At 36.0% G+C, this 72,089-nt stretch overlaps 3 protein-coding genes and 5 pseudogenes across 3 annotated transcripts; 2 read left to right on the plus strand and 6 right to left on the minus strand.

Annotated features, from left to right (window-relative positions):
- The first annotated feature begins 215 nt into the window (after positions 1-215).
- On the plus strand, positions 216-1,211 carry LOC140694346 (olfactory receptor 5AL1-like). The gene has a single exon (XM_072957624.1). It carries the CDS (start codon positions 216-218, stop codon positions 1,209-1,211), a length of 996 nt encoding a protein of 331 aa, XP_072813725.1.
- Positions 1,212-4,516: 3,305 nt separating this feature from the next.
- Positions 4,517-5,464, minus strand: LOC140694467 (olfactory receptor 8U3-like; annotated as a pseudogene).
- Positions 5,465-21,235: 15,771 nt separating this feature from the next.
- LOC140694554 (olfactory receptor 8U3-like) lies at positions 21,236-22,191 on the plus strand (annotated as a pseudogene).
- A 6,066-nt stretch (positions 22,192-28,257) lies between these two features.
- On the minus strand, positions 28,258-29,130 carry LOC140694302 (olfactory receptor 5M9-like). Its single transcript, XM_072957603.1, has one exon. The coding sequence runs from the start codon at positions 29,128-29,130 to the stop codon at positions 28,258-28,260; it is 873 nt and encodes a 290-aa protein (XP_072813704.1).
- Positions 29,131-36,467: 7,337 nt separating this feature from the next.
- LOC140694375 (olfactory receptor 5M3-like) lies at positions 36,468-37,397 on the minus strand (annotated as a pseudogene).
- Positions 37,398-44,475: 7,078 nt separating this feature from the next.
- On the minus strand, positions 44,476-50,643 carry LOC140694347 (olfactory receptor 5M3-like; annotated as a pseudogene).
- Positions 50,644-55,819: 5,176 nt separating this feature from the next.
- On the minus strand, positions 55,820-56,758 carry LOC140694268 (olfactory receptor 5M8-like). The gene is given in 1 exon segment (XM_072957595.1): positions 55,820-56,758. A coding segment is annotated over 1 exon segment (939 nt).
- Positions 56,759-65,654: 8,896 nt separating this feature from the next.
- On the minus strand, positions 65,655-66,604 carry LOC140694409 (olfactory receptor 5M5-like; annotated as a pseudogene).
- Positions 66,605-72,089: the final 5,485 nt, after the last annotated feature.

Genomic DNA, 72,089 nt, shown 5'->3' on the forward strand with positions numbered 1-72,089 from the left:
CTTATAAGTTTAATTAGGTCCCACTTGTTGATTTTTGCTTTTATTTCCATTGCCAGAGCTAATGTGAAGATTCTCCTCGGAACACATCCATCATAAGATCATGTTGGGTCAGAACCAGCTTCTAATATCTGCTTGATTATTGCCAAGGGAGACAGGAATAAACAGAATATGTACTCTGGGGGGTTTTATTGTAAAAATATTTAAAAATCTGTACCATGCCAAAAAGCAATTATTCAACAGTGTCTGACTTTATCCCCTTGGGACTTACAGATAATCCAGAGCTTCAAGCCATTTTCTTTGGTGTATTCCTAGTAATCTATTTAGCTAGTGTTGTGGGTAATCTTGGTTTGATTGTGCTAATACAAGTCAGTCCTCAGCTTCACATACCCATGTATTTTTTTCTCAGCCATCTGGATTTTGTTGATTTTTCTTTTACATCCTCTGTCAACCCCAACACCTTGGTGAATTTCCTATGTGATTTTAAAAGCATAACATTTTCTTCATGCACCCTTCAGGTGTGCTGTTTCATCACATTTGTAGTTTGTGAGCAGTATTTGCTCTCAATCGTGGCATATGATAGGTATGTGGCCATTTGCAGCCCTTTACTCTATGTCATTCTCATGCCTAAAAAACTCTGTAACGGAATCATCACTAGCACGTATGTTTATGGGTTCAGTGTGGGTCTTGTACAGACAGTGGCAACATTCCAGTTGTCTTTTTGTGGCTCCAATATGGTCAATCACTTCTACTGTGATGATGTGCTCCTGGTTGCTCTGGCCTGTTCTGACACTCAGGTCAAAGAGCTGATGTTGTTAGTCATCGCTGGGTTCAATACGCTCTGCTCTCTACTGGTCATGATCATTTCCTATGTCTTCATCCTCCTTGCCATCCTGAGGATCCATTCTGCTGAAGGAAGACAGAAAGCCTTTTCCACCTGTGCTTCCCACCTGACCTCCATCACCATATTTTATGGGACAATCATTTTAATGTACCTACTGCCCAAGTCAAGCCATTCTCTGAACACAGATAAGTTTGCTTCGGTGTTTTATGTGGTGGTGGTTCCCACGTTGAACCCATTGATCTATAGCTTGAGGAATCAGGAAGTAAAAAGTGCACTGAAAAGAATTACAGAGAAGTTGTTTGGCTGTCAAGTAACAGAAAAATCATTGGACAGGGAGGCATCAGAAGACAAGGAATTGTGGCTTATTTAGAGTCACCATGCTGATAAATGAACCAACTTTGTCACTTCCAGTGCTCAGATCCACTCAGAATATGTCTCACCCACTGTTTCATTCTTAGTGATTTCCACGTGAAACACATTTTGTAAATTTTGAGTTACTGAATTATAAAAGGGAAGAGAAAAAAAAGAGAGAGACAGAGAGAGATCTTAATCCTGTTTGACCACAAAATCCTCTTCCTCATTAAAGAAGCAGTATTGGAAAAGAGAGGCTTTATCTGAATTGTGTCATCTATTGAGAAATCTGCATTGTACTGAAATGGTAAATCAACATCTGGTATCTTATGTTTCAAGTGTGCTGTGCAGGTAATCTTGAAAGCATGTTGATGCTTAAGAGCAGGGATATTTGGTTTTAACATTCTAGACACCCTTCCTAGCATTCCACTTCCTGCAACTCAGCTACAAGGGTAGCCTGACATTGAACACTTGGTGCCACTTATGCTGTGTCAGTTTAGTTCATTGGAGCCATTTCACACCATTTTAAATCATAACCTGTTCTATATAAGTGTGTGATTAGGAACGTGGATCTTCATTCACACAGTTTGGCTAACAATTTTAGCTTTTCCAAGTAATAGCTGTTATCTTGGGTAAATTATTTCACAGTTCTGTTTCTTAGTTTCTTCATCAGCAAAAGGAGGTAATAATTCCCTTTGTCTTGGACTAATTGTGAAGGTTAAATAAGCCTACAAATATAAAAGGCATCACACAGCTCCTAGCAAAGAGCAAGCACTTCACATATGTTGACTCACACCAAAAGAGCAATATTAATTATTTAAAGCATTGTTATTGTGTCAATGATCTCTTTTATTTGGTTTCAGGTAGTAGTCTTTTTTTTTTTGAGAAACAGTTGACAACATTACATGCTTTATTTTAGAATCAACAAAATGAAAATATAAAAGCTAACAAGTTATTTTATTGTAATCTTTAAAGCAATTTAATTATTTTTAATTTCTTTTTGTGTGTGTTTATAAACATATTTTTAATGTATTTTTATTGAAGTACAGTCAGCTTACAATGTGTCAATTTCTGGTGTACAACACTACACTTCAGTCATATATGAACATACACATATTTGTTTTCATATTCTTTTTCACCATAAATTACTACAAGATATTGTATGTAGTTCCCTGTGTTATACAGTATAAACTTGTTGTTTATCTATTTATGAACATATTTTAAACTGAATTTTTGAGTCCTTCATTTCTGCTATTAAAATAAGCGTATTTTTTTCTTGAAAAAATATTAAGCTGCTTTTGTTACATTTAGTAAAATTGCCTTAATAAATTATGCATTTATTTAGTTTCAAACTTTTCAAAGTAAAAATAAAGCTACCATCTACTGAATGTCTTTCTGTGTGTCTGGTGCTGAATGAAATGCTTTAAATGGACAGTCTCAGTTAATTATTTATAACAACCTACTGAGATAGATATTTTAAAAATAAAGAGATCCAAAACAATTTATGTAATTTATTAGTGAACATGTAGCTAAAAACTAGGGAAAAACACAAGATTTGTGTTTAATTTTGTTAAATCTCAGTTTTCACAAAATAAGTGAAGAGATGATGCAGGTGGAGAGCCTCTGCCACATACATGGTCACCTTTTCCCTTTACTTTCTTCTCCAGAGTCCAGTACAACATGAAGGGCCCATTTGTAGTGCCAGATTCAGGCTCACATACCTTTCAACTTATTTTCTAATTGAAAGATTAACTTAAACCTAGTTTTTGGATGACATCTTGTGAATCACCCATTTTTTCTTAGTTTTTAAAATTGTGTAAAGATGTGGAAACATCGATTCAATTAGTGTTTAAACATTGCTGTTATAAATATTATGAAGGAAAAAGATAAAATGAAATTCCAGAAAACTGGTGTTCCTCAGTGAGGCATTAAGATTCTGTAGGTCTGAACTTCTTTACCTCTAAGAGAGTCTGGCTTTGCTGCGCCTGTGGGCCTTGTATGTGATATGTGATAGGATGTGTGTGGATAGCTGTCTATATACATATACACTCACAAGACACAGTATGGTAAATAGAAGTACCATGTTTCTCTGTCAAAACTGTTTTAAAACGTTGAGAATTCATTCAAGTGACAAGATTTGAAAAGCACCTCATGGCAGCATAAATGAGTTATTTACAAATTAGTCTCAGAAGAAGTAATCTCCTTGTACTGCAGACTTCAAACAGCATTTTATATAGTGACTGTAACTGTAAGCATCTCCTTCTAAAATGGTAAAATAATAAGATAATACTAAGTGACTAATTTAACTATTTGTATGAAGTGTCAAAATAATTAAAGCATGTCAAATCACTAATATTTTCATATCATGATCCTATAAGGGTGATTGAATAAATGATATTATAAACAAAGGTTATTTCTATTTGAACAATATGCAAATGCATCAATTATTTATTTTAAAACACAGTTTCTTATAAACCATGTTCTTCCACTTATATTTTAAAAAATCCAATAATGACATTTTTAAGTCCAGATAATCTATAATACTCATAGTGGTTAAGAAAACAAAATTCAGAAAGGCTTGCATTTGCATTTAGAATTTTCATATTACTAATTATGTAACCTTACAGAATTTATGAAAAATCGAAACCCAGAGGTGAAATCTTACCCAACTCTGAGATTTGTTTTATTGTAATAAGTAACACTACTTGATTCAGTGCCCAGCAGGTAATAGAAACCTAATCAGGCTTTTCCTTCTTACTTAAAGAAGTAAATTTTTGAGAGCTCAATGAATTATTTTTCAGTTATACATAACAAACACTTATATAGCAAACAATTACATAGCATTTATTATCACAGGATATTGCTATAAGTGTTTTATAAATATTAATCTGTTTAGTCTTTAAAACCAAACAATGAGTTGGGTCTTATTTATTTTCCAAAAATGGAAAGAGAGTCACAGAGTTCAGATTCATTGCCCAAAGCTGCACAGTCAAAAAAGGAAGAAGACACAATTCAAATTTAGGCAGTCTTCGTTCCAGAGTCCTCAGTTCTAACAAAGACACAGTGATGCCCTTGCTTGGGATACATGTATGTATATTTGAGACCATGTTTGTGTTTCTATTCAAACATAATTTCACTGCTCTCTAAAGGCTATGGTGTCCTGAACAGGACTTGGAATCAAACTGACTTTCCAGAATTGGCCAGGGACCTGGTAGATAATATCAAAGCCACATTTCCAGTTGATTGGGAAAGAATTACAAGAAATGTCAGAAAGAGAAAACTTGATTCATTTACCTTCTTGTATTTAATAAGCTATTATTACTATTATTTTCTTAATTTTAACATCTTTACAGTTTCACAGCCTTTCTCCAAGGCTTTCTTGAAAGGTGTCTCTCACTTCTTTGTTTCTTAGGCTGTAGATTAAGGGGTTCAACATGGGGATCACCACCATGTAGAATATCATGTTGTCTGTGTCCAGGGAGTGGCTGGATCTGGGCTGTAGGTACATGAATATCAGCGTGCCATAAAAGTCAATGACAGCCACCACGTGGGAGCCACAGGTAGAAATGGCCTTGTGTCACCCCTGGGTAGAGTGAATCTTCAGGATGGCAGCAGTGATAAAGATGTAGGAGGTGAGGACAATGGAAGAGGAGCAGATCATATCAAAGCCAGCAAAGGCAAAGATCAGAACTTCCCTCATGTGTCTGAGCAGAACAGAGCCAAGAGAGGGAGGTCATCACAGTAGAAATGATTAATAGCATTGGGGCCATAGTAAGTCAGGTGGAAGGTGATAATGGTATGGAAGAGGGTGACCAGAAAGCTGTATATGTATGGAACCACCACTAGTTGAATGCAGACCCTCTGACATCAGTGTGGAGTAATGCAGAGGTCTACAGATGGCCACATAGCGATCATAGGCCACGGAGGCTAAAAGGAAACACTCCTTGATCATGAAGGTGAGAAAAAAGCACAGTTGTATTGCACAAGCATGGAAAGAAATCATATTGTGTTCCACAATAAAATTCACCATCATCTTGGGAGTGATAGCAGAGGAGTAACAAAGGTCAACAAAGGCCAAGTGACTGAGGAAGTAGTACATCGTTGTCTGGAGCCAAGCATCCATCCTGATCAAGGATATCAAGCCAAGGTTGCCCAGCACTGTGACCAGGTAGATGACTGAAAACCCACAAAGCATGGGGCCTGAAGCTCCAGCCAGTCTGTAATTCCACTGAGAATGAATTCAGTGACATGGGTGGCATTATCTTCAGCCATTGAGTTTGATGAAGGCTTCAGATTTTGCTATAAGGTGAAGAGCAAGAATGGTATTTTTTATGGCCTGTGCCAGTGTTGGGGGAGGTGATCACTAGCATCTTCTAGCCTTGAATTTTGTTACCTTGTGGGCAAAAAGTACACCTTAGCTCTCCAACGACATGCCATTCTTGCCCCAGGGAAAGAGATCTTCACTCTCAGAATACAACTCTTAAGCATTATTTTGTTTTGTGATTTTAGAAACTACAGAAGAATGTTGGTTAAACTTAAATATTATCTGAAAGAAAGCACTTGAGACAGCTACCAGTAATATTTCAGTGGTTTTGGTGCCCCTAAGTTTTCTATGCACATATAAATACGGCAGCACAGCATAAAAATACATAATTTATAAATAAAAGCAAATTTATATTGCCCAGTTTTTCACTTTTGTGCACGTTCCAACAGTTTTAAAAATTTTCAGAGTGATCTGTGACTGACTCACTTTCTTGCATCCCTTCCCTTACAGAGTAAGGACTGGATGATGTAGAAGCTAAAAGGAAATTAACAAGAAGTCTGGGAAAACATGCAAATTTATCTGCATAAAAATTAAGGAGACATGTTTTGCTTTCCAATTCAAAATTAACCACACTTTGAAGTTTGTTGCCCAAAGAGTTAACGTTAAGTTGTTTATTAGATAACTTATTCTAAACTTCATGTAGATAAACCCCTTTCCCCATAAATATGTGTCAATATATTTCAAGGGCTTGTGATACCCAAAGACTTGTTCTAGTAGATTTCACTTTTTAGCAACATATCCTAAAGAACAGCCAGTTGTAATCAAACTTCTATGGAAACATATACAGGTGGGTAGAGTTCTTGATGAACACTTCTGAAAAATTGCAATTATTTTTATTTATGCCAACTCAGAAAAAAAAAGGACTAATCTCATTAAGCCCAATGTTAGTCTATTTGAAATTTATTTTTGCCCCAGCTTTATTTTCCCATCAAGTGGAACCATAATATATTAACAAAGAAAGGAGCCTTGAAACATCATCACGTCGAACTCCTTCATATTTTAATTTTATTTATTGCTACTATAAGTATTTATCTGTTGCTGCTGAGGACTGCCCTTATCAGATACTCTAATTTGTGCAATACATGAATTAACTTACGATTGTCTTTTACTGAGAGTATGATGAAATTCTATCCCATCATCCCTGATTAACAATTGAAAAAACCAGGCTTAAAGCTATGGTCCCAGAGATCACATGGTATAGTATGGGGGTGATCAGATTTGTCTGACTGCAAAGCCCATATTCCTAAACAGCAAACTATGCTGCCCAGTGTGCAACCATCCTGGCAGATATATCCATTTGTCTATAGTATGAACCTAACGTTTCAAGCTTAGAGAAGACAAACATAACACCTGTAATTTCTTAAAGATTGCTAAGCTTTCCATGTACTTTGCCAAGGTAAAACTGCAGAAGCCTGAGCGTCTAAAAAGTTATTATGTCATTCTGTCCCTCCTGCTAAATAACTGTTTCTCTCACGAGTACTCTGAATTAAGGGTTCTCTTACAGGGCTTGCACATACTCAATGTGTTCTCACAAAGTCTTTTATATCAATTCCAGCTGTGAAGACATGGTTTGACTGCTAGTTGAGAATAATGAAAAGGCTACCACACAATGGAAAATTTAAGCAGACCACCCTTGCTGAAAAATGGGGTCAGAGGAAGAGGTTGATTTATATTTATCATAATATTTTACTTAAAATAACAAAGGCCACCTGTGCATTAGTTTCTTTTGTTTTCTGATTTATGTAATTTCAGGATTTTTCGTGGTTGCAACATACATGTCAAATCAGCTGAGTGAGAAAATAAATGCACCAACGAGAACATTAGCTATGGTAGGCACTTACTATTAAGGGGGATATTTAAGCAGCAAATGAAGCAAACAAAAATGAAGTTTATATATAATGGAGTTGCATGTTAAGCTGGAGTTTGTATTCTAAATTTAAAATACTTAAAAGTTACATAGAAACAGTTACCTATGAAAACCTTTAAAAGGCTTATAGACTGCAGCATTTATGATTTTGCACCTACTCGATGACTTTTTAGATTATTTTATTAATTCCTCTATTTTTAAAAGTAATGTTTCTTCATAGCCTCCAGTTAGTTTCTGCAGATTGCTCTGGAGCAGTTACCACCCCAAAGCCTCACCATTTATTCAGTCATTTCCACACTCTGTCGATTTTGAGGGACATCCTTAAAGTATTGACACCTTTGATGTCAAAGTATTTTTAATGAGCATGATGTTTCTTGCTCATTGTATCTTTCCATAAATGAGTTTTGCCTCAAATTTTATGGCACATTGAAACCACCTATAAAGTTGTCAAGATCCTAATATCCAGGCACCCCTCTGCCAATTTAATCAAAACATCTGGGTAACATTCAGGTTTCAGTGTATTTAAAGCTACCTGGTCAGTTCTAATGATAGCCATGTTTGAGAATCAGTAGTCAAAAGAACAAACTCAGCAGCTGTGTGAACAAAAAATACTGCAAACCATGTCAGTAAACAGAGAATGCTGAAGCCATCGAGTCATCAGTGACTGCCACCACCCCCCAGTGGGGACAGGCCTGCAGCCCAGCCTCTGCAGCCACTCACAATGGTGCCCTCTGAGCAGACTCAGAATAAGAAAGGAGAGGATACTGGCCCTAGATAGCTAGGTGCTTGTCAAAGGAATGAATTCAGTGAGCCCAAATGTTTGCTTCCTCCCATACATAGAAAAGCGCTAAATTCTTTAACCTGAGATGCCTGGTTTTCTTTAGTTAACAGCCAATCTTTTAAGGTTCCAACTCCCTGGTCTTTGTTGTAAAGCTCCTATATAGCCTAGCCCCTCCCCTACCTCTTCAGAGCGGTCCCTCAGGGCTGCATCCTCAGAATTGTCCGCCAAATAAAACATAACGCTCAACTTTTAGGTTGTGCATTTATTTCAGTCCACAGTTTGAATGGCAGGCATAACTCACACATACTTCCAAAGTTACTTGTTTCTCTTAGTTTTGTTTGCCCAACCTATGATTGAATGAGTTCATCATGACAGTCAAATTCAACTTAGAATATACCTATTTTTTTCATATGAAAAGACTCACCAAGGATTAGGAGGACAAGAGCAGTTTTAAGAAGATTAAATTTCAAATCCCAGTCTATCCCTTCTAGATAAACAAGGTTATACTGTATAGCACAGGGAAATATACACCAAAATATTACGATAGCTCACAGAGAAAAAAAATGTGACAATGAGTGTGTATATGTCCATGTATGACTGAAAAATTGTGCTGTACTGGAATTTGACACAACATTGTAAAATGATTATAAATCAATAAAAAAGTTAAAAAAAAGAAGATTAATTTTCAGTGCCTCCGCTTCCCATGCCTGTCTCTTTGTGAAAATGATTTGCCTGAGAGCACCTATGGTTTTGGTCCTTTTGTATCTTGCCTTTTCAAAGCCCAGACTTCTCCCAGTTTACAAATGAAAATATTTCTCACTCATCTGAAATCTTATATGATTCCTTGCTCCAAGGTATAAAACTATTCAGAGTTCTAAACAATTTAGGAAAACACTCCCATCTAATTAATAAGACGAATTTCAAACAAAAGTTAAATTTATGTTTAATGATTAATCATCAAAATTGGAAGTTTATAGGCAATTTTAATCAGTTTATTCTAAAATAACTTTAATTTTAATGCAAACAGAACTATTTTACTATTATAATACATAGAATCTATAGTAACTTATGGTTACAAGAATAAAATTCCAATCAGTGTGTGTATGTGTGTGAGTTTATCTGAATTTTAAAGAAGTAAAATAAGAAATAAGGTAAAATAACCAAAGAAATACTTTCAGTAGTAAAAATAAATTACTTTTGCACAGAAATGGTTTGCACAAATAGTGTTTAACTATAAGACAGAAAAAGAAGGTCATTGAGAAACTTCCTCTTTCTTATTCTTTGCTCTATTAATCAAGAAATTTCCTAATTTGCTTACTACCTAGTGATACCATGTCCTGCCTGGTGTTCTATCAGGGTCTACAGCAGCTATTCCAAGCCAAGCATCCTTCATTCTACAGCTACATGGAGCTTGATCTCTGTACCAGAGCTTACCACCCAGCCCACAGAGGCATTGTTTACCACCAGTGCACTGCAGATGTGCAGCCCTGGTGACTTCTTCAACCATCAGATGCTCCCTCCATGTATCCCAAAACACATGCAAATAACATGACATGGCATGGGAACAGGCTGGGATGCACTGGTTTGAGTCTTATTTTTTAGAGTGCAATTTGAGGCCAAAAACCTATTCTGAGAAGCAATATTAGAGAAATGAAATACCAAGTTCTATTTTACATTAAAAATAAGAGTAAGCATACAGTCTTGACAAAGATTTTACTTAAGAAGGAACTTTTTACCTTATGTTTGGTGTTCCCAAAGACCAAAAATGGACTTAGAAAGCACTGTTATCTACACTTAAGTATACAGCCATTCTTGGCCACTCATTCCCATGAGAAAACTTTACACAGGAAATCTCACTTACACTCATTTCTAATCCATCCACCTAGAAGAGGAAGTGTTCTCTTCTGTGGGTGCCACTGCAGAAGGGAGGGTACTTCTAATTGGTTAACTCAGTAAAAAGTCATTTAATGTGTCTGTGTCTGTGTCTGTGTCTGTGTGTGTAAACGAGAGAGAGAGAGAAAGACAGAGTGAAGGGAGGGAGAAATTTGAAGATTGATGTACTATTTTAAGTACAACCAGATATCCTTTGCAAAGAACTGAAAAGGAGAGGGTATGAAAGTAAGAAACGCAACTGGGATGTTAGAGGCATTATCTCTGAAAGCAGAATGGTTCAATTAAATACCACAGCTCACCAAGGAGAGATGTGTCTAATGGGAAGCCCACTTGTTGGTGGAGGGTTGGCAATTCACTCCATGTACAAACTCCATATGACTCACTGCTTAGCCAGATCCTGGCTCCCAGAGAGCTCATTCTGAAGTTGTTTGGGTGATTTATTAGTTCCTAGATCCCTCTGAATCTAAACTTGAACCTCTAGAGATGCCTGAAAGTGGTAATATTCCCTTCCTTGTTTTTCTCGAAGTAAGATGAGTTGGACAAATTATATTGGGGATTAAAAAGTTACCTGTATCCTTGAAGGAACTATACTTCAAGTATACCAATCAATCTCCAGGAAAGTTAAAGAAGGCTATACTACAGGCTTAAAAAAAAAGAACAGTAAATTTTGGTTCGTTTGAAAAAGAAATTCAAATTATGTGAAAGGATAAGACTAGCATTAAGTTTTGGATAACTGAACTTATGAGAATATGGGCAACACCCATATTTGGTTTTTTAAGTCTCAATTTCCTCAACTGTAAAATCAAGTAAAAATGATGCATCTTTTATATTTTTGTGAATGTTAGATGAATTAATGTATGCAAATATCCCAGCAAACTCTATGATAAGTAGTTAGTATTCAAAAGGTATTTGCTTAAAAAGTAAGACAAATCAGAATAATAAATAAAATGAAGATACACCAAGAACTTACTTGAAAACCAGAGCTACTTCTACCAGTGTCAGAGTCTCTCTTGGTGAATCTACACAATAATCAAAATGCATTATTATTAATGGTGAAATCCAGCTTTTTCCACAATTTTCAAACTAGAAAACCATTTTCTAACCAATTTCAGAATATGTGTGTGTGTGTGTGTAAAACAACTACTCAGAGCAGTAGCCAAAATTCTTTTTTTTTTTTCATTATTTTTTTAAGTGGGGCAGGGGAGGTAATTAGGGTTATTCATTTATTTATTTTTTTTAATGGAAGTAATGGGGATCAAATCTGGGACTTCATGCATACTAAGCATGCGTTCTACCACTGAGCTGTACCCACCCCCTCTAGTAGTCCAAATTCTTGAAGAAATCATGCAGTTGTTTCAGTTTCTTGTACATGTTTGTTCTTTCCATCCAGCTTTTCCCTACACTCCTGAAACCATTCCTTTCTAGCCTGAGTCTCACATTATTAATAAATATAGTAAACATTTTTCCAGTCTTAGTTGGATCTCTTCTGAAAGTTGAAAATGTGTACATTATCTCACTTCCTGTCATTGATACCACAATTTCCTTGTTTTGTTTTTTTAATTGTATGAAGAACACTTAGCATGAGATCTCTGCTGCTAAGTTTTGAAGCACATAGCACAGTACTGTTAACTAGATACAGAGTGTTGCACACCAGGTTCTAGAGCTACTTGTCTTACAAACTGACACTTTCTTTTGACACTTTCTTTCCATTAAACAACTCTTATTCAACCCTCCTCCCAGTCCCTGGCAACCACCATCTGGCTCTGTTTCTATGACCGACTATTTCAGATACATCACAGGAGTAGAATAACACACCAGTTGTCCCTCTAGGGCTGGCCTATATCACCCATCATAATATCCCCCAGGTTCACCCGTGGTTTCACGCATGGCAAGATTTCCTTCTGTTTTAAGCCCAAGTGATATTTAACTCTATGTACCCATCACGTTTTCTTTATCCATCGATCCAATGATGGACATTTAGGTTGTTTTTATGTGTTGGCTATGGTGACTAGTACTGCAGTGAACATGGGAGTGAGATATCTAGATATCTATTCTAGATCCTGATTTCAATGATTTTATATATATAATGATATATTGATTATATATATATATAATCTGAAATTGGGACTGTTGAATCATACGGAAGTTCTATTTTCAATTTGTTGAGGAGCTTCTACATTGCTTTCTTAGTGACTGTACCATCGCTTCTTCTCCTAATTTTCCTCCTGCCACAGAACTTGGTATACTCTTTCTTCTCTCTTAGATAATGTCCCTACCTCCCATCCCTTTTGTCAACTCTTACTTGAGAATTCAAACTGAGCATCATTTTCTAAGGGGCGTTTTGCTGAAACCTGAACTACCTGGGGTTCTGTTATGTTTTCTCATCACTGTGCACCTCTACTTGAAAGGAATGACCACAGATTATGATTAAATGCCCTTTTGTCTAACTGTTTATTTAAGTCTCTCTCACAATAGACTGTCAGCTGTATGAGACAGGGTCTGTGTATGTTTTGCTGACTACTGATTCCCTGACTACTAACACGGTTCCTTACTGAAAAATAAATAAACAAAAAATTTGTCAAATAAGTAAACTCATATATAATTGAATACATAAACACTCTGAAAAGTAAGTTATAAGCATACAGAAAGACAACTTAGCACCAGATGTCAAGATTGTGTTCTAACCCTTGCTTTCAATTTTTTAAGTTCCCACAACTAATTACTTACATCACCCTCAATTGAAATATTTGAGATCAGCTAGTTTAATGTGATCATTTAAACAGATGAAAAAGTAAGGCTCCTCAATCTCATGTAATTACCTCTCTCCGTTTCCAGCTAGGAGTGAATAAAAGAACATCACAATCTTTAATAACCTTAGGGGGAGGGCATGGCTCAGTGGTAGAATGCTTGTTTAGCATGCACAAAGTTGTAGGTTCAAACCCCAGTACCTTCATTAAAAATATATAAATAAACCTAATTACCACCCCCCAGAAAAGAGCATAGTAATATTAGTAACATTAATATCCACAAACACTTACATAGAGTCATTCACATTGGGCCAGGCACTCTTGTAAGCAGTCTGTGTGTTAGTACACATAATGCTCACAAGAATTCTGTTATAAATACTATTACTATTTCTTTTTACAAGGGAAACACTGAAGTAAAGAGAGGACAGAGAGGTTGGGCACCTTGGTCAAAATCACACACCAAGTCACTGGAAGAACCTTGCTTGTGACAGACTCCAGGGACATAACCCTTCATTTACCCTTCTCCACACTGCTCTGCTCCAAAGCACAGTCATACCCACTGTATCTCCCACACATGCCCGGTAGCCAGATCTGGTTGGATGCAGCCAATAGAAAGGGATCTATCTGGTCTGGCACTAAAAGCTTAGCTGTAGCATTCTGCTGCAGAATATCAATGATTTCCCAAAACATGAATATGAGAAAAGTTTACGTGGTAAAGGTGGTGAAGTGAGGCAAGGCAGGATCTCTCTATAATAATGGCAGAGCACAGGCAAAACCAGTAACACTGCCTAAACCACAAAACCGTCAGACACCCTGTCCATCTGGCCAACACAAGGGACTGCTGCTCTTTACCACCTAAAGCTTTCACCTTCCTCCAATTTATCCACTATCTAAATAGGAACAATTAACATATGAACTCATTTGACATCATCCAGTTGAAAGTGTAACCATGCCTTCTTGAACCCGTTGTAAATGACCTCATAGGTTGAAATCTCTTAGAAAGCCCGGTCCCTAAGACTTCTTACTGAGATGTCCCTGTTTCCCGTGGTATGTGGGCTCCCTAGTTGAAGCAAGCAACAGCAACACAACTGTGATTAGAGGTTCCTGGTGGTCTGTGCCTGGAGAACATCAATTGATGAAATGGTGTAAAGTCTGAGATTTACTTCAAAATATCTTTGGGGGTTAATAGATTGGGCAAGAGGGCTGAATGAAACCTATCTGACCATCAGTGGACACGCTGAAGCTGGCAGCTTTTCCGGTGGGGGGGGAGTGGGGATTATTCTATCAAATCTTCTAATGTTGTACATGTTTGAAAATTTCCATAATAAAGAGTTGATTATATAATAATTAATTTCTTTAATAAAAAGATTAAAATTTGTTGAAATTTATAAGTAGCATCATTTTGGGGTTTGAAATATTAGTACATCCCTGTTGAAAGTATTATCATAGAGGCCAACAAATGTTTATTCAGGAAAAATAAGAAATGCATATTTATGGACATATATATATATATGCCTTCAAAATATTTTCTAAATGAGCAAGAAATCGTCCTTTAAAATTAATACCTCTGAATCTGACTAAGGAAGAGCTTAGAACTAAGATTTAATACAGGATATAATATATGTCAACAAACGAGGAGATTTGGTTTGTAAAGCAGAGGGTACTGGTCTTAATTCCAAAAGATAATGAATTTGGTTCTCAGTTAAAAGGGAACTATCAATCCTTTACTACGCATTCCAGATTAAAAAGACCTTTGAAGTCTGAAGCCGTATCTAACCAAACTGATTTCCAGAAACTAGTTCTTATCCACCTATAAGGCCTATCACTGATGAACCATAGATTTTTAAAAGGAAGAAGTACAAATATGTTTTACAAATAATGTGATCAGCAAACCCCAAGGAAATCAATCAATCAGAATAATTAAAACTTCCCCCCATATGACACCCAATTATAATAGAAACATAGAAAAAAACAATAGAGGAAAACTTATTTACAACAGTGTGATACCCACTATTCGTATGTGTATTGAAATAAGACATACATTAAAAATAATCAGATAAAAAGATGTTACAGAAACGACAGGCCAGCCAAGAAAAAAGCACCACTCGGAGGGTTGGAGTACTCAGATGTATTATGCTGGTGGGCTCAGAGCTTCCTCTGTACTCCAACCCTCGGAGTGGTGTTGTTTCTTGGCTGGCCTGTCATTTCCATAACAAAGACACTAAAGAATAGAATTGTTGGCTTAGAAATGATACTATAATATATTGCCGCTTTTCTTTTAGATTTTATTCAAATTAGCTCAGTGTTTGCTAAAATAACAAAATAATAACCTTCATTGTCACCCTACATAAATAACTGAAGTTAAAATTATGACTCTGTTGGAGTCTGTGCCCTCAGGTAGCTCACAGCTGAGTGAGAGGCAAGACATAGGGAACATGCAGATTACAACATAGTGTGAAAAATGTAACTGACACAAGGAAGTCACAGAGGATACTGAGAAATGGTCGAACATCCCCCTGTGGCTTGGGGGTCAGGTAAAGGGAAGATTGAGTTAATTTGGAAAAAAAAACTCTACCACAAGGTTATCTATTGTTCTTGTCGTGAGAAGATGAGAAGGAATGAGACATTTCTGCAGAACCGAAAAGCTGTGGAAAAGCATTTCAGTGACACAGAAAGTGCAAGCACAGTTAGGGAAGGAAAGACACTGTGTGGCAGGTGGGAGAGGGAAAAGCAGGGGAGTCAGGAAGACAGTCAGGGCCCTGGACACATAGCACTGTCCTTCATGTTAATGAGTTTGGACTGAATCCTATAGGAGGCAGAAACAATGGGAATGTCTTATCTACAAGATTGATACAGTCAGATATGTTTCAAAGAAATCCCTTAAACAAGATAGTGGCTTAACACTGTGGAATGACATGCAGTGAATTGGAAAGAGACTGATACACAGATAAATTAATTCAAAAATGAAATTCAGAATGAAAAAATTACATGTTACAGATGATATGCATGTATCTTAAAAATAAGAGAATTTAGAGATGCACTTATGTAGTTTACTATTCCCTGGGTTAGGTTGCTGGCCTGATAAGAGATTCATAGTTAAAGTGAAATTTTCCTTGAGAAGTGAAAAATAATTTATTTGGTTGAGATATATAAAATAATGTAATGATAAATGCATATTTATATATGTATGTGTTAGAGCAGGCAGATAGCTAGATATGAGCAGAGAAAGGGGGACACAGACCAAATGGCAGGAATTGGGCAGAAAGGAGGGACACAGGCCAAATGCAGGAAACCACACATCATGTGAGCAGCAGGGATCCCTGGGCAGAGAAGGAAAAGCAGGAACCTTGGGGCTGATAAGGGATCATACTTTTTGGGGTGACAAGTGGCCTGGAGAAGAACAAAGAATGGTGAGAAAAGGCAGGAATTTCTAGTGTCTGAATGTAACCTTTTGCTCCTTATGCCATCATTTCAATAAAATTAGCCTTGCAGATCAGAAGTATGCATCATGCACCAACACCATGACACTTCTGATCCAGACTAAATAAGGACAAAAATCCCTCCTCCCTTTGGGAAGGTGGAGTTGGGATGATAATCAGGGAATATGACCCCAAACCCTTTCCTCCCCAGTGAATATTCCATCCATTTATTTTTGCACCTCATGTAACTAACTTGCCAAAGAAACCCCGGGCAGCCACTCCCCTGAGCCTGCCTGCTCTCCCCTGAGAGTGTACTATCTATCCTTTAATAAATCTTCACTTTACCTTTTTTAACCTGTAAGTCTTGTCTTTGAATTCTTTCTAGGATGGGACAAGAACCTGGAACACCGGTTGCATCTATCAGCAACATGTATGTATTTATCTATCTACCTACCTAAAGCAATATTCATACTATTACTACGAATAAGAGAAGTATCCAAGATTTTTATTATACATACTAAAAGGGACACTATAATAACACATTCTTGAGAATTTTAGGGTTACATTAATTTTGAACTATATATCCATTATGCAGCTCCAACTTGAATCTTGATTCTATCTAACACATTCATCAGTTGTGACTTGAGACACATTATTTAAATTCTGTTAGCTTCCCTTATCTGAAATGGGGGAACATTTTTCAACATTATAGTGTTTGCGAGGAATCATGATGTGCTGTATGAAGAACTTTTTGATGCCTGGCCTGGAACTTGATAAACACCTAATGAACTTCAGGCACTGTTGTCACGATTGTCATCATGATCATACTACACCTAATCATCAAGCACCGTCAGGTTGCAGTTTGCAAAGTAATGTAATAACTATTAAAGGTTTTCTCCTCAAACTTGCCTTGTGCTGTAAGTAGTATTTTTATTTCTTAATTGAGGCTCAGAATTTATGACTTTCCCAAGTGCACATGGGGACAGAGTAGACAAGCCTGAGTGAAAACTCAGATCCTGCTCCAAATCTTCTCTTCCCACTGCTTTCTTGTCTCCCAGAGGAAAGAGATTCAAGGCTGAGGAAACTGCTGCCCCTGAGGAATCAGATGATGATTTCAACAACACATTCAAACTACACGGCACAGTCATTAATCTGGGGTTGAAACGTCCCATTTGTCGAGATTGGTTTCTGTTAATATGTCCCCAAGAAAAAGCCGAGAAATTCATTGTAATAAGGCCCCTTGAAACTGATTAGCAAGTAAATTCACTTTTAGCAATTCACAGTAGGGAATTCTGTTGGCAATGAAGAACTTTCTAATAAGACCCAGAGACTTTCATCATTAACACGAAAGCAATGACTGACTTCAATTTCTCTTTACATAATAATCAGCAATTATTTAATTAAAATCAGCAGGAGGAGAATTACAATTGCTACAAAACAATGGCATTGTTCTTAATTTTCCCACATATTCTGAACTTTTGCAGCCTGACTAGAAATGGAAATGCTAACCTAAGTTTTTCCACATTATACAGCACGAGCGAGCAATAGACATTTGGGAATTTCCAAATTCTGTGGAGAGACACTGCGTATTGACCAATTCTCCAAAATTTGGAAATTTAATCACATATTAAAATTTTTCAAATTTGGTGTCAAACTACTATTTTTTTCACAGTTAAGGTTTTTGATGTATGTTATGGGTGGAAAGCCCTACTAGAATGCATGTAAGGATACTGATGGATTTAATCCTTCCCTGAATATAGAAATCCAAAAATGTCTGAAAGGCAAAGGTCTACTCAAATGGAAATAAGATTGCAATAGCAAATGTGAAATACATCTTCAGGCAATATAAGACAGCATATACCACATGTGCACAGTTTGGATGGAGGTGATGGTCTGTGAGCTGTAATAAGTGGGCAAAGGGTTGGCTTCTGCATACCTTCGGAATATAAATTATAAACTGAACTATGATAAAGTGCTTATTACTCTGGTTTGATCATTTTCTAAAGAAATGAACAGGACACAAAAAATCTTATCACAATCAAATCCACTGATGTGGAACCCCCAGATTGAAGGTCCGACTGCCCTATGCAATTGTGAATGAGGGACTTGAGCATCCACCCGTTTGGGCAATGATGCACTGGGGGAAGGAAGAGGTGTCCTGGACCAATTCCCCATAGAAATGAATTGCTGGAAAAAATTCATTATAAGAAGTAAATTGTCGTATACTCTGATTACAATTTAATAATATACAAAAAAAAAAGAAAAATGAAAAATGAATTGTCCCCAAACCTAAAGAGCAGTTACCTCTAGAGAATTTTTTCATATATTTCTGTATATCAAATTTTGTAAACAGCTAACATAAACCTTGAGGAATGTAGGGTTAGGGGCACCAACCCCTCCAGATGGAAAATCTGTCTATAAGCTTACAGTAGAGTTGCACCTGCAGCTCCACACCTGCAGAGCCACCCGACCTCGGGAGGTGTAGTACTGGAGTAGGATTTATTGGAAAAAATCTCCTAAGAGTGGATCCACACTGTTCACACCTGTGTTGTTCAGGTTTCAAATATACTTTCTTTTTATCCTAGAAAAAGTATGTATATGTATATGTATTTTTAACAAAATAAAGGATATATAAAAATGTCCCATACCTATCAATACTAATACTCCAGGGTTTTTTAAAATATATACAGGAACTGGTTGATTTTATTGAATCAGAATCCCTTTGGCTGAGAAGATCACAGGGAATGGAAGGGACAAATGAAAACAAATGATGACAATACATTAAAAGTGGTTGTAATAATTGAATTGCTTGCCTTTTGTTTTTGCTTTTCTTTGTTTTGCTTACAGCAATTGAACTGGACATACATAACCAAGGACTAGTGATTTCATGCTGACATTATTCTAGTTTCAAACATAACTTAAAGTTACCTTTGTTTTTACCAGCTAATCTTCATCTAATTGGAACTTTCTAATCATGACTGCACACTGGAGGCTGCACAGTTGCACTCTGGTGCACTCACATTGGGGGAACACTCGGAATTAACTCTCAAAAGAATCGAGACTGCATTATATAAAGACCTGGAGTACTCATTCACATATCCCGAGTATCTGAGTGAGTCCTTGGAAAGGAGACCCCTGGGGAAACATTCAGGGGAAGATTTCTTCCACATGCTGGTAGGTTAAAAAGTGCTGCTGTCGGTCATTACCATAGCACCTTATTTCCAGGCCATCCACAATCTTCCCCTATTTAAAACAAAGGAGATGGCCCTGGCTAGTTCAGCTCCAACTAGATGAAGCTGACGTCTCTTCTCAAGAATGAAACACCTTTCTTAAACCTCCCCAAATGAAATATCTTCTTCAACTACTGCCTGAGACTTGGGTGTCCTTTAGAAGAAGGACACACATTTTACCTGTTGATAAAAAGTCAGAAGTCAAATCCTCTGATAAAGAGCCTTTGTGTGTGGGGGAGTTGTCTTTCTCTCACGGGGAAGTGTTGATGGTTTAATATCTATCACAGACATTCATGGGTCAATTTGAAATTGATGAGCATGTCTGGGTTTTGCAAGTTTTTTCTTTAATTACAAAGGAGAAAAATAAAAAAATAAGCCTAATTCCAATGTATGCACAAAGAAAAGTGACTCAATACCAACACTCCCACTAATTACCCCTAAGACATCTGAAACGATATTTATAGTGGAAGACCGAGAGTGGGACCAGAGTCAATATGTTGCCATGGATGGCAGTGAGCACATGGCGGCCAAATCAATGTTTTCTCATTTCTTCTTCCATTCTATTCCCAGAATAGTGAGCTATAGCACTGTAGCTGTGTTAGGATCCAGTTCAGGAAAACAAGCCAGTTCAAACACACCTCTCACAAGGTAGGTTTTGACTTCACTAAGTGGAAAGTAAATGGATGGAGGGAAATTTTGTTTTCATGTCAGGTTTTAAATATGCACTAATATGTAACTATGCATATGTGTGTATATATGCATGTATCTGTATGTATATGTGTGTGTTTGTGTATATATGTATGTGCATGTTTGTGTATGTATGCATATATATTTTTTGTTTCTTGTTTTTAGAGAGTACATTAGGTACAAGTAATAGTATTAAGATGATTCAATAGAGAGAGAAGAAAGAAATTTAAAGGAATAATTTTCTGACCACTCTCAGTGAATTGTTAGAAAAAAAAAGTTTCCCTTTGGACAAAATGTTTGAGGAGAAAACAGGAATTATTTTTTCTACTTTGTACACTTTTTTAACTTGATAAGGATGATAATTTTTTACTTTATTACATTCCTCTTGAAATTAGAGTTAGCTATTTATCTTCCTTTAGAAGTTGAAAGAGGCATCTAATTCACAATGACACATCGTACAAGTAGAACAGCATAAGGCAGGAGTCTCACTTCCTCACATTTTCTTTTTCTCTCATCAAAGAGATTACCACCTTTTAAAAGGAGGAATGTAGTTATAATCACTGAAAACTTAACAGAGATTGTAGAAAACATTCTTGGTTATAAATGTCATAAGTAGTTAAAATGCAACATGGCACAACACTTTAATTTTGATAACTATACTTTAAAAAACAAATTAAAATATCTACTCAAAAAGGCAATAAATTACTACATTAAGGTTCTGCTCTACCAAGAAGAAGATATAGGAGCAGGAATTAAAAAAATGGTTTCTTCTCTTTATTCAATATAATTGAAAATGGTCTGAATCTAAAATATTAAATATCTTTTCAAACATATGGTTCATCTTTTCATCTTCACTCTGCAGACTTTAATTGGTTTATTTTTATCAGCACTCAACTTTGACCTCATAAAATTATGAACAGCCAGAGAGGAGAGTTTCAAATGGGATGTGCTTGTTTGTTCTGATATTCTACCACAATGAACAATAATTTCTGAAGCTAAAACACACAAGAGTTGATGTCTGGTGACAATTTCTTATGCCCAGCAATTTTTTGGTCTTTAACTTATCTTTCTTCAGCAATTGAGTGATTGGAACAAATGACTGAAAGGAACAGCACCAGGGTGACAGAATTCATTCTTTTGGGCTCTTCAGTCCATAGAGAGATTGAACTTCTTCTCTTCCTGCTCATTTTAGTGGTATATTCTCTAACTCTGGTAGGAAACCTTGGGGTGATTTCACTAATCCAATTGGATTCTCGACTTCACACACCCATGTATTTTTTTCTCAGTAATCTGGCCTTTGTAGACCTTTGCTACTCTTCATCAATAGCCCCCAAGTTCCTGCAGACCCTCCTGACCAGACACAGGTCCATATCTTTCTATGCATGTGCCACACAGCTGGGCTTTTTCCTGAACTTATTGATCTTGAAAATGTTCTTTCTTGCAGTAATGTCTTATGACTGCTATGTCGTCATCTGCAGTCCTCTTCTCTACATGGTGATCATGTCCCCAAAGGTGTGTATACAGCTGGTAATGGGCCCCGTCTTATATAGCTTTTCTGTTGCTTTGCTCCACACAGTTGTTACTTTCCAACTGATCTACTATGGCCCCCATGTCATCAATCATTTCTACTGTGATGATGTCCTTTGATGGCCCTTGCCTGCTCAGACACCAGCCTCAAGGAGATGTTGATTTTTATCTTTGCTGGATTCAATATGATCAGTTCTTTGACCACCATCCTTATTTCTTACTTACACATTGTGGCTGCAATCCTGAGAATCAAGTCTACAGAATGAAGGTGCAAAGTGTTCTCAACTTGTGGCTCTCATCTGACCGCTGTGACTATATTCTATGGAACTCTGATCTTCATGTATCTGCAGCCCAAATCAAACCATTCCCTTGACATGGACAAAATGGCCTCTGTGTTCTACACAATAGTCATTCCTATGCTCAGCCTCATGATCTACAGCTTGAGGAACCAAGAAGTAAAGAATGCCTTGAGGAAAGCCATTGACAAATGCTATGTCCTGCCTCTAATAAACTTTAAAAAGTGACTTGCAACAAAACCTGACTTGGAACAATGCCACTTGCAGACAGACATGTTGTTTTTCTAATCTTTTGATGAAGTACATTTTTTTTTACCATTCTTTATATGAGTAAAATGATTTTGTACATGAGTTCTAGTTTTCATGTAATCGATAGTAAGATGAAATTTTTAAAAGAGTAGAATTTACATTTTTAAGAAATTACTACTCTTAGGATATGTGACACTGATAGTTTTGACCTGACTAGCTTCTATTCAACTGATAATAAGGTTTAATCAGTCTTTTCAAAATTGTTCCTGTTTTGTATATCGCGGAAGACAGAGAAAGGGGCAAGGATGGTGATGAAGTAAGTTTCTTATCCATCCCCATGTCATTCCATGCGATAGCCTCCTCCTCCAATGTTCCCTGTCTGTGACCCATCATTCCTCTCTCTGCTGCTGACCTCCACATTCACTCTAGCCACTCCCTAAAATTGCATGATTAGCACATCCTTTGAAAGAAAGTCATTTTTCACCATGTAGACATGGGAACAAGGATTAGCTTTTGGAAAGCCACATTCCCTTTTATTACTCTATCAAACCAAAAATGCAGATCTATCTTTAAGTTCCCTAAGCAAAGCTGTGCTTTCTAAAGGTCTTTTAGAGTTTTAGGGGTATGAGGAAATTACAGTGTGTTGGGGGACAGGAAGGGGTAGCTTAAAACCAAGAGATAAATATGGTGGCTATTAGATGTCAAGAATATAGTTCCATGTTCAGGTAATATAAAGAGACATAATTCAAAACCCACTTAAACCTTCAACTGGAATATAATAGTTTATATTTTCACTCATAAATTCAAATGTTCATGTCTACCATGTGCATGATATTGGGAGTCATTCTTGGTGAGCAAAAAACAAACAAACAGAATATTTCCTGCCTCACAGTGTTGGACACTCTGCAAGAAGATGCAGCTAGCAACAGACCAGTTTAGAGTGGTAGGTGGTAGGTTTGATAAGGAAAAGGACTTACAGATGAGGCTTGTCTTGGATGCACATCTCTGCACTTGTCTGCCAGAATCTTCAACATGTATAAAGAAGCTTTAACTGGATTCATTTTCACATACCATCCAGATGGTTTCAACAACACCTGCATCTTCTTACTTTGGGAACAGTGGGCAGAACATACGTTCAAAGGAGAAGGGAGTGGGTAAGGAGCCACCAAATTGCCAGGGTTTATCTTGTGAGTCACTTAGCAGAAAAATTCTTTCAATGGCCTCCTCAAAGAGTAAGACAACTAGAAAGTGAATGGATTTGAAATAAGTCAGCCTGCTGAAATATAACATTGTGCCACCATGACATACATACCATGATAGATATTAGAATGAATCTGACAAACCAGGAAATACATTTTGTTCATTTGATAATGCAGTTGTGAACAATAAACAATGAACAAAATGAACAAGCAATGAACAAATGAAGTTCCTTATCAAATGAATGAAGTGAAGCTATGCCAATGATGTATGTGCTAGGATTATGTGTGAGCCCTCTGCTACCATGAGCTGATTCCTTTTTTCATTCTCTCTGTCAGTTCTGCTTTCATCTCATGAAAGTTTCATTATTCTAACCCAGGCATGACCAGGAATCAAATTCTGCCTGGATTCAATCTATGGCATCTCAGTAAACTAGAAAAAAAAGCTCATTCTTGGAATTGTGCTTTTGAGTTCAAACCTGAGTATTACCACTTCTAGCTGGATGATGCTGAATAGCATCTCTGACTTTCATTAACCAGGCTCCTCAAAGCCACCTGTCAGTGATGGGAAACAGTTGCCTAAACACTATTAATTTCTGAGTGAGTGGTGCTTATAAAGGTCAGGCGTTCAAAGCTGATTCTGTCCTAGAGTCACAGTTAATTGAACAATGTGGGAAACCCATTGGTGTCTCTCTGATAGATTTCCCTAGAATTCTCTCTCTGTCTCTCTTTCTATGTCTCTCTCTCTATATATATATATGACTAAAATTAACATAAAAAAAGAGTATGGCAACAGAGAATTTCACAGATGACTTACCAGATTTTGTCCCACTTGAATGACTTAATAGTCTTGGAAATTGCAGAAACAATAGAGCTCTGAAAAAATTAAAGAAAGGGTGGTTTAAAAACCCTGTGGGAAGTAGTGCCTGATTCAAAGCTAGTATCCTGAGAAGTTGCTTAATTAAGCATATACATATATACCACAGTATACATAATATACACATATTGTACTATATACTATGTATAGAGTAACTAGGTAGGTCAGTTTATCTCTCTGTCTATCTGTCTGTCTATCTATCAGCTTATCTATCTGTCTATTTATCTATCTACCTATCTATCTATCTTTATATGATAGTGTGTGTGATTTTGTGTGTGTGTGTGTGTGTGTGTGTGATGGTAGTGACTTGCCATAGGGTTGTGTTTTCTGACTTTTAGTTAATGTTATGCTTTATTATTTTTCATGTATTGGAACATTTATTATTTGCTTAATATATTTTAATTGACTCACAAACTTATTTAAACAAATCTGAAAACTAAACTTTCTGTAACCAACGCAAAGGAGAAAAATCCATGCCAAAATCTTCATAAAGTAACAAGAATTCTGAACACTCAAAAAGTTAAAATAACACAATCTCTGGGTGCTATGTGAAATTATCTCTTGTGCTGTATTTTGGGAAATACTGGCAAGAGAAATTGTAGAAGTTAATCAAAAGCCTGTGATAACCACTTTAACTCACTATTCCAAGTTAGGTTAGGACAGCATTCATGGTTTAATTTAGAATTTAGATTTCTGTGAAGACATCAATATTGTCATATTAAATTATGTATCTTAAAAATTAGTTTTACATCCTCCTTAAACAACACCAACTCTATCAGTAAATCAACAATGAGGTGTTCTAAGTGGATACAAACAGTACAAATTCTGAAGAAAGGCAGAATTAAAATTATGCCTTTCAGGTTCTAAATTAATTTCTTTGGGGGGGCAGAGGCATCATACCAAAAAATGAATCTTGAAAGTCATGACTGTGAATTGCCAAGGGCAAGAACTCAAATAAGGAAAACACCTTTGTTGTTGCTGTGTTTGTTTTGCCTGTTCTGTAATCCCAAAAGCATAGTATTGAACAGTGAAGTTTATACAGAGAACTGGAAAGTAGAAGAGATCTCCTAACAGCAGAGGAGCCATTTTTCTGGAAGCAAGCAGTAAGGTCCCAACCTGAGCCTGGTGATGCGAGCAAGATATAAAGGTTAGTGACTCTTTGGAAAGGAATCTGCTGCCCCTTCCTCTGGGTAGCACAGTAGACTCAGGTGAGGTTGCTGCAAAATTACACCGTTGCCCAAAGAAAGCCCAGAGGGGTTTGAAGAGCTCCTGCAGCAGCAAGGATAGCTTACCTCCCTGAGGTAGAGCCTGTTTTATTGAAACAAAAAGCTTAATAGAAAAACCAGAGTCCCAGCATTGCAGCAAATTGGTGAAGGAATACATTTGTTTTATCAGCACACAATTCAACTCATACCAAGTAAGAAGAGCTAAAGATGTGTTGTCTAAAACATCTGGTGGACGCTCATCCGGTCCACACCTACAAACACAGTGCAGAGGAGGTGGCTGAGATTCCCTGAGCCTGTGAAAGAGCCTTGTAAGTGCCTGCAAAGACTAGTGAGGAGAAGTCACCTAGAAGCTGGGGCCAAAGGGATTCAAAACCAACTAAATGGACAGCTGGAGGTCATGACAAGTCCAAGGACTCACCAAGTAGTTAGGAAAAGGGGATACAACCAATCACCTAAGACCAGAGGTTGAGTTTCCCTCCTTCTGGCTAAGACAGAGAACCAGGTTCCCTTCTTTGCTCAGTATACTCAGTGTCAGAACAGACACTTTCTGAGGAGACATTCATCCTCAAGGCAACATTTGCCCTGGGAAGTGGTCAGATGCAGAGGCCAGGTGCTAAGGGCCATGTTTCTGGAAAGAATTATAAGAACAACTTCAGCACTATAGCCATGCTGTCTAAGGAGCAAACTCCTAAAACACAGTGACTTAGTAACATAGGATTTGATTCCTTTCTCAGGGGACAGTGTGAGTTATGGGGTGTGGGTTAGGCAATTAGACCCTCCATATGTGGCTTTCTTGTCTCAATCTACAGCAACCATTTCAGTGGCAACATTTTCAAGAAGGAAGAGAAAGGAAAAAGTCCACATCAAGTGGCTCTGACTTGAGGAAATGACCTTGGGTTTTAGGCATATCTTTCTACTGACAGCTCATTGCCAAAACATTTGTAACAAAGTTAGCTACCTGGCTAATAGAAATGAGGGCAACTGTGGTTAACAGCTGGAGGGCTAGTGTTTTATTTCTAAAAGTAAACATAAAATAGTGGACCTTGAGGAATATTTCTGCCATAAGCATCAGAGAAAATATGATCTTAGAATGCCAGGCTATAATGCCAATCTCTGTGAAAGCAAAAGTTTCTTGAGCGGTCTTACTTTGACACCACATTGACATGAACTCTTTAGAACCAAATTTGGGTAGTTTAACAACATAAAAAAGAAATCCGCTTTGTTAATGTAATTTCCTATAGCAATTAATGGTAATTTTTCTTCCTACTCAGAACCTAAATTTGTGAAAAAGAACATCCCTCCTCCCATCAGCTACCTTTTCTCAGATCCAATCGGAAGGAAAGTGGCTTATAGTTAACTAGTAAATTAGCCTGAGCAACCATACTTTATGTGCTTGAATTAGTCCATCCTCCCAGTGGTGTTTCCAAAACCATAAGTTACTTCTCAGAGTCCTCCTGCACATCTTTCATTGTGCACGCCTTTCAATTCAATTAGCCCTGGGTAGAATCAGGGTAAGTAAACAGGGCTTCTTTAGTCCCAAGAATAAACTCAATCATCAGAAATTACTTCTACTTCCCATTCACCTTTATGCTGATAAGAGTCATTAAGGGAAGAAAAGTCTGTATTCTTCCTATAGCAAGAATGAATGTAGATTAAGTGGGTACCAATCTATATAAATGGAACAGTGAGATTTTAAGAACTTTAACTGGGTCCTGGTGGATATCATTTTGAGCTGTATTGACCATAGTTTAACGCATACCCAGTGCAATGGCTTTTAGTTGAACAGGGCTTCTTATCTGGTTGATCCACTCTAAGCCCTGAAAGCTTGATTTAAGCTGCTAAAACAGAACCAAAGAATGTAACATTCATGAGAAGAAATTGGAAACAAACAATAGTTTCAAATCATATCAACCAAAGGTTTAATAGGATGAAGGCTATGAACAAAGGTTAGATTTTTAAATATCAGAAAGCTCATATTGGTTCGTTTTTTTTTATTATGATGAAGACAGGAAAGTCTTTATGTCATAAATATTTCACCCTTTAAAACCAAGAAAACTAACCAGAATCCATGCTAAGGAGTAGAATCAGGGTAAGTAAATAGATTGACACACAAAAAGTGTTGATAACTATCAAGCTATATATACTGAGAACAAAACTTAGGACTGTGTTACAATACTAGTTGAAGATTCTGAATACAACTTTGTTATCAAAAGTCCATGTGTGTATGAACATTATCAAAAAGTTATTTGGTAAATCAGGGTCCATCAGCATTCTGTAATCAGGGAATAGAGATGAATTCCTATTCTTTTCCTCATGAAATTATATATTTCTTACAAAATTTCAGTAAAGAAAACATCATAGAAATCATGTTCAACTCTAAAAAAGATATCTCCAAAACACAATGTATTTATCTCAAATTATTTATGAGTCCTCCAGTGACTGCACAATTTTAAACACACCATGAATGTGTAATATGTCAGTTTGAATCATATAGTTGCATATGTGGAGTAACAATCTTGGTACTTAGAGGCCATTCATGGGGTAAAAGCATCACTGGGTTAGACTGGAGCTCAGTATATGTAAGAGTTGCCTTTAGACAGTCTCTATTGAGCTAGGAACTTTCATGCCTACACACTTATCACAAGTAGCAATGTACTCAGAAATATCTATTGCAGTTTCACTGCCCCAAGTTTGCCTTGATGATTGCCTTGTTGACTGCCTCTTTCACATCTTTGTTTCTCAAACTTTAGATCATAGGATTCAGCATGGGAATCACTGTGGTATAAAACACAGCTACCATTTCCCCCTGCTCCACAGACTCTTCAGGGGGCCTCCTGAAATGCATAAATATGAGAGTCCCATAAAACATGATAACAGCCGTCAAGTGGGACCCACAGGTGGAGAACGCCTTCTTCCTCCCATCAGCAGAGTGCATGCGTAGCATGGCTATTTCTATGAGGATATAGGAGATGAGGACCACTGAAAGGTAATACGTGAAGTTCATCCCAGCAATAACTATCATGGTGTATTCTTTGATGTGGACCCCACCACAGGCAATCTTGATGAGAGGAGGGTCAGCACAATAGAAGTGGTTATTTTCAAAATTTCCACAGAAGTACAAGCCATATGTCCACAGGGTGCATATCAGGCTAACAGAGAATCTGTAGACATAAGGCACAGAGATGAGCCAAATACAGACAGTCCTGGACATTTTACTGCCATAAAGCAGAGGGTTGCAGATGGCCATGTAGCGATCAAAGGCCATCACAGCCAAGATATATACCTCCACATGGACAAGGGCGATGAAAAAGTAACATTGCACCAGACACCCCACGTAGGAGATGGTTTTTGTCTCTGATAATAAATTTTCCAGCATTTTGGGAGTAACATTGGAAGAGAACCACACATCCACAAAAGACAGATGACTTAAGAAAAAGTATATAGGGGTCTGAAGCTGGGGACTGATGCTGATCAAAATAATCATACCAATGTTCCCTAACAGCATGATCATGTAAACTACTAGGAACACCCCAAAAAGGAGAACTTGAAGCTCCTGATGACTGATCAACCCCAGAAGAATAAACTCTGTCACATCTGTGAAATTTGGCATTGCCTTCATGGAGACCCAGGCTGTACTGTCTGTGGGAGAAAGAAAAAAAATGGATTTGTTTTATTCTTGGAAGTCTTGAATCATGTGTATCTGTATTCTAATTCAAATAATTGAACAATTAATGTATATTTCACACAGTGTCCAATAAAAGAATATCTAGGTACAATTATTTCCTTTAGTAGGTCTTATAGGTAATGACCATCAATATTTATATCAGTTTCTTAGTCCTAAAATAGACAATTGCATTCATGTGTTACTAGAACTATATATTTATATTTTGTAAATAATTTCCATAATGTTAACATCCCAGGGCTCAGATAAGACTAAAGCCAGACTGAGAGTTGTCAGAGAATGACTGAATCCATTCCAATATATTATTTTTTAGAAAAAAGCTGGAGACTCATCAGTGTTAAGTGTTCACTCAAGGTCAGCTAGCCACTGAGTACTCACAGGCAAGTAAGTGGAGTGAATCCTCTGAAACTCCACTGAATGCTATTTTCCAGTATGATAGCTGGCTCTCAATATCAATAAAAATACAAACACACATGTGATATTAACTGATCTATTTTCACATGTTTTGGACAGTAGTCTCTTATTTATATGATCTTATGGGACAGTGGTCTTATATGTTGGTCTTATAACCTAGTTATTGACATATTAGCCCTACGTTATGCCAGTATATGATACCACATGCTTTCGACATATGAAATTCCTAATCACATTTTAGTTTGTTCAGCCTTACATTATACTTGCTTGATGAGTGCTACTAGCAGGGTAAGGTGAGAGGTATTTAAAAGCACAGGCTCTACTAGCTTTTGTTATCTTAAAAAAAATGTAAACCACAGGTGGTTAAATCACATAGCACTCAACATCAGAATTATGTCAATAGATAAGTATCTAGACAAATGCCATGAGGTAAAATTGAGGTGACACTTTTTAATAATTATTGTCTCTCATTTCAGATTCCACTGGTTTTCAGGAACAATCAATTCTATGTCTATTTATATTCAAATTTAATGTCACCACAAGGAACATGTTCCCAAGAAATCTTTCTCCTTTTAATACATTTCCCGTGTTGACTTCTCCAAGAAATAAAAATTTGCTGTGAGTTCTTAAGGCTGCATCTGTATAATTACCATCATCTCGGGAATTTAAGCTCTCCATATTAATTGTGCTTGAAGGGGATGTTACTGACATATAAATGGGTCTTTGTAATTGCTTAGGTTAATTCATTTTACAAACATCAAAGCCAGTTATATGTCAGATATATTTGTTATATCTAGAAGTATTCTAAATTCTGGAAATAGGAGGTTAAACAATATATACAGGATTCTGGCTTGCATCAGAATTTATTCTCATTGAAAAGAAGTGAAGGATAAAATATACAAGTGAGATACTTCAGGGATTGGAGCCACAGTGACAAATGCACAGTTTGCCAATGGGATCAGAAATAAGGAGAGGCAGGATGCAGACAGGGTGATAGAAGATCTCTTTGAAAATATGGCTCTTTTACTTAGTGAGAAGAAACCAGCAATGTAGAAATACAGGGAAGAAGAGAATGAAAATTCAAAAGGAACTCTTAGCTTGCCATGTTGAAAATGAGTGTTTCCAGAGCCATTCCTTTAACATTAAACAGTGTGTAAATTCTGTGATTACATCACGATCCCCTCCAATCCATAGCAGAGGACATTTAGGAAGTTAATTAGTCTTTATGAACTATTTTCCCATCTCTTGATTATTCACATGGGGATGAAATACACCACGAATAAAGTAAATTGGGCACATAAGATAGGAGGCACTGAAGTTTCATTTCTGATCTGCCTTCCTCCTTTCTGTAGATTTCCATGATTGTAGATCATCTGGCTTCTCTTAAGTGTGGAAATACTCAGCCAGATGAGAGATGCAGACTCTGGTTAGGAAGCAGAGCTAAGATCAGGGATTTTTCCTATGTAAAAACTCATGACCCTGCTCAATGAGCCCATACTTTCCAACCAACAGACTTTGACTGGGTTAATGGTACTACTAAGCATAAAATATATTTAACAAAAGCATCAAAGCATCTAAGAAACATAGACTAAAACTACTTCTCCAATTTTGCTTCCTGCATGACGTGTGTATTTTTCTTCCTCTACACATAATTGTTAGCTCTGTGATAGTAGCATTAGTCTCATTCATCTTGGAACTCTTTAAACTGCCTGGCTTAGCTGTTAAATATAACTGATACTCAGCAATATTCACACAAGATTTTTTAAAGTGTCCTGATCTCTAGATCAGCTTTATGTAATGCATTACAGTACTCCAATGTTCTTAAAGCCTCTAGGAAAGATTGCTTTAGTGACAACTGTCTCAGCTTTAAAATATGAGTAAAAATAGCTAATTTTTGTTGAGTGCTTACTAAAACTTTTGCATGTAAAGTTCCGATGGACCAGGTTCTATTCACATAGTCAATCTAAAACTGTGGAAACTGAGGCACTGAAAGGCTAAGAAGGTCTCCCTGGATCAGACATCTGCTAATTGGTCAGACTGAGATGCAAACCAATTAATTCGACTTCCATGTTATAGCCTTAATAATCTTATATTGCTGCCTCTTTGATAATCTATTCCAATATTCTATTTCTTTACATTTAAATTTTCAGTTTGAGTATCCTCCAAAAAAGAAGAATATTATCCTTTGAATAGTTCATTCTTGATGAACCAGAAGAGCTTTGCATGACCCTAGAGCAGGCTGAACTACAGAGTAAATGGACCACTGCTTCACGCTACCACTCAAGGTTAGGCGAACCCATAGTCCTAGGATCAGATGGTCAAGTGACTTCTGGGATAGAGCCAATTTATTATATAAGTGTGCATCATCTATTAAACAATTAAAAATATAGAATGTGTAACATATGAGTTTTAAAAATGAATCTTAATAATGTTTTTGGAATTTCTCATGAAGAGAAACAGTGAAGGTATAATTACTGCTCTAATCATTTCCACTGACACAAAATCTTCAACTCCATCCACATTTATTTTAAAACACAATGTGAAAATCAATGGTCATTGTAGAGAAGAGGTAAAAGGATAAATAATGCAGGATAATTTTTTTGTTAATCCCTATTGTAGCTAGATCAGGCATATGAAGTTTTAAATAAACTGTGGATACAAATAAGACTATTTCCCTGTAATATATTTCCACACAATAAAACACTGTGATAACCAATAAGTCTACAAATGAGGTCTTAGTCTACTCTTCAAAACGAGAATAAAAATTAAAAGATGCGACTGCATTAATCTGTATTGTAAAGAGTGTAAAATTTGCAGACATACCTTCAGCAGTGAGAAAAGCAAGTGATAATGACTCACTATTTATTATGAAACCTTGAACACTGAGAGGATTGAGAGCATCTCCCCAAGGAACTACCCAGGTAATTATGAAAGAAAAGATAAAAACATCTCAGGGGTAAGAGAAGTTAAGGAGTGTTAATGAGGAGACTACTTTTTATGGTTCTAAAATTAAGAAATCAAAATTCTTAATATAATGGTTTAATCTCTCCCACCTTCACATGGGTTCTGCTTCCTTCTATTCACACCTGACAATTATGCACCTCGGAAAAACAGTCATGGTTTGCATTATAAACTTTTGGTCAGTCATTTTCATGTCTGTTGTGCTACATTTCTAGTAAGCATCATCTCTCAAGAGACACCATCACAGCAATGCTTGCCCTACGCATCTCATGGATGTTAGACACATGACAGATTCCTCAGAGACCATTTGGAAACATCTACAGAGAATGAGTAAAAGTAGAGGTCATTGGTGAAGAAGTTGATTATAGTAGAACAACCTGTTTCACTTAACTGAGGCTCTTCTGGGGGTCAGTAGAGTACTGATTTTGATGTCAGAAGGATCAGGAATCAAACCTCCTTAACTCTGCACTTTAATTATGTGTCATTGGGTGAGTAATGATTCTCAGCTTCAGTTCTCATCTGCAGAATGTGAGACTACTATCTCCTAGGCTGGGGTGGGGTCTCAGATAACATAGGGCTAACTCTCAGGATAATGTCTGTCTCATACGAAGCTCTCAAAGACTTGAAATTCTTTTTGCATTTTCTCTTATAAACAGTTCACAAGTATGAAGTCGCCACCTCTGTAGGACTGTGGTCAATATCATTGCTATGTTGAAGGATAAAAATATGCATACATAAAATAACTCTGAGGTTAAGTTTTTCTACCAAGTTTAGGTAGCTAACAGGTTAAAGAAACAGAATGCCAATGTGGATCATTCATAAACTCTAAACTATTTACTACCCCAAGTTCATCTGCAAAATAATGCTCAGGCAAAGTTTTCTTTTGCATTCTTTATCCCTGAGTACCCACAAATCCTAAGTTCCTTCTCACTCATTATGAAGACAGTGCATCTGGTGAACTCTTTGGTACCATGCTATTATAATGTAGCATGCACTCTCTCAATTAAATGTACATTTAAAAAGAAGAAAGTGTGTGCTTGTGTGTTGGAGAGAACAAAATACAGAGAGAGAGTGACAGAGAAAGATAAACACACTTTATTTTGGAAATGCTGAAATGTAACGACGTTGATGTAGAAATGAATGTAACATTAAGGTGTAGTATTATAAGTATTTTACAAAACTATCCTGAATTTTCAGCAAATGGCAAAATTGCTTTACCTTCTGCTCAAGAATCTAAACTCATGGAAATTATGAGCCAGAAGAGATCTCGGAGTCAGACACTAGAACCTAAAACTTAACTGGATGAATAACAAGAAATGATTAGATCAAGGTCACCCACAAATTTATTTGAAATCTGGAAACTCAAACCATGAACATGAGTGAACCATTTACCTTGCTGTCATCATTCTTCATGTAACACTAAACCAACACTCCAGAAAGTAAGTAGAGAAAGCAGTTCACTTTTGAAGAAAAAGATGTAACAAAGATCATCCAAATCCACTTACTCACAAGTATTAAAATGCTTTAAAACCATATTTTAAAATTTGTTAGTAACCAGCAACTAATTTGGTATGTCGAGTTTTCCAATAAATGGTGAATTAGTGGTTTTACTGCCAAAAGAAATTACTTTTAACTCACTTAAAAGTAACAATAAGTAAATAAAATCTTAAATTCTTTTAGGGGTTTAAGTTTTGAAACTCTAAGCAAAGTAATATTATAATTTAATTTGAATAAGCAATTTATTTATATGCAAATAGCCTTAAAGTTTTGACCATGATGTATGTGCTTGTATGTGGAAATGAGTTCATATGCATCACTGGTTTCCCTTAAGGAAAATAAAATCTCAAAAATGGCCAAAGAAGAATGTTTGTTCTCACACTGCCCCGATCTCATTTATATTTACATCTTTGCAGATCAATTTGTGATTACTTAAATGCATCATTTAAATGTGTGATTGAACTTTCAGTAGCTATGTGTTATCTAAATCAAGAGAGCAGATTATTTATTATTCATTTATTTATTTATTTTTATTAGAGGACATAGAAACTTTATGGAAGTTCAAGTTGCAAGGTTATTGCCTCATGCTTATACTTACCTAAATGAGGTGCAAGAGTGAACCAGATTATATTAATATATTATATCAGTACATGTCATTGTTAATGACAGACGCCCTCAATATTTTATTTCTTTCAAATACAAAAGTTATTTTAAAGTATTTAATACCATATCTAAGTCACAAATGTGCCAAGTATTCTGCATGAATATCAATTTAATTTTTTAAGTGAAAACTGTGCTTTCAAAATGAAACATTTAAATCCATTTGCTCACAGATATTAAAATGCTTTAAAACCATATTTTAAACAAGGGCTTTCCAAAATATACAAGCAGCCAGTACAACTCAAAAACAAAAAATCAAACAACCCAATCTAAAAATGAGCAGAAGACCTAAATGAGCATTTCTCCAATGAAAACATATAAATGGCTAAATGGCACATGAAAAAAATGCTCAATATCGCTAACTATCAAAGAAATGCAAATCAAAACTATAATGAGGTATCACCTCACACCTGTCAGGATGTCTATCATTAAAGAGTCCACAAATGATAAATGCTGGAGTGGTTGTGGAGAGAAGGAAACCTTCCTACACTATTGGTGGAAATGTAGCCTGGTGCACCCATTATGGAAAACAGTATGCTAATTCCTTGAAAAACTAAAATTAGACTTACCATATGATCCAGCAATCCCACTTCTCGGTACATATCCAAATGAAACTCTAATTAAAATAGGTGTCTGGTCACCAGTGTGCATAGCAGCACTATATACAATAAATAGCCAAGTGTTGGAAACAATCTGAATGTCCATCAACAGATGACTGAATATAGAAGATAGTCACTCTCTGTCTCTCTCTGTCTCCCTCTATACACACACACACACACACACACACACATATATATATATATCACACATGTACAATAGAATACTACTCAGCTATATAAAAGGATAAAATAATGTCATTTACGCCAACATAGATGGACCTGGAGAACATCATAATACATGAAGTAACCTAGAAAGAGAAAGAATACCATATGATATCACTTATATGTGAAATTTTTAAAAATGACACAAATAGATTTATTTAAAAACCAGAAACAGACTCACAGACATAAAAAAACAAACTATGGTTTCCAGGGGGTGGGAAGGTGAAGAGATGTCTGGAGACCAAAATTTACAGACACTAATTACTATATATAAAATAGATAAACAATAATGTCCTACTGAATAGCACAGGGAACTATATTCAATATTATGTAATAGTCCATAATAAAAAAAATGAAAAAGAATACATATATATATATAAATAGCTGAATCACTATGTCATGCATCAGAAATTAACACATTGTAAACCAGCTCTTCTTCAATAAAAATTTTAAAAAGACATAAAATAGAAAAGAAAAAAATAATACCAGTGACTTATTATGAAATAATAGTCAATTTAAGCATTTAAAAGTAATAACATATATCCTGCATCAATGCCTATTTTAGGTGCAAGAAGGGACCATAATAGTTCTTCTAAAATCAGAATTGAGAGAGTGGGCTTTTAAAATACTGAAAGACCATAAAAAAATATTTATAGTTACAAAATAATCTACTATTGTGTGGAAGGAAAAATAATAAATGACATTGTCAGCATGGTTTCATGCGTTATAGAACCAGGGTGTCTTGTTTACAAAGTGCTTCTTTTGTCCTTACACTGTTCTTCCCTATTGAATTGTATAGTAGCTTTGTCTGTTCATTGAAAACAAAAATAACAAATTTCCTCAAAATTATCCAAGAGAAACAGTTAATTTCTTCCTCTTTTACTGAGCCATGGGTCTCATCAGACATTTAAACTTTCTATTTTATTTAGTTAAAAATGTTCTGAAGATCACTTTGCTCATGGCCTCCCTCACATCTTTGTTCCTGAGGCTGTAGATCACGGGATTCAACATGGGAATCACCGTGGTTTAAAACACAGCTATCATTTTCCCCTGCTCTGCGGACTCCTCGGTGGGACGTCTGAAATAGATGAAAATAAGAGTTCCATAAAATATGATGACCACTGTTAAATGGGAGCCACAGGTGGAAAAGGCCTTCCGCCTCCCATCTGCAGAGTGCATTCACAGAATGGCAATGGGAATAAACAGGTAAGATATGATCACTACAGTTAGAGAATAAGTGAAGTTAACGCCTGCAAGTATGATCATCGAATATTCCTTAACAAAGGTCCCAGCACAGGCCATCTTGGTGAAAGCTGGGTCTGCACAGAAGTGGTTGATCTCAACTTTTCCACAGAAGTACAAGCCATGCGTCAATAATGTGGCTGCCAGACTCATCAGAAAACCATATATGTAAGGGAAAAAAATCAGTCGCATACAGACAAGCCTTGACATTTTGCTGCCATAGAGCAGAGGCTTGCCAATTGCCATGTACTTGTCAAAGGCCATCACAGCGAGAATAAAAATCTCTATGCAGACAAGGGCTATAATGAAGAAACACTGTACAAAGCAACCAGCGTAAGAAATAGTTTTTGTCTCTGATAACAGGTTTTCCAAAATTTTAGGGGTGACATTGGAAGAAAACCACACATCCACAAATGACAGATGACTTAGAAAAAAGTACATGGGGCTGCTGAGCTGTGGACTGACCTTAATTAACACGATCATGCCAATATCACCCACCACAGTGATGATGTAGAGCACCAGGAAAATGATGAGGAAGACGATTTGCCATTCCTGACGACTGGTGAGTCCCAAGAGAATAAATACTGTCACATCGGTGAAATTGAGCATTTTCTCAGTTCTGGGTCAATATTAGCTACAAATCCCTGTGATAACTACAAGGAAATAAATTTCAAAATCACATAGTGACCATGTATTAATTTACATTTTTATCCATGCCTTTTTTCATTTTTTTCTTTATTAAACATCTATGACTGCATTTTGCTACTGTTTTCAGCAAATCATTTCTGAGCACTTGCTAACATAACGTGCTCTCAGAATGCTACCTGGTTGGATAAATACAGAGCCCCACTTACATAACAGGTGTACAAAACTTGATTGAAACACGCTAGTACATGATAGTGAATTTGCCAAATTTCCAAGACCACTTCTTCAACATCCCTTGTTTCCAACACTGGCTTGTTTGCTATTTTCATATTTTGAATCTATTTTGGAGGGCTATAGTTCTCTTTTTATCATCACTCAAAATTACTATTTTATCTCTGTTTCATTATAGGCATATTCTCCATGATTAGAGAAGGAAGTCACTTAATCAAATAATTCACCAGCCCTAAATGTCAGATAAAAATTATTTTTAATCTAACCTCATCCTTGGATTCATTTAAAGAGGGATGAACTGATCACAGCAGTCATCAAAATATAGGTGTAAGCCATTTATACACATTTCTACATTGTGCACAGTACCTGGACACAGACTCTTGGCATCTCTAATGTGTAATTGTAATCTACTAGACATCATCCGCTCTTACGTTCTGGAGAGTCAAACAGAAGTAAGACAAGGAGATCAATGTCTATTTAGAGTGGTGTTGGTGTCAATGGTCTTTCTAAAACCATGGTGTACTCTTATAGAGTTATGCTGGAGGCAGAAAATGGGGAATGTTTGCCTTTTCTTTGGTGATCAATGGAGTTCTTCCTGGATATAGGTTGTATCATAGGAACATTTTTCTAGAACAATATTTCCAAAATTATTTTCCTATAGAAACACTATAGGTATTGTGGAGAAAAATCCACAAGGGTTCACTCATCAGATAATGAGAAATTTTTGTATCTTCTGCAAACTCTTAGAGACACATGACTTATCTAGTAAAGGTAAACTTTGAGAAGCTGTGTGGGAAAGAATTCTATTATACTTAGTCTAGCTGGCATTTTCCTAGCTTAAAAATGAAGGAAAGGAGAGAGAATAATAAAGCAAAAAGAGATACACAGAGAGAGAGAGTTCCTCAAATTCAGCAAACATTAAAATTCTTTGGAACACAGAGAATAATTCTACCAAAAAAGATTCCTGAGAGAACTTTGTAACAGGGCGATGAGTTTGTTGGAGTTAGGACTGTGCCATGCTCTCCAAGGTCTAAATGTCATTTGATTATTCCCAGAACCCTTGTTTTTACCTCCAGGATTATACTTTGTGCAACTACCCTCTGATGCGTATCCAAAGTTATCTTAGAGTTACGACCAAGAAAGATCACAGCAGGTAAGAAGATGACCTCATTGTCAGAGTGAAAATAAATAGACTCTTATTCACAAAAGTAATCCACTGCCTTCTACTCACCCCTTTTGTAAAGAAAAGGTTTTCATGAGGAAGGAGAATGCTATGAACGCAAGTAAATTAGACTGACAAATGACTCCTGGGTCTTAGGCTAATTAGTAAAAAATTGAAGCATTAACTCATGGCTTAAAAATATTAGGAATAATAAGAGTTAAAATTGGAAAAGATAAAACCCTTTGTTTTGTGATGTAAAGAATACCATTCTTTCTGTATAATTTTGGTTTCTTCTCCCCATCCACCCACCTCCCCATCCCAAGGCCTCGTGTCACCTTTATGGAACTCATTCTCCCCTCGAAGAGTTTTTGATGGTCAATTTGACGTGACCATTTGGATTTAAGAATACGTAGTTAGACACAGACACATTAAATCTTAGAGAACACATGTGATCACTTTGGATTATAGTTTGGCATCAATCTATGCCTAAAGCAGAGTTTCATTAAAATTATATTAAAGATTAAATCAAGTGCTTGGTTTGCTATTGCTCAGCTTATGATTCATAGTATGTGTATTAATAAATTTACTAAAATTATTTATCTACCAATTTATCATTCATGTTATAAAACTTATGTTATCTCCTTAAAGGAATATATTTGTGAGTCTTTAGGAAATAAAAGGTGACTTCAAATCACTAGGTGGAAAGTAGTAATATGGAAGTATTTTTTTGTTTTGGGGCATTTTTTTATTCCAAAGTTTCTCAGATATGTTCAGTAACCACGTGTGGCACTTATAAAGCTAAAAAACTAATGCAAACAAAATTATAAACCAGTTGCATTACGACAGGCAATTGAGTGAATATGGTGATGGTGTGGTTTGTTCTTGACAGTGTGGAGCAAGTGTGTCACAATCCGCTTCTATATTCATATATATCACCTGTGACAACCCAAATCTTCACATCTTTTTATTTTTTGAACTTCCGTGGAATCATTCTGACATAAAGATAAATTGTTTTTTAACTATTTTGTTAAATATTGATGCCTACTCAAATTAAAACCTTGCTGTTCAACTTCGTTTTTAACCCTCAAAAAACCGTTTTCATAGATTTGAGAAAAAAGAAAAAACAGGTAATACCAAGTAGGAAGACAAGTTGATTAAATATTCTCCCTCTCTGCTGGTTGTACACTTTTCTAGTGTGTTGCTATGTGCTCAGCTTTAGAGCGGAGCCTAGAAAGTCTGGAAAGGAGAGCAAACATATTATGAGTACAGTCAGCCCTCTTGCAGGTTCCACATCCATGGATACAATGAACCTTGAATGGAAAATATATATTTTTTTAATCCAGAAAGTTCCAAAAGCCAAAACTTGAATTTGCCAGGCTATGGCAACTATTTACAAAACATTTGCATCGCATTGGGTGTTAGACATAATCTAGACATGATTTAAAGTATATGAGAGGGTGTGCATCAGTTATATGCAAAAACTACACCTTTCCATAGAAGGGACTTGATCATCTGCAGATTTCGGTAACCTGGGAGGCAGCGGGGGTCCTGGAACGCACCCGTCAGATACTGATGGAGGACTGTATCTGTCCTGAATGTGCTGTAGGATCATATCGAGCTGCCTGTGTACACGTTCAGTCCATGGGAACAGGAACAGGAAAAAAGATCACAGATCTATCTGTAACCTGCCCAAACTATGCTAATTCATTTGTAAAAATGTAAAAAAGAATATATTAACTTTTGAAAAGATGAATTCCCTAAACAAGAAAAAATGGATTTTTTAAGATTCACAGGTTCATAGACAAAGAGAAATTAATGGAAGATCTGCTTAAGACAGCATCACAAAAGACAGGAGAAATACAAAGATGAAGGAGAGAGTCTGTGCCTGGAACAGGGTGACTAGCCTTTCCACAGATCGTGCTGATGCCGAGTCAGCAGTGTGCCTGGGCTGCCCGTGGTTTTCACACTCTTGCATTTATCAAAGATTAGCAATAGAGGAATTCTTGTTTGAAAACCAGATCTAATTACAGGCAACCAAGGGTGCCTGAGAAAAAAAAAGATATAAAAAAGTGGTGTTGTTAGTACTTTGCAAAAATTAAATCCATGTAAACTTGCATGGTGATTAGCCAGGTGATACAGAGTGATGATGAGCTCACAGCAAAGTGGAATGATCAGCTCTGATCTTAGTGAGTGTGAGGTCTGGGGAAGAATGGAGGGTCTGGGGAACTGAGAAGCACTTACAGGATTTTCCTCGCCATCTCCAGGCAAAGCAGATGTACCCAAACAGCCATGTTGCTGCATTTTGTATTTCAAATTAAGTTACACATGAATGTGGATTCTTTCTCCTTCAGGTTCAGGCATGAGAAATTATAAAATATTTCATTCTGTTGCTTTGTCAGACATTGGCTCCATGACTTATTTAAGAACTTGGACAGGATTACTCATGTTTTGTTTATAATTTCACTATACTAATATGATGTAACAATAATAACAGTATTAAGTTCTTTGTGTGTTTGTGAATATGAAAAGATTTATTACACACTAACACATAATAAATATTCAAGGCACAATTATTATTAAATATTAAATGCACTCCTGGAAACTGTAGCTTCCATTAATAGTTTGCAATAATCAAATAATGAAATCTGCATAGAATATTTCTTTCTGTTTCTCTCTCTGAACACACACAAATACAAATCTACACATAGATAACATTTATGAAATAATTAATGTTAATTCATGTTAATGTTAGTGATAAAGAATAAATGTAAATAAAATTCAAGATGCAACCTTCATTTTCCAGTTCCAGATCAATGCATTTGTGTGCCAACCTCAGAATGAAAATAAGTGTTCCCAGAAAGGATGCAGAATTGAACATTGGAGGCTGTAGAAGAGATGGCAAACAACATGAACCAGGCAAAAGAGAAACTGGAAGGACACAGAAGTTTTCCTTAAATGTTTACATTAGAAAAAAGAAGCAATTAAGAGGCTTTCACCAGAAATGACCCTGGGGAAAGTGCATCTCCAGAGGACCACATACTGATGAGATTTGTGGTTTTTATTTTATTTTATTTTTTTACAATTTGCACAATTTTATTTTTCCCCAAACTCAAACTCAAGTTATTTTGAAGGTGTCCTGGGATCAAATGACATGATTTGCTTTGAGTTTGTATCACACTAAACCTGGTGATGGTGTCACTTAACTTGCATAAGCCAGTCCTGTGTTCTGTATTTCATGATCTTGTGACTCCACTTTTCCAGTGAAAGATGAAACAAGTATGAGTCCCTGAAACTAAAATTATGACTTAGCACACAACTGTGTGGCTCAGCTCTAAACCACCTGCAGAGGTTTTTTGCTCAGTTATCATCTCAAAGAAATCTACCTTTATTCCCATGACTAAATTAGAAGCACTCTTTTGCTCCTTTATATCATGATATTTTTTCCAGATTTCACCATAACATATCTAACATACTATATGACTTATTTATATATTATGCTAATTGTTTACATATGTCTCACACCCCTAGACTCATGAGATCAAGAATTTCTTTTTCTGTTTTGCTCATTGATAACAAATAACTAAAACAGTGCCTGGTACATAATAGGCACTCAGCTAATATTTGTTAGATGAATGAGTCATTAATTAATTAAAGAACAGATTAGAATGATGGGGAATGAACTAAGAGAAATAGAAACAAGTTGATGTATAATATTACTGGCATTTAAAATTATCAGGGATAAGAAGATTATTAAAAAAACAAGTGGCAATTAATATTTTATGAAAATTAGTATTAGTTTCTTGCTTCAGACCAAATGCAAAAAATAAATTCTAAATCATTTAAATTAAGCATAAGTATGCTAATATATGTATCCATTGCATGAGCTGTTATGTGAATGGTTATACAGTTTATTTATTTATTTAAAACATTTTATTTTTATATTTTATTTATTTGTTATTATATTTTAAATTGTTTTATTCTGGCAGTGAGGGGGTGGTAATTAAGTTTACTTACTTTTTTTTGAGGAGATACTGGGGATTGAACCCAGAACCTCATGCATGCTAAGCACGTGCTCTACCACTTGAGCTATACCCTCCCCCCATATGGTTTGTTTATAATTGTTAAAATAACACAGCTGGCCATAACAACCTTTAAAATCTCTTGGTTTTCAAGTGGACTAAGTTTTACAATCTGTGGTCAGGAGAGAGCTAAGTAGAGAAAGTAGTTCTGTTGTGGGCGAAGTAGGCTGTTTGGTGTTATACACTAAATGTAGTGGGCAGGGAAATAATGTAGTATGACACTGTGTATAATACAACATAAAGTGTAATAAATGACATCATTATGTTGGTTAATTCATGTTACAACTAGTCTGATCCTTTGGAAAATCCTAAGTAGCAACTCCTGCAAAGTCCTGATCAGGTTGACTATTCTGAAACACATGCACCCACACAAACACACACACACACGTACAAACAGAAATATCCATACATGTACATGTGGATGGATGTGTAACAGGTGTATATATATGTATATACACATATACAATGCATGCATGATTTTGCTTTATTTGTGAAAATCCTGCTTTATTTTTTAAATTTCTTGAGAAAATATTGTTAAATAAAAGAAAATGAACAGGACTTCAATCTTGACAAGAAATGTTACAGATTTTGTGCATTTACAATCAAAATCAGCAATTTGTGCCTCAAATTGTTCTCATCTTTTAAGTAAAAGTATTTTGAAACAGAGGCAACAATATTGTTAAAAAAAACCCCACAATTCAGGGCATCTGTTATATTGATGATTTGTTAATTTTAAAAATAGATATAAAATGGATGATGTTACAAATGCATGTGCTAGAACCAATGAGGGTTCAGCTGGTTTCTACTACCACCAAACCCCAAAACACTTCAATAATAAAGGAAAGAAAGAAAAAGTAAATATATATCTACACTTTCCCCAATAGGTTTATGGAAATACAATCCAAAACTAACCAATGAGATTGTGTTACTACCTTCTGATAGTCATTATAAGGTAAGATACAAATAGGATTTAAATACATATGTTTACATATAAATGAGGTTTATTTAATTAATTAGCATACATTTGAAAAGGTAATCTCATATAGCATACAGTTAAATTCGTTAGCATTTCTTACATGGAGCTTATAACATATTCTGCAGAAGTTATTCCACTGTCAGTGTTGTTGTCTACAATGACTACTAGTGAAATAATAGTCAATTTCAGTATTTAAAAATAACAACATACATCCTGAACCACCACCTCGTTTAGATGCAAGAAGGGACCATTACAGTTCTTCTAAGAACAGAATTGAAAGAGTGGACTTGTAAAATACTGAAAAGCCATAACAAACACTTCCAGCTACAAAATGACCTGCTGACTCTGACACTGTGTGGGAAAGGATGCTATTGTCAGCATGCTTTCATATCGTCATGTGTTATAGACCCAGGGAGTCCTGTTTACAATGTGCTGCTTTTATCCTTACACCTTATTCCTTATTCAACTGTACAGTATCTTTGTCTGTTCATTGAAAACAAAAATAACAACTTATCCTCAACGTTATCCAAGAGAAATAGTTAATTCTAACCCTTCTACTGAACCATGGGTTTCGTCATATATTTTGTTTCTATTTTATTTCATTAAGTATGTCTTACTGATCGCTTTGCTCATGGCCTCCTTCATATCTTTGTTCCTGAGGCTGTAGATCATGGGATTCAACATGGGAATCACCATGGTATAAAACACAGCCACCATTTTCCCCTGCTCCACGGACTCTTCAGTTGAACTTCTGAGGTACATGAAGAAGAGAGTTCCATAAAATATGGTGACAGCTGTCAAATGAGATCCGCACGTGGAGAAGGCTTTCTTTTTTCCTTCTGTTGAGTGCATTCTTAGGACGGCAATAAGGATAAATATGTAGGAGATGATAATGACTAGCAAAGAGTAAGAGAAGTTGATACCCGCCATTGTGCGCATGGTGTATTCTTTAATGAAGGTTCCTGCGCAGGCCATCTTGATGAGGGCTAGGTCTGCACAGTAGAAGTGGTTGATCTCAATGTTCCCACAGAAGTACAAGCCATGGGTCCACAATGTGGAGATGAAACTAATAAAGAAGCCATATACATAAGGGAAAGAGATCAGTCAAATACAGACAATCCTTGACATTCTGCTGCCATAGAGCAGAGGGTTGCCAATTGCCATGTACCTGTCAAAGGCCATCACAGTGAGGATGACTTCTACATGGATGAAGGCAATGAAGAAGAAACACTGCACTGTACAACCAGGGTAGGAAATAGTTTTGGTCTCAGACACCAAATTTTCCAACCTTTTGGGAGTGACATTAGAGGAGAATCACACATCTGCAAAAGACAAGTGACTGAGGAAAAAATACATGGGGCTGTTGAGCTGGGGACTGACCCTGATGGGTACGATCACACCAACGTTCCCAACCAGGGTGACAATGTAGACCAGTAAGAAGACCACAAAGAACAGGAGCTGTAATTCAGGATGACTAGTTAGTCCCAAGAGGATAAATTCTGTCACATCAGTAAAATTGAGCACTTTCTTGAATCTGATCCAGGCAGAGATGCACTTTGTCTAATAAAATAAACAGAAATAAAAAATACATATCTCAAATATAGTCATTCTTCATTTGTATTTTATCTTACCAATCCATTCTCTTTCAATTCCTCTGCAAGTTTTCTTTTTCTCTCTCCTCTCCTTTCCCCCATGTCTTTACTTAGCAGTATTTCTTTCCCTTATGCACATATATATACATAAGTTTTCTTTTACAGAGAAACTGGCAGAATAATATAAAATTATAGAATATAATGACATAACTTATTGCATCTAGTTTTACTTGTTTATAAAGAAAAAGTTTAGAGGAAGAATTTTTGTTCTTGCTCTCTCCTGGAAAGGGAAAGAATTTTTACTAATGGTCCCAACTTTTAGGAAGTGCATACTTTTTTATTCACTAGATTTATAGAGTTAGAAGGTCTATAAAATATGTAAGAAATTTATTCAAAGTCATAAGCAAAGAAATGCTGATCCATAATCAGATAGTTAAATGATACCTCCTTTCTTAACCTTGAAAGCTTGAGATGTTTTTATTTTAAAAAATGACCTAATAACACTGTATAAAATGGTTTAAAATAAAACAACTATCTTTATTGGAAAAAAAGAAAAGAAAAAAACCTCTTAAAGCATTACATTGATTCGGTGATTTTTTTTCTAATTTGGAAAATCAACATAAGAAAATGAATCCTTGTCAGCCATTGTCCATGTTGCAAAGAAGCCTAAAAGAGATAAATTGAAGCATCACCTCCATTTTTTTAAACTCTTCTCCTCCCTTGTGTCTTGAAGCATTAACACATTCTATTCCAGTCTCTTCCTTTTTTCTTAGAACTTTGAATAAATTAGGAAAAACAGAATACTAAATGAAGGACTGTGTTATTATTCTATAATTATTTACACTTTAATGAAAATTTTTAAATGTACCAGAAAGTGAAGGAAAATTTTTCAGGGTTTAGAGAAGAAGTTTCTTTTTTTTACTTTTTGACTGTATCAGATTAAGATGGCTGATCTGTCTGGATTCTGGTTCCTTCTAGCACATTCTTATATGCTAGTTTAAATATCTTGAGCTCATTTACCAGCAGTAAGATTTTACTTATGGTCCATTTATTTATGAGCCATGGGAGTGCACAGCTGATGGTTCTTCATGAAAATATCCTGTATTTGCCATCAAAGTACAAGTTAGAAAAACATCATCATCACTTTTATATTTACTTATTCATCCATTCATTCATGTAGTTAATTTCCAGAAAAATCACTGGTTCTTCTCTTATCTGTAATAAGCTGTTATGACCAACCTGTTTCTTGCCTATTTCTCTTCCTACCCATTATTAGTTGAGATCTGTCCTTCCTTTTTCATCCCCTAGAATTTGTCCCTATCTTAGCTTCCTTGTTATATCTGTGCCTCCCACTACTCATCTCTTGGTTGAAATTTACATAATAGATATCAGATGGTGATTGAAAAATGAGATAATATTCATCCTCCCCTGGAATGTTGGTAGTGACTAAAGTAAAGTACAAAGACCTGCACTCTAGGCTGCCTCTGCCGAAATGTCAAATATAAAGAGGTGTTACCTCATCTAACCATGAGTTGGTAAAGGAGGGGAATAGAGAGTGCTGTCAGATCTATTCAAATATCCTTTTTGTGCTGCAGGGAGGTCTGCATGATTCTTTTTGCCTCTTCTTCCAGATAATTAGCCATTTCCCACATATTTAGGTAAGAAATCTGTTTATACTCCCAGCCTCCTCTATACACTCTATACAGGCATTCTAAAGAAACATTTTCTACAACGTCATTGATTTATTTGATGATTAATAAACCTTATATATGTAATGAGAATTTTTTAAACTGTTTTTTCACTTTTATAGCAAATGTCATCAAGAAACATAAGCAAAAGGAAAACGGTATCAGGCTTTAAGAACTTAGTGAGAAGTGTATCAATGCGTAAGTCAAGCTACATGAGCCAAGTCTTCAGCTCCAAGGAGGCCTTCAATTTTAGCAGCCACTGAATGACAAATCTGCACAGGGGAGCAGAGTGAGATTCAAACACTTTGCCCTGTAATGTAATCTATCTATGTCTGCTACCAGTTCAGTCTGTGGTGGGAGAAATGTGACATAAACAGCTGCCACCCAATTTAGCCAGAAATTTCCTGGTCTAGGAATATTAAGTTTTGACTGAGAGAAACACCTCAGTCCTGGGAAAACCAAGATAATTGGCCACCCTAAGAAACGCTGGGCCCATGAGTTACAACTACCCGAGTCTTACAGGCTTCCTCAGGGAGCTAGTTGTAACAGGGCAGAGAATACTAGAAGATCACATGCAAGGAGAAGATGTTTCCTCAGGCTACCCCAATGTGAAACCCCAACCACTAGTCTGTAGAAGGTAGAATGAGGAAAAGAGGGTCTGGATTTTAAGGAGCACAAGGTCATTTATGAATGTTTTGAGGTCCAGTCTGCTTCTTTATCAAGAACTGTGTTTGAACATATGTTACTCGTATCTTATACATTCTAGTACTATATAAAAGTTTAATTTCATGACTTTATGTTTGTATATGAGGAAGAGAGAGAAGCAGACACAGAAAGACAGAGAGGGAGAGACTGAGACCAACACTTGCACTGAAGAGAAAATGTCTTTAGCACAGAAAACAGAAACACAAAGGTTTGATTGTCATGTAGTGACCATTTATGGGGAGAACTCTCATTGTTTGTTAGGTAGTATGGTGTATACTTTTGCCACTGAATGACTGCAATTCTTGGACAAGGGCATCAAACCAGAGCCCCCAACCACATCTGACCACCACTGCCACAGTGAGGCCTTTCTAATTACACCTCCTAACAACCCTTCCAGAACGTGCTCTTCCTATGGAGAATTACAAGGGCAACCTAGAAGGCTCACGCTCTGGACTGACTTTATGAAAATACACAGACTCTACCTGTGCATGAACCTACCTGTACATGAAGAAAAAATGTTCTTGGGAACATCTCATCTGGTGTCACCACTGCATGATTCAGAAGGCTTTGTAAGAGCTGGATTTCCCACTGTGGGGCTTTCTCACTGGAGAATATGGACAGAAAGCTGCAGAGATAATTAAAATGCTACAGATGGCAATACCTGTAATGGAAAATGAAACTCAAGAGCAAAATAACTCTCGGCAGAATTAGAGTTTTTTAAATTAGTTAATTAATTAAAGGGCTAAAAGGACTTGAGGTTTTGCTTTTCATCCTCTTTTTTTACAGTGTTTTCTCTGTATACTGATGACTGTGCTGCATTTGTGGGTGGGAGTGGTTCTTAGTTTCCCATGTGATAATAAACATGTCGATATTGCGTCAGCCACAACATATATTTCAAATAAACTGTACTTAGCACAATTCTTTGTATTAATGAAGAACATTCCTGCCATTTTTCAGTAAGAAAGAATTGTAAGCAATGACAGAATAAAAAAGGATGTCATATACACATGTAATGAGCCTCAGACGAGCTTCCCCTTGTCTGAAAGAATTAATGTACTTCTCTAAAACCCAACTTGATTCTTGCATTAGGGGTGACCGTTTTTTATTGCTGTTGTTTATATTTTGTTCTATTTCCTAACACTGTAAAAAATTCCGCATGCCACCCTGAATGCATCCGATCTTGTCTTAATAAATTATTTTATTTGATAGAAGATGATCTACAATAGCTATCCTTCTCATATCTATAGTTTCTACCCATTTTGGAGAGAAAATAAATTAATGTACTTGAGGAATACAATTTTAATTTTTACTGACTTATAATTGCAAATGCCATGGGTATAATTTTTAGCCCACAGTCTCTATATTGTAAGCTGTGCAGCTTTATTCCTCTAATTGAGCTTAATTCATATTTTAAGGCTCCATTTTCCAAAGTGGAAGAAAGTTAACTTGACTAATTCCTACTCTGCTTTCCACAGGGTTGTTGTATTCTAGAGGGTAAGTCTACCCACAAAGCATTAGAAAACACAGCATTCTTAACCTTGGTGTCATTGTCTTTAGACAGTGACATGCATTTATTTGTTTATTTGTTTATTTATCTATTTACTATGTGCCTGAAATCCAGGGAAAAAAATAATAAACTACCTGCTCTCATGGACCTCATATTCTAGTTTTATACCGATATTCTTACTGGATGCTTTCTCCATATTAGGAACTCTGCAACCTCTTAATTTTTTAATTTTATGTGCTTTTTATTCCTTTGAGAAACAGTGAACACTTTGGAGTTACCACATTCTGCTGGAGCACAGAAGCCTTTGGGAGACTGAGACCCTCCTCTCCAGCCAGACACATGTGACAATCATTGTTTGGGAGATTTGTTGCTTGTGGTTCAGTGAGAAAAAAAGAACACAGGCAATCCTTGTACTTGAATTCTAAAAATCTAATGGAATAAGTGTGATGCCTACCCTCTATTCCCAAATCTAACACAAAGAAATTGGAGTAAGGTCATAGATGTCTCTGTTTCTCTGGCAGACATAGCCTGAAAACTTCAAGCTCACTTTTTGTCTCTCCCCTTTCTCCAAAGATAAGATACTATTACAGATGTTAAAAACTCAGGTTTCACATTTATTTACTTATTTCTGAGTCCCCTTTACCCTGCCTCCTATGTATATAATATATAATTACATAATATTAGCTAACATTAACTGAATAAGCTTTTAAACAATAATAACTGAGAAGCAAGACTGTTTGGACCACCTATCAGTCAACACATTTTTAATAAATGTTCACAAACCCTGAAGACCACATTCCATTTCCTCATGATCATAACAATCACAGTATTGATAAATTGAGTTTCTATTGGCAAAATTGTTTTTAAGCAAAAGACTCACTTATTGAACTAATGCTTAGATTTTACTAACATTAACTTAAGAAGACAGTGATAATCATTATACATGAAATGCTGCTTAATGCATTCTTGCATATTTTATGAAACAGGTCTAGATGTGAGAGGAAACACCACAGGGCTGCCCAGTACTTAGACTACTGGGCACATCCCTCCACTGGGTTCTCCTTCTCTCACCCCATAGTAATTCAGCCTGTGACCCCAAAAACATATGTTTCTGGATCTAATATTTGAGGTTTTTCAGGCCAGCCAAGTAACCTGATTCTAACTCTTTCTTGTTTCTTGGGTTTCTGTAGGGCAGAGGACTGCAGATGGCCACATAGCAGTTGTACGCCATGATGGCCAGCATGTAGTGCTCTGTAAGGACCACAACCATGACAATACAGCACTGCACCAGACAGCCTGCCTATGAGATAGTCTTCCTCTCTGATGAGAAATTCCCTGACATTTTGGGAGTGACATTTGTGAAGAAACACAGATCTAGAACAGACAAACTTGAGAGGAAGAATTACATGGGCATGTGAAGTTGAGCATTAGTTCTGATTAAGACAATCATGTGCAGGTTTCCTATCACAATGACTATGTAAACCACAAGGAACAAGACAAAGAAAGCAACTCGCAATGGCTTGTCAGACCCAAGAGAATAAATTCTGTCACTTCAGTGTGATTTCTTCTGAACATGTCTTTGTCATATGTGAGGCATTGGTTGATTATCTGAGGAGAGATATAAAAGATTTTTTAAATCACTGAAACTGTGGTTAAAAATTGTGCCATGCTGGAAGTGAGGGGTATAGCTCAGTGGTAGACCTTATCCTGGGTTCAACCCCCAGTACCTCCTTTAAAGGGGAAAAAAATTGTACCAGGAAAATATTGTAAAAATATGCAAAAGATTTTAGTTATGGTATCTCAGTAGTGTTTCCATAATTAGACATCAATACATATGCCATACAGCAAGTCTAAAAGCTTTTCAACAAATGATCTGCATTCAGGTTGTGTTTGCAATTACACTGTGCCAGTAAGCTGGGGACTAAGGACAAAATTAAAAATTTAAGTATCTCAATACTTAGGGAAATAAAAAAAAATCTAGATAAGTTATATGTCAAAGAAATATCATAATCTAAATTTGGAAATGCTTGGAATTCTGTCTACATGCTGTCATATATACATATAGATACATAGGTTAGGAAAGACATTGATGATAACACAGGTAAAGTTCATTCTGAACACTGACAAATGGAATCCCACAAAGACAAAGTGAGTTTTTCATCAAACGTTCATCTCATATTTCCCAGTTCAGTCACCTACTGATGCATTATGTCTTCCAACATGTCCAGCTCATTTTCTGGAACCCAACAAGAGATTGTGTTTGTTATTGTGGTTGATGGTGATGACAGTGGTAGTGGCGATGGGTTCGTGGTCATGGTGAAGAAGAGTTCAAAACAGAGAGGATAGAGGTATCTATGTATATATTGGATAACCAACTATTTTTGTTTTTTTTGTTTTTAAAAATTTTAATTTATTTATATATATTTTGGGGATGGGGAGGTAATTTTGTTTGTTTTAATGGAAGTACTGGGAACTGAACCCAGGACCCCGTGCATGCTAAGCACCTGCTCTACCACTGAGCTATTACCTTCCCCCAGATAACCAACTATTAAGACAACAATAATGAACATATTAAAAGTGGGAACACACTGAAAGTGTTGCTGTAAGGTCAGAGAAATTACTCATCTGAGAATTAAAAGTTGTCAGCAAAAATATGCTTAACACAAAGTTCAATGCTTTTTAATCTTTAGAATACAAGTATGAAAATTTCATCCTCCCTGTAGAGGAGTTTGCACTTTGAAAGGATGCCTGTGGTATGTAAATAAATAGTAACAGCTGTAGATGATTAATTTCCAGAAGAAAAACACATGGAATGTGACAGGAGAGACTGGTAACTCCCCACGACAATAACAGTGCCTGATAGAAAATAATCAACAAGTATACGTAAATACATGAACGACTAGCTAGCATACTCTAATAACTAAATAACTAATCCCATTCCTGAGGGCTATGCCTTTGATGTAATCACCAGCCAAGTCCCCAGCATCTAGCACCGCCACATTGGAGGTTAGGTTGTAGCATGTGAATGTTGGCGGGACACAAATATTCAGTCTACAGCGTGACTTCCACTCAAGCTGCTGAAGGTAGTGAGCACAGCAGTAGCTCTTTTATTACCACTGCTGCATAGTATCCATTGTATGACTGTACTTCATTTATATATTCTTCTTATTTTTGAGAACTATTTAGAATGCACCCAGATGCAGTTATTACCAAATATATTTTTGCAAATATCTCTGTATGTCCACATTCATGCATTTCTACCTGGTAGAACTCTGGGTAGAGTTGCTGGTTTGCAGGATATGCATATATTGTGCTTAGCTGATACTGAGTTTTACAAACTGAGAAAAGTTTTACTAACTGGTTCTATCAATTATTTTCCGACCAGCACTATGTAAGTAGTCCTGTTGCTCCACAATCTCTCCAGTATTTAATATTGGAGGGGTTTTTTTTAATCTTTTTTTTTTTCCCTTTGCTGGGTGGTACGTGTAGGTACAGATATCTTGTAGTTTTAATTTGCATTTTCCTGATCACGAGTGAAGTTGAGCACATTGTGACATGTGACTTGGTTCTTTAAATGTGTTTTGTTAACAACTGTTCATAATTTGCTGTGCTTTTTGTCCTGCACTCTTATGGACTGATTCAGTAGTATTATAACATACTACCATAAATTAGAGCTAGATCACATCATAATTTCCAGCTCCACCTGTTACTTTCTGTATAATCTGTGGCAAGTCATTTAATGACTCTGTTTCAGGTTTTCTGAGTTTAATATTGAGACAATAACATCACATGTCTCAGTTGTTCTGATGACTATTGACAAAACATCTGTAAATATCTGGGAAAAAGTCTGTAAAGAGCTTTGAATATCATTCTGCACATAGTCAACACTATAAATGTGTTATCTATTGACCATCTTTCTCCCAAATTATGGCTAGATAGATTCCATGTTTAATCTTTCATTAATAAAATTTGGTAGGTTAACACCCACACTAACCTTAATAAACCTAAAGATACCCAATGTTTTTACTATCTTAAAAATACAAAGATCAAAGGAAAAAAAAAACTTAGCTACCATCACTTCCTCCTTCTTGATAATCTACTGTTTTCCAGGAAGTCAGTTATATCTTTTTGAACCCACAAATTATGTTATTATTGCTCTATGTAGTATGTATTTTTATGTGTGTGTGTGTGTGTGCGTGCACGTGCTCGTGTGTGTATGTATAGTCACCTATTTTTTCTCCTTGGAAGCTGGTTTTCCTGACAAACTCAGTTTTTCCTCAGTTCTAAGCTGTCAGTTTTCTCTGAAGTTCTGGTTGTACATTGCAATCTATAGTCTCATAGTTTTAAAGTTAACCTTTATTGCTTTCAACTAGTAAGTGTATTTTTGCCATAATTTGCATCAAGTAATGCAAATATTTGAAGTTGAGTGTATCCACCTATGTTTTTTCTTATTTTCCCAAAACTTTGCAAGAACAGAAGCTTTCTCTGTGGAAATTCTTGGAGATCTGAGTGGCTGAGAGGTCACTCCTTTGACGTGTATTTGTGTACGTCTGTGCCAGTCCCATGCAGTGTTTCCTAAACTAGAAGCCCTTCAATTTTTTTTTTTCGAGCTTAGGACCTGACAGATCATGAAAGCAGTGTAAATCTAAACCTCAAATTGACAAAATAATTCAATTATTGTTTTAAATTTTCAGATGGGATTATTTTTAATGTCTCTATCAGTCAAAGCCTAAACAGACTAATTTGGTTTTGTTGTTCTCACGGACTCTGCTGGTGCAGAGATGGGAGCCCTTCAACAGCCCCAGGACCATGAGGGGTCTCTGTTCTCACTGCTCGCCTTGTGTGCACCTCATCACTGGCTTCTCATCTTCCCTGCAGGTGATTATCCTTAAAGCTCCAAGTCACCTTCAAGGGACCTGTTTGTGTCAGCACCCAGAAAACCCACACCTACAAGACTGGAAGAGCTGGTACTGGATTTGACTCTCTGTGGTCAGCTTGACATTTGAGCTGCAAGGCTTTTGTCTTTACAGGAAAAATAATTTCTGTTCACGTGGTTCCCATCGAAAATAAATATCATCTACTCTTCACATTCTGTGCAATCAAGTGGGGGTAAGGAAAAGGACCATAGAATTTACAAAGTGCTCTGCAAATGTGAGGTGACATTTTATTATAACTATGTTGCACACCTCATGGGTTGATTTACTAGTATTAGACGCATGTTCAATGCATTATCAAGTAACTGTATCTCTTCATTCAGACTTTTAAGAAATACAATTTGACCAATTAATATTTTTTCTTTGTTTTTCTTCATGAGTTCAAAGAGAATAGGCAGGAATATATCATGGCAAGATAAGCGTGCTTCCTGGGGGACCAAGGCTATGGTGTATTTCAGGCCAGAGCTGGGTTTAATGGAAGGAGAGCCAAGAATTGAGCTGCAGATGGGTTAAATGAGATGAGATTTGTGTTGTAGACTGGATGAGTTTTCTGGGGCTCAGAGAAGGGCACCCCAAGATGAACCACAGGTGCATACTGGTTACTTTGAAATAAAGTTACTTGAGAAATAGTTAGTGAAAAAAATTTTATTTAAAAAAACTCTGACCCTCCTCTTTTCCTCAAATGTTGGAAATAAATCTCCCACATAAAGGTATCCTCCATAGCAGGAGGATAGAGAGCATCTTTGTCACCACAGTAAGGAATCCAGGTCTCAGAAAGCTGTCTAACAAACCTCGTGACTTCTTCATTACTTCAGTACCCTAGCACAAGTGCCTTGGTCTAGTTAAATCTTCACAAATAATGGTGTCTTATCTAAAAATGGTATGTAAACAGCTTGCTTTGGTCACTTTGAGTGTCTCTTTTTTTATGACAACTCTTTGCATATGAATTAAATTGTTTCATTATGTTTATCTTTCTTGTGTCCATTTAATTATTAGACCAGTCAAAAGAACTCAAATGAGGTAGGGGTAAATTTTCCCCACTCTGAAATTTCAAGTGCAATGCTGGTTTTCAGCTGTAAGGAAGGCACGTTTATTTAGTAAAGTTGTACAGAAGTGTTTTTTTTTTAAAGTTATTGGCTACATGTTAAAGTGAATAATCCCCATTAAGAGACAGCTAAAACTGTATGATTAAACCTTCTAAAGATAAAATACAATTCTAGCTTTAATTTTTTTTTCCCAAAGGGTGAATTGAATTTCTTACTGGCAATGATCCATCAATGTACAGGGCTTTACTTTTGGGTCTCAACAAGCAAAGTTTTCCCAGAGAATTCAAAATTCTTAACAGTTGATATTGATACTCAGATTCCTTTTAGTTAAATTTTCTCTATGGAAATTTCCCCCAGCCCTTCAAGAAAAGGATATGGATTTGGACAAATTACTTTTGTATTAAGACTTAAGAGAAGGTCTAAGACATATAAAATAAAAGTGTTTAACTAAAATTAGCACCCAAATTTATTTAGAAAGCAGTTTCCTGCTGAACAGTTCTCTGATCAGAGCTTCTTTCACATCCTTGTTTCTCAGACTGTAGATCATGGGATTCAACATGGGGATCACAGTGGTATAAAACACGGCCAACATTTTCCCCTGTGCCACGGATTATTTTGAGGGTGATCTGAGGTACATGAAGAAAAGAGTTGCATAGAATATGGTGACAGCTGTCAGATGAGAGCCACAGGTAGAGAAAGCTGTGCGCCTTCCTTCTGAGGAACGAATCCTCAGGATAGCAGGAAAAATATAAAGGTAGGAAATCAGGATTATGAGGAGAGAAAAGGAAAGGTTACATCCAGCCACAGCAAACATTGATGTTTCTTTGTTGTAGGTGTCAGAACAAGCCAGCTTAATCAGTGGAGGGTCAGCACAGTAGAAGTGATTAATTTCACTGGGGCCACAGAAGATGAGGCTGTAGATCCACACGGTCTCCATCAGGCCAGTGAGTGCCCCATACACATAAGGCACTGTGATGAGGGAGGCGCACATGCTCCTGGACATTTTGCTGCCATAAAGCAGAGGGTTGCAGATGGCCATGTACCGATCCAAGGCCATCACAGCTAGGATATAGATCTCCACATTGACCAGGGCAATAAAGAAGTAACACTGCAACAGACAAGCAGAATAGGAGATGGTTTTCCTCTCTGGTAAGAAAATCTCCAGCATCTTTGGAGTCATGTTGGAAGAGAAGCACAGATCCACGAAGGACAAGTGGCTCAGGAAAAAGTACATGGGCATGTGAAGCCGTGCATGGACCCGGATGAGGACGATCATGCCAAGATTCCCTGCCACCGTGGTCATGTAAATGGCCAGAAACAGCACAAAGAAGAGAATCTGCAATTCCTGGCAACTGGTCAGTCCCAGGAGAAGGAACTCAGTAACTGAAGTGAAGTTTCTTCTCATAATTTTCTTCAATGGGAAATGAGAACTTTGGATCAACACAGGATTTTCTTAAGTGGCAAAAAAATCACAGAATCTTAGAACATTATTTTTTTCTCTGAATTTTTTGCTTTCATTTTCTATGACTTGTCTGTCCTAAGAGACCCCAGACATAGTGTTTTGATTAAAACTAGATCTAATTAACCACTAGCAAGTAAGCTCAAACTGACGCTGGGTGTCTGTCATTCGACTACTTCAATTGTTTTTCTTTGTTAATTTTTCTGTTATTTCTCTCTGTCTATTTATCTTTTTGGCTTTCACACTACATTTCTTACTCATTTCCACTTCTACTCTGTCTGTTCTTCACATTTTACTTAAGCTTACGTCAAATTTCTCATCCCAGATATAGCACTCAGTGCCAATAAACAAATGGACACTCACCACTTATCTAATTGAATTTACCAGATAACTTAATTAGAAGTCAAGAATATTATACCAAAATTTCTTTCTCTGATAACAATTATTTCTTCCAGGTCATGGCAGTTGAAATCATTTATTTTGTTCGTAATAAGGCACTAAGTGATAAATTAAAATATATACCTTAATTCACCTCTGTAAGATGTAAAATCTCAGTATTCCTATTTTACAATGACTAGGTGCTACTTGGGGGAGAAAATAAAAGAAAAGATAAATCTTTGAAAAGCTGAACAGTTGCAAACCTTTTGTCATGAATGGGAACCAATATAATGTACAGAAAAACTTTCAAAAGTCTTCTAACATTTTTCTAGTTAATTCAATAAACCAAAAAAGTTACTTTTTCAGTTGCAGGACCTGAATTAGACCATAGAAATTCCTTAGTCCAGCATGTTGCTTCCATTATGAGAACAGATTGAAGGGTCATGTGACAGGACAGACCCACAGGCTGGGATCTGAGCAGAGTCTAAACTAGAAGCAGTACCTCCCCCGTACCTGTATGAGTTTCAATCCTTGGATCCAGAGTTGGTTTTTATGGGGTAGCAGTTAAGAAACAAAGCAAAATCCAAGTAAACAAAGCAGACAACCACAACAACTTCCCTTTTCTTTGGTTATTCTCAAGCTAGATTTGCTACCACCCAAGTAGGTCCCAGACAAGGGAAGGTAGCTAAAGAGAAATGTGCAATTTGTATCTGTCCCTTTATAATGCAGGCTTGCTCTCCTCTTCCACTTGTCTGCCTACCACTGGTTGAGATAGGGATGGAGTGCTAAGCCATCCTGGATCATCCGAATGGGATGGTGGAAAAAGCAGACTGAAGCTCCTAAAATCATGGCAGGCCTGAACTTCAGAATTTCATGTAAATGAGAATTGAACTTCTAACTTGTTTAAGTTATTTTCTTTCACTCTAGTGGGAATTGAAACTATTACACAACTAATGCAATCAGTGCTCAAGACTCCCACAAGGCTGACTGCTATACAAGCTAAATCTACATCAAGTGATAATTGCTAGTTAAAATTTAGTTAATCCCTCAGAGTTTACACTCAAGGACCATGTTACGACTCACTTAAAATCTGTGATGACAATGCTTAGGTAGCCCAGAATTTAGCCTCTTGAGATCTTTCAAAATTGCCTTCAACCTCTTTTCTATCCATTCCATGCCATTTAGACATCCAAAATGTACACACACACACACACAATGCAATTCTATGGAATGCAGGTGAAAGATAATACTTGTTACAAAAAGAATAAAAAAATAAAATTTAAACATTAGACATTTATTCTCTAAATTCCCCTGTGCACCCTAACATGGGATTTTTCCCCTGGATGCTTTATAGTATTTGATTCCATATCTAATCCCAGCTTCATAACACATTTCCAGTTTCTCTTATTTTTCCTCCCTCCTATTTCTTATCTCTCTCTCTTATTCCCTGGAACCACCTCAAGAACTGCCTATTTCCTCTTCATATTATTCTAAGCAGTTCACATTTTGCCCCAGTGTATGTGTGTTGTTTTCCCTGCAGAATATCTCACTGTTTCTCATCTCCCAGCAGAGGACACTGAGACATCACATCGTACCCTCTTGTGTGTTTATACCCTATTCTTCAATCTTGCCTTCTTTACAAATGGTCTCCCAAAGTATCTTGGTGCTTTCCAAAATTTAAAAAATATATATTTTGTAGTGAAATATTTCTGATCACCTTAACACTGATATTCACCTCATAAAATCAACACGTAAGTCTTGGAACTGGCAAGATTTCATCTGAAAAATCACAACTGTGCTGCACATAAGCTCTATAATTGTGCAGACAACTTACCTCTGTAAGTCTCAGTGCTCTCACCTTGGAAATGTTGTCCCAGGGGTTTTCTTTAAGGATTTGAAAAGTTAGAATGTGTGTAAATATCTGACCATGTGTGAGGCAGAAAAAGCCACATGGAATTTTTAGTTTCTACCTTCCCTTTGTTTAGTATTTAGAAGAAATAAAAATTCTCAAATTATGAGCATTAGCACTTCCCATATAATTAACTCTAACCTTTCGATGTAGTTTTTAAACTATCTCTAACCATGGATTTATTCCTAGCAAATAAAAAATTGTATAAATACACTAGTTAAGCTAGTTCCTAACACACACAAAATGGACAGCCCTCCTTATAAAGATGTAAGGAAACCAATGGGCTTTCAAAAATTACAAATGAAGGAAATGGTTGCTTGTATTTATAAGGTTGACTCCTTTTCCCTATGGCATTTTGAAAAAAAAGTCAGGATGAAACAATCAATTCTGCCAATTAACAGTGCCTTGAAGATAGCCTTTTTTTTTTTTTTTAACCCTGAGAAGTTAGTGGAACTCAGCTCCTGCTCAGCAGTTTGGGAGACAAGGGTGATTCATGACCATACACTTTAGGACCTTGATAATCAGAAACTGCACAACACTAAATCTGTAAAGAAATGGGGTGCTAAAATGGCAATAAAGAAGTAAGAACAAATAGATAAGTGGATAATTTATTATTTTTTTCTAATACCAATCCCTCAATGGAAGGAAAAAGCTAGACATCTTGGAGAGAATTAAAAATGGTCTGCGAAGGAGACTGTTATTTGCTAGATTAACAATGGTGGCCATTTATGCAGTCACTGTCTACCTCGGTTAAAAGAAAGCATTGCTCTTCACAGAATTCTTGTCTCTCACGTTGAACATGTTAAAACATGTTGAATAATGAAAAGTTATATGACCCTCATGGCACTACTCAGGTTAGAGATTATTGATGGTTCCTATCTACACCAAATTAAGTCTAACTATGTTGACAAAGCTTCCCTTCACTCCTCATGTGATCCAGCTTACTATTTAGCCTCACCTCTTCTGGATTTTTTTCATTAATTGGTGTCCCAGGCACAATCAAGCTATACTCCTTCCATCAGTTGCCTCTTTCTTTAGAAAATACTTTTGCACCCAACCTCTACCTTTTACAATTCTACACAACTTCCAAAGCCCAGCTCCATCGTCATCTCCTCTGGAAGAACTACCTTACAAGCCTTAACCAGAATTAATTTTTTCTTCCTCTGTATTCACAAAACAATTTCTTAAAATACATTAACTCTTTCTCTTACCTTAGCAAGTCTCATGGTAAAATAGTTGTGAGTTTTTTCAATGAATAAACATCACTCTTCATAGGCAGTATGCATATATTTAATCATTCTTAAAAACTACAGTGTCTTGCTTTTGATAAACATTAATGACTTTGTTTTAAGCTGAGTTAAATTAATATGTGACCACAAGCACATTAGGATATTTCTATTGATTGAGGTGTGAAATAAGAGGAAACTTGTCCCCAATATATTCTTGCCCAGGTGATACCGGCTGCCATTAAGTTCATTAAACAGAGTAAGTCTTCCAGGAAAAAATCCATTTTATTCTAATAGATCTCTCAATCCAAGGCCATCAAAATAAATACAAATTTTAAATATATTGCAATTCCAAAATCAATGGCTACCTTCACATGCATTCTGATTTGCTAAAATCAGGAAAATTCATTCAACAATTGAATTACCATTGGACATCTATTTGTAGAATGCAAGACAGATAAGATTTATAAACTGAGGAATTAAGGCTTCAGAACCAAAGATTTGCAGTTAGTCAATAATGTAGCTATAATTCTTGACTCTCATTTGAACATTCTTTGAAAATTCATATGATTTTATTCTGTTATTTAAATAAGGAATCACGTCCTATCAAGAAAGACAAATAAAAACATCATGTTTATAATATTTCATACATAAAAACATGATCAAATATGAACCTTTCAAATTTTTCATATAGTGATTCTTTATGCTTCTGGAAAAAAAAGATCTATGTAGTAATTCAACTTTGGATTTCTTCATATTTTCAAATGTTGCAGTTCTCTTTGTACTTATTTGTCAGTTTTAAATAAGAGTCACAAACATATAAGAAAGATAGTGTTTTAATTTTCCTGTTGATTCTTTCCAGGAGGCATCATTACCTAGCCATGTTTATAAGATTCAAAAGCAGACAGTTTTCTCTGGCCTACAGAGATTTAAAGTATTGAAAATGTGTTTGTAAAAATGCTAATTTGAGGCTCCTGTATACTTCTAGGCATACACTGTAGTTCCAATATGGTCTCTGGTAAATAACAGTTTTATTTGGTCTGAGTAGCTACAAAGTGGCAAGCCACCATAACGATGCCCCACATTGCCAGCTCTGGAGAGAACAACTCTGATGGTAAACAAGTCTATACAGAACCACTTACACAGGCAACGGTGGCCACATCAGTGTGCCACGTTTTGGATTCAAAGCTATAACTACATGAAAAGCAGATGATTATGTGGATTTCATTATCACAGAGAGCAACGGGAACAAAATATTGAGTTAACAGGAATGTGATCATGTCATACAATTCAGGTAAGTTGGAGAAGGAAATGACCTTCTTAAATAAAAAGTTAACCAAGAAGTGTGAGGCTGGCAGCTTGGCAAAGAGACAACATGAGGGTGTGATCTCCAGATTTAGGCTTAACATTTTCATGATAAAGATATTACAAATAAATAGAAACAAGACAAAGATGACAAGCTGCAAAACTGGACAACTGGTCAACCATAGGAAACTAAACTCCTTCACTCTTGTCTGATTTATTCTGAACATTTCCAGATGAATTCTTCTGTTTAAAGAAATAAAAATAGATTTATTATGCATGAATAAAATATACACTTTTAAGATTCCATCAATGTGTTTCAAGTTTTCTAGTTCCCATCACTCTGCAAGACATATCACAATCTCCACTTTGTAAAAGTTGTCTATACTTCTATCTAGCTATCTATCATCTCTCTATTTTTTAGGGAGCACAGACTATTGTACCAGACTAAGCAATAGAGAAATAATTGCTTTCAAACATTACATCTGACCTTACGGCATTTACTACTGCACGGGGAACACAGATTTTTAGTTAAATAACCAAACTTTTAAGAGTATTATATCTTGAAAATGTTAAATGTAACAGTGGAGAAATACAGAAATCTGTGAGAGGAAAATGAGCCTCAAATAGGTGAAGTGATTTTTTAGTTAATAATAACAATGAGTTAGCTTTTACTGAAGGACAACTAAGTAACAGTCACTGTCCTAAGTATTTTAGGTATTAAACCATTTCTTCCACACAGCTTCCCTATACAAATGTATTACAGAGGAGAAAACTGAGGCAGAGAGAGGTTGACTAACCTCCTCAGGAAATCTGATTCCAGAGTTCACGCTTTTAACTATTAATTTAGCTGATAAATGATGGAGTCAGGATCTGATTACAAAGCTCACTTTATTCAACAAGCAGAATTTGCTTATAGATTATAAAATAGGTTTTCTTACAGTGGATTATATCATTCAGGGTGCATGCAGCTAGCAAATACCAGATCAACAGCATTTTTGGAAGACAAAAAAGGATAGTTTTATTCATGACATGGTTTTTCCCTTCAAAAAATACAGTGAAAAAGATGGTATTGTAAGAAAAATAATCAGTAACCTTTGAAACCAGATACATTTGGCTTTCCTTTGTAAGCTATATGATTTTGGGTTAATAATTAACCCGTAGTCTCTGTAGCCTCATTTTTAAAAGAGAAACTATAATATTGAGGTAATACTATTGGTGGCCATGTTAAGTGAGACAACATATATTAAAACAGTGCTTGATCTTTGGGAAGTATTAATTCTTTCTCTCTCCTTCATGTATGCATGTGTGAGTGTGAAATGTAAACATTCTTCAGATGTCCACTATTCAATATAAAATATATGATATATGAATAAAAATGTTAGACTTATAACATTACTATTCCCTGAAATATTCAATTATTTTTTAAATACACATAGATCAGTTTTCATTAGAAAAACTACCAATTAGAGTCATGATCTTTTAGATAGGTGGAAAGAAAAATATAAACTATAATATAACTATTGTTCCTTAGAAAAGTTTAGTAAATATTGTGTTTTTAAATTGTTCCATCATGACATTGCTTAGTTTGTTCAATAAATGCAGAATCCAACAGATTTACCTTTAAAAAGAGAAGAGCAAGGATGTAAGAGATAGTTTTAACATTCTTCATGAAAGACTTTATCATTAATAAGGGAATTTTCTAATTTTGGGGTATAAACCCAGGGTCTACTGAAATAATTCATTAATAGAAAAGGTACTTCATGAGCATATGTGTATTCTATGGCCAGCACAGCATAGTAGGAACTGAAAACCAGACTGTCTAATGCCAGCCACTCAATTCATGAAAGTACTTAGTGAAAAACCTCTTTTACCTGAAACTTGTGTGCGTGTGTGCAAAACCATGGGCTTCATGTTGTTAGTGTCGGTCATAAATACCAGTGACATGGGGCACTTGTATTTCTGAGCAGTACTGCTGGCTTGTAACTAATATGCTTCGAGTCGCTTATTGGTCCATTCAAAAAAAGTTTTCTTATATATGTAAAAATGGAGGCACTTTGTTTACTTTCAAAATGGACATTCATTTATGTTTTTTAACACTACAATAATTAGGGAACCTTTATTTGGTGTCAAGCCAAGCTAGGTGGTAAAGATAGAAACATGGACCTTGAGTTAACATTTCAAATAATTTTACACAACTTTATATGAGTGTGTGCTTAAAAGCAACATATCTCCAGATATTTCTTTAAGTAGAATCTGACAAACTATTAATTGAATGTTAAAAGTTACAAGAATAGCTACCTATTTGTGTTTTAACAGAATTTGAAGACAACCTGACTTTCAAAATAAATTTATTTAAATAATAAGCTCTAGCAGTAGAAAGGTGGAAATAATCATATGAGATAATATAGAATCAATAAATATGAGAATGTTATTCTGCAGGAAATGCTGAGCAAAAATAAGCTCTAAGAGAGAAAAGATGCTTTGAAATACACCTGAGAAAAATATGTCAGTTGGGAGACATTACAGTTCTGTGTCCTTTCCTTTTCCTTTGAAAGTAACATCTGACACTTGTTTTGGTCAGACCCTGCCTGGTCTGGTATAACATTGTACTGGGAGATATGCGTATGTTGGAGCAGGTGCACAAAAGATGAGCAAATTCTTGCCTTGTACATTCATAAGATGATCTTTAATTTACTCAAAATGAATTGATTCCTCTACGGCATCAGCCCTTTCATTTTCTTATACTCTAACACTTAGCAAATTGTATTGATTTTTATCTTTGCAGTTTCACAAAACTATACAATCCTAGTGCTCCTTGAAGTGTCCTTGGTACTTGGAGCAGAACTTGACTCATTGAAGGTAATTGACAAACATTCATCAACTTTGCCTATACAATGTAGCTTCAAAGTCACCTGAAATGTTAATATCTTAAAAAAATCAACTTGTATGTGCATCCTTTAGCATTAAAATACTTCCAGGTAAGTAATCATAATTAATTCTAAATTTGGACTCATGATAACTAGTTGTGACAAAAAAAAAATTGTGGGTAAAATCTGAGCTATGGGATAAATAGCAAATATCCATCACATCCTGGAAAATAGTTTAAAAGTCAGGGATGAAAGAAGGCACGAAAAGCTTAGTCTTTAGGAGACTGGAATGTTATTGATAAACTCTAAAGAAGCCAAAATTCCTTCTGAGGCAAGACCTAAACCTTTGTACCAGCCATTCTCTGCCTGCTTCAAGAGTTAATATCTGAAAAATACATTATTTGAAGATTCTTGTTTCATGTTAGGACTTAAGAGGAACACGTCTTATTGAAAATTACTGTCACAGGTAGAGGGAAATAAATGAATGTCAGTCATGGACACAAGGGTGTTATCCTAAGTTCTGTCTCCCAGAGGTGATGGCAGGTCAACAGCAGCTGTGGTCACATCCTCTAAACCATTAAATCAAAGCCCCTGCATAGTAAATGATACAGAATTAAAACCACTAAAAGTTAGCTCATGATAGTCAACATGTGTATTAACAATTTTGTGTATATAAGTATATGTATATGGTCATACCATACATTGATTTGTGGATATACAGAAACTTCCTGGAAATATAAGGAATTCTTAATAGTAATTTTGAGACGTGACAATGGAAGATCAGTGTAAGGCAGAGAAAAGGAAATATTTAACTCTTTCACCGTATATTCTTCTAGAGATTGAATGTTTTACTATGAGAATGTATAAATTTTATAATGTAAAATTAACCTATAAAGTTATAAATACCAAAGTATGTAAAGAAAGAGAAATGATCCCCCATATTGACACGTATAATGCCCAGTCTTTTACACACAATGCACTCACATGTTGCATGTAAAACTATAAGTCTTCTATACCTATGTCTTTACTGTTTTGTTGCTAGAATATAGATTTTCGTCATGGATTTAAAATTGACTTTTCTGTAAATGCAGTTAAAGTTGTATCCAGTTCTCATAAATATCTTTTATTTAATATTTAAAGAAAGATGCCCTGTAATTTTACTTCAAAAGTACATTTCTTCTGATCAATTTCCAGAAAGATTGTTTCACATCCTTGTTCCTCAGACTATAAATGATGGGGTTCAACATAGGGCTTACAAAAGTGCAGAAAACAGCAATGATCTTGGACTGCTCCACTGACTTGTCCGTGGGAGGTCTAACATACATGCAGACATAAAACACAGTCACTGCCACCAAATGGGACCCACAGGTGGAAAAAGCTTTGTGCCTACCTTCAGCAGAATGCATATTCAGGATGGCAATAAGAATGAAGATGTAGGAGATGAGGATTATGAGAAGGGAGTTGGAGAGCTTAAATCCTGCCACCACAAACATGGAGGTCTCGTTAATGAACGTGTCAGAACAGGAGAGCCAGATAAGGGGTGGGTCAGTACAATAAAAATGACTAATGATACTGCAGCCACAGAAGGTCAAGCAGTGTGTCCACATGGTCTCCATCAGGCCACTAAGGAACCCATAGACATATGGACCAGCAATCAGGTGAATACAGACCCCTTTGGACAGCTTGCTGCTATAAAGCGAAGGTTACAGATGGCCATGTACCTATCATAATCCATTACAGCTAACATGTAATAGTCAGTAATCACCATGGCAATGAAAAAATAGCACTGGGCTTGACAATGAGTATAGGAAATGTTTTTTTTTCTCTAATAAGAAGTTCATCAACATCTTGAGAGTCACATTAGTGAAATAGCGCAAATTCAAGCAGGACAGACTAGCAAGAAAGAAGTACATAGGGGTGTGGAGGTGATAATCTATCCTGATCAGGACCAGCATCCCAAGGACCCCCCCCCAACAGTGATCAAGTAGATCACCAGCAACAGCACAAAAAGGATGGGCTGAAGATCTGGACGATCCATTAATCCCAAGAAAACAAATTCAGTCACTAAGCTGGAATTTCTTCTGACCATTTTCTTAGGTGCCAGCATTGTTCACTTAGATGAATTAAAATCAATTAAGAAGTGAATGAGAAGTCCATCATATGCTTCTTCTCTCTCTCATTCTCTCTCTTTTTCTTCTACTCTCAACTACTGTCACACATAGCAATTATTAGACAGAGTCAGGAGCTGTAGGAAGTAGGACTTTTAAGAAGATCATAGCCTGTAATATCTAGGTGTATAATGTGCGGATGTTTCCCAAAGAGGATGGCTCCTGTGACTCCAACTTGTTGGAGAAGGAGGGAATTATGATCTAAAGTTTATTTAAAGTCAATTGAACCACTAACTGCCACCTATGATTTAGTACAAAATTATGGGCTTTATCATTGATCCGAGGAACATTTTGAGACAAAACAGTAACATGTGATAGAAAACCCTTTTGCAGATCTTAACAGTGTGTGCATATTTAGAAGTCTGACCTTTGAGAATCGCACTCGTTACTTGCTGTATTAGAGAGCTCCAAATTATAGAGATTTGAAGAAAATTCTGCAGGAGCTATTTTACTACTATATCCAAAAATACAGGAGATTGTGGTATTCTTATGTGAAAAGACCAAACATAAAGACTCCAGATTTGGAAATAACAAAGTCCTGTATGAATTACTCATGAAGGAATTTTCACTCAGAAGAGTTTGTGTGAATAAAGCAAGAGAAACTTGGATAGAGGAAAAGGGAAGTGGCCAAACTTAGACCACAGTTTTCTTCAGTTATTAATTAATTTATTTGTTTTTCATTTATCCCAGAAAAAGTTTAAGGAGTTTACAGCATACAAAAACAGTTGGCAAATTTGAGCTGTTGGTGGAACACAAATTTGACTCTAAATTTTCTGAGAGCACATACAAATAGTTCAACCATCTTCATTACAGAATTATAATGCCCAGAAGTTATAAAAAGAAACTAATCTGGGGGAGGGTATAGCTCAGGTAGTAGAGCACATGCTTAGTATGCATGAGGTTCTGGGTTCAAGCCCCAGTACTTTCTCTAAGAATAAACACATAAACCTAATTATCTCAACCCACCCCACCCCCAAAAAAAGGAAAAGAAAAGAAACTAATCAAGAGAGAGAATTATCCTTAGTATAAAGTTTAGGTGCCACTAATTATAATGAAAAGATTACACTTTCAGATAAAATTATCATTCCAGATAATATTGATTATAATGAAAGAATAGACTGAGAAATTCTTGTGCCAGGAGTCTGGAGAATAAATTTTCATTATGGATCCTCAGTGGGTTCATGTGTTATTTTATAAGTGATACAATAAATAAGATAAGTAATCACAACTGGAATGCCTAAGGGACTAATTAGAGAATAAGTGTGTGAAGTAGGTTGGGTATAAGAGTGACTGAAGGAAACTAGAGGGCTGTTCCAGACTAAAGAGTCAGCAGACACAAAGGCCAGTTGACTTTTACCTGAATGGTAATGTTGGCCCTGTGTTCCAAGATCTTACACATCCAATTTTAAATAGATATCAGAATTCATTATTATTATTTTTATGTGAAACTTATCAAATATAGTGCTGGCAAATAATTCAAGTTTTAAACCTATCTTTAACCAGAGCATAACAAAAGAAATCTCTAGGCTTGATCCACTGAGATTCAAATAACAATTCATCAATTATATTTGCAGTATCTAAACTGTTCCTAGAGATTGAACCAAGTACCCTCAGAAGTTACCTACTTTGATCTTGTAATATTTTTATGATCTTGTATGAGTTCATCATTACAATAAGATAATCTTTGTACATAAAGAACAGTCAACACTATATGTGTGCAAATCACTTTGCCAGGGAATTAAAAATAACTAGTAACAGTGCTTGACTTGAAACATCAGGTTGGTGCCTTCATGGTGAAGGAGATATATGAAAAGAAAACTAAAGTTAGAAGTAATTAGTTCAATAACAAGATTTGAACACAGTAATTAATTGTGCTCTGGAATCAGGATATGGATCACAGAATGATAACCTTTAACTAGGGCTTGAAGGATAACTAAGACTTTTCTAGAAGGACAAGTGTAAGGAGGACTTTTAGATAGGATGAAGAGTTCATGAGAGGCAGAAAGCTTTCAAGAGAAATTGACAATAACCTGTATCAATGTAGGGTTGGTCTGTTGTGTCAACTAAAACATTTTAAAATGGCAAGTAGCCAAACAAATTGACAGTACCCATAACAGGACAAGAAGTATGAATACTCCTGATAGCTACAAGGAAGCATATTTTTGAATTATTTTGGAATGTATGTGTTTATGTGTGTTACATCCATGTTATGGTGATGCATTTGAACAAAAATTCCCTGTTAATTTGTAAAAGAAGTAATTTGCAGCTTAAATCTACAGCTTTGGCCTTTGGGAGGAAAGTACAATTATTAGGGAGCTGGGATTTATAAATGACAGAAATGCTCTTTCCAGAGCCCTTTCACCAGAATGATGAGTCCATTTGGAAAACATACACTTCGTATATGCAAATCTTCCATTTTAATGGCATAAAGATACTTACCTAATCTTTAAATTTATACAACTATGCCATAAATATTAGCACTTGTTTGGTCATCATATTACATTTAACAACTAATACAGGCAAAAATAAAGATGATAAAATATAAAATAATTTAATCATCCTGTTTCCTATCCTTTCTTATATATAAATTCAGCAACCACACTCTACATTGTAAGAAGAAAAGGCTGTTTTATTATTAGTACTTCCTCTCATTTACATAGGCACTTCAGTTTTACAGCACAATTACGCTACTCTGCTTTATTTTACCTTTAGAAGGATCCTGTAGTTGATATAAAGTAAGTACAATTAGGAATGGGGAAAATGGGTACAAATAAATGTGAAGCTTGCTGTCACCTAAGTTTTTAGATGAGTATTTTCAAAACCATTTAGCAAAACAAATGGACATTAGGCAACAAAATAGGTCTATGTTAAAAAACAAGTTTGGAAAATACTTAGTTTTGGGGAAATAAAGAACAAGGGAGAGAGAAAATTTTTTTTATTGTTGTTGTTGTTGCAGGAAATCTCAGAGCCTTTTATATGTCCATGTAAGTGGGAAATTACAGAGCAGGGTAAGAATATGCAGCCTTTCCCAAGTTTCCTCATTCAACGAGTCTGGAGAATCTTAAGTGTTCTCTTTAGGTTAATAATCCCTAATTCTACACTGAGCACCAGACATCATTAGAATTCTTGCACCTCACCAGCTGAGCAAAATATGAGGAAGGTATATTATGTACTATTTGGAAAACCATCTTCATTAGTAATACCACTAGTAGGGAACTAAAGCACTATTGAATATATCGTGGAATTGCACTCTCAAAAAAAATCCTTGGGAAAAAATACAGAACATGGAAGAACCCCACAAATATAGAGGGAATAGAAAGAAACAGGAAAGATCTAAGAACTCTGAGGGAATTAGCACACAGTGTGACATCAGAGCTCTGCACATAAGTCACAGGTAGACACAAAATATTTCTACCCTCAAAAACATAACCTATACAGCTGAATCCCAAGTGCTAGTTCTTCTTTGCTCATCATATTGCATCAAACAAAAATGGTTGTTTCTTAAGTTTCTATTTGGGACAAGGCACATGGTAAATTAACCTAAATGTAGATATGCCCTAAGACAAGCTCTAAATATTTTAAACATTCTCATAAAATTTGCACACATTTTAATCTTTCTGCTTTTAAATTAGTACATATTAAGCTCTTTAAAAAAAAATATCATGCCTCTCTAAGATTCTCCTCCTCCCCATTTTTTTAGCTCTATCTTGCCATCCATGACCCAGTTCCCAAGACCACTCTAATTGAGTTTCTTGCCTGGTTCACATTTAAAGGCCCAAAGTACCTGGAAAATGTGATTCTCAATATCTCAATAAAAATCTTTGAGATCTGAAATGTGAGTATGAAAAATATAGTTGGCAAATTTTAAATATTTTTGAGAAATTTAAATGATAAATTCAAGCTAGTTACATTAGAACTAAAGTCTTTTTTTTCCCCCACTGAAAGTAAGTATCTGAATGATTTTAGAATACTTAAAAGAAACTCAACTGAAGATTATGCTGTTGAAGAGTGGGTGCTGCTGGGATGTGTCAGAGTCTCATGTTTAATGGCTGTGGGGATGTCTTTGATAGCTCCCTAATTAATTTTAACTGCACCCAATGTGCCCTTGTAGTTAGAAATATTGTTTATTTATTTGATACTTATGCAGTAAGTATCAAAATTTTATTTCCGTAACTCTTTCATCTTCTAAATCCTTTTCCAGCATACAATACTGAATAATTCATATTAAATTACTGGAGAGATTGCTGAATCCACTTTAAAATAGCCATGAATATTTTGATCTCTGTAAGAGAAATATCACACACAAAAAATTAATTAAACTTTAGGGAGGCAGGGAACCAGACACTCTTCTAAACAGTTTTTTCTTATGACATTAGTGTCCAATTTGAAAGCTCTGGGTCATTAGTAGTCAGCGTAGGTAGCAATGAGTATTTTAAAGTCTGTGTTCTTTATTTCAAGAAATATAACTGAAATAAAATCCACATTAGTTTAAATTCACTCACCAATATCAAGTTGCTTTCTTTTGGATTGGAATTAAAATAAATAACTAGGCAAAAAAGAAAACATAAACTTGTTTATGCTAATGAATTTGATTCCCAAAGATATTGATACTCACAGATGTTAATTTTTTTATTATGCAAAGATGCAAGGAAAAAAGCATTAATCATAATTTATTTGGAATCCCTGAGCAAAAAACCGGAGGTGCCATTTATGGTAAATTTGTCAACATGGTCAATATTTGGTGAAAATTTGGAGTTCCTGGAATTTCCTCTTCTCCTCCTCAAAAAAATCAATCGATGAAATTGCAAAGCTCATCTTTACAAGTGTCACTGGTAACAGAAATGCTACTCATTTAAATATTTATTGAGGAAAAGTTTTCCCTCTTCAGGGTTCAATTGACATGTATATGTCTGATGTAGCGGAATAACAATGAAATGCTGTCACATTCACTAGCTATCGCACATGCATAGGGCCACCATTTTGTAGCCCCATAAAATGGATTGAGTGGGAGAATAGGAGATACTGAACCCAAGAAAGGGATCAGGGAAAATATATGTAAGGGTTATTGAAGTTTGGTTGCAGTCTAGAAACTGCCTCAATTTGTCATTAAGACATAGATCAGTCTGCAAGAATAGCTGGGCAAATAGTGATATTTTAAGGTAGGCAATGAAGAAAATGGTAGCTAAGTCATGTGGTTGGTGGAGCCATGCATCTCAAGGGAATATTAACTTCCCGGGAAGGAGCACCTTCCTTGTCTACTCTACCATAATGAGCTCCAGCATCTTCCTCCTACCTCTCCATTCCAACATCTCATAAATTTAAGGGCGAGATACATTTACTGATTCCAAACCATGAACGTAATTTAGATCATGCTGCACATCGTGGCTTCGTACTAGTCAATGGAAGTAAAAACTAGTAAAAACT

Source organism: Vicugna pacos, unplaced genomic scaffold (assembly GCF_048564905.1).
Source record: "Vicugna pacos unplaced genomic scaffold, VicPac4 scaffold_21, whole genome shotgun sequence".
NCBI classification, from domain to species: Eukaryota; Metazoa; Chordata; class Mammalia; order Artiodactyla; family Camelidae; genus Vicugna; species Vicugna pacos.

What these genes read in the sequence shown, in the direction of transcription:
- LOC140694346 (XM_072957624.1), top strand. Translation starts at nt 216, where the DNA reads ATGCCAAAAAGCAATTATTCAACAGTGTCTGACTTTATCCCCTTGGGA.
- LOC140694302 (XM_072957603.1), bottom strand. Translation starts at nt 29,130, where the DNA reads ATGAAGGCAATGCCAAATTTCACAGATGTGACAGAGTTTATTCTTCTG.